General features: G+C 36.4%; 2 protein-coding genes and 1 pseudogene across 6 annotated transcripts; all 3 read right to left on the bottom strand.

Annotated features, from left to right (window-relative positions):
- Positions 1-9,479: 9,479 nt before the first annotated feature.
- Positions 9,480-11,774, bottom strand: LOC105046977 (pentatricopeptide repeat-containing protein At5g43790). The gene has a single exon (XM_010925729.4). The coding sequence runs from the start codon at positions 11,707-11,709 to the stop codon at positions 9,913-9,915; it is 1,797 nt and encodes a 598-aa protein (XP_010924031.2). The 5' UTR covers positions 11,710-11,774; the 3' UTR covers positions 9,480-9,912.
- Positions 11,775-32,212: 20,438 nt separating this feature from the next.
- LOC105046978 (equilibrative nucleotide transporter 3) lies at positions 32,213-38,626 on the bottom strand. Of its 5 annotated transcripts, none has more exons than XM_010925730.4 (10): positions 38,446-38,626; positions 36,485-36,548; positions 36,236-36,340; positions 34,780-34,935; positions 34,522-34,665; positions 34,295-34,400; positions 33,526-33,719; positions 33,274-33,434; positions 32,610-32,868; positions 32,213-32,469 (listed from the first exon to the last, which is right to left on the bottom strand). In XM_010925730.4, the coding sequence occupies exons 2-10, from the start codon at positions 36,524-36,526 to the stop codon at positions 32,362-32,364; spliced, it is 1,275 nt and encodes a 424-aa protein (XP_010924032.1). In that variant the 5' UTR covers positions 36,527-36,548; positions 38,446-38,626; the 3' UTR covers positions 32,213-32,361. The 5 variants fall into 5 exon arrangements, with proteins under 5 accessions (XP_010924032.1, XP_010924033.1, XP_010924036.1 ...); XM_010925731.4 differs by lacking the exon at positions 38,446-38,626 and adding an exon at positions 38,306-38,402; XM_010925734.4 differs by lacking the exon at positions 38,446-38,626 and adding an exon at positions 38,362-38,381.
- A 9,027-nt stretch (positions 38,627-47,653) lies between these two features.
- Positions 47,654-49,425, bottom strand: LOC105046992 (equilibrative nucleotide transporter 3-like; annotated as a pseudogene).
- Positions 49,426-72,089: the final 22,664 nt, after the last annotated feature.

Raw genomic sequence — 72,089 nt, 5'->3', positions numbered from 1 at the left:
CAAAACTGAAAGTTACTTCTTCCGATATGTGAAAGTTCACTCTCTTTCCATGACAGTCTACAGAGGCATGATAACTAGCCAGCCAATCCATTCCTAGAATAACATCGAAATCATGCATATCCAGGACCACCAAATCTATCGGTAATTCTCTATCTCCTATTCTGATACTACATGACTTGCACACACTTTCGGTACTCAGAATACCACCTACAGGTGTCTCAACATATAATTTGGTTTTCATAGGTTCACATACTATATCATGTTGTCTAATAAAAGTAGTGGATATAAAGGAGTGTGTAGCACCAGAATCAAACAAAACTGAAGCAAGAATACCAGATACAGGAATGGTACCTATCACCACAGCATTGGAGGCCTGAGCATCCTATTGTGTGAGTGCATAGATCCTTCCTTGAGTTTTCGGCCTTTGACCTCCGTCCTTTGCTTGTGTGGGTCTATTTTCATCCATCTGGGGGCAATCTGCTATCTTGTGTCCTTTCCGTCCACATCTAAAACAAGAACCAGTATTCCATGAGCAATTAGTAGACTCATGCTCTCTTCGACCGCATCTCGAACATCTAGCTGCCTCATTCTCACGATTCTTATCAATTGCTGGCTTCTTTGCTGGACCTTTATTGTTCTGATTTCGCCCTTGAGTTCCACTAAACCTATTTCTCTTCTTCTGATTCCGTTCTCGCTCCGCATGAGCTTCATTAATTTCTCTCTCAATTATTAGAGCTTTATTCACAACTGAAGCATAGGTAGTTAGCTCATAGGGTACAACTTGTTTTCTGATTTCTATCTTCAGTCCCATTTCAAATTTGTGTACTCTGTCTTGCTCAATCTTAACTAATCTTGGAACAAACTTGGCTAACTCCGTAAATTTAGCTTCATATTCTGCAACGGATCTGTTCTCCTATTTCAGATGAATGAACTCCTGCTCTTTCTGTATTCTGATACTTCGGGGGAAGTACTTGTCAAAGAATTCACCTCGAAAACTCTCCCTAGTGAGTGGTATCCTATCGTGCTCATATTTTTGTTCCAATATACGCCACCAGTTGTATGCCTCGTCTTGTAACAGATATGCTGTATAGCGGATCTTCTCTTCATCGTGGCATTCTTGCACGGCGAAAGCCTTCTCCATTTCCATAATCCAGTTATCTGCTTCCAGTGGCTCGATGGTCCCTTTGAAGGCTGGAGGGGCTAGCTTCTTAAATTCGACGATATTGTTTCTCTGCATCGGATGTTCTCCATGTCCAGGTGTTGGTGGAAATTGCTGACGGGACTGTGCATGTTGTTGTTGAAGTAACTGTTGCTGTGTTTGAACTACTCCGATCAGAGTTTGCATTAGTTGAGTCATGTTCGGCTCCTCCTGTACTGTTAGAGTATTATCGGTAGGATCAAGGATTCCCTCCTGCTGAGTTGTGCCGCTATTTAATTGAGGAGTGTTATCGCCAAGTGGATTTGATGTCCCTCCTACCGCTCCTTGAGTATTCTTCGCTCGTCATGGAGGCATATTGACCTATGATAGATTTGAGATAATAATTTATCCTTAATAAGGTTATAACTTACTTGTGACAGGTCAAATCATAATCATCATAACTAATCTATCAATTTCCTAATATCTACCCATCACTCACTCACTCTATTCTACATGTCTCTATCTATCTACTTATGCTCTGATACCATATTAATTGTCACGCCCCCGACCCGATATTTGAATCGAGGGTCATGGCAACCGCCGCATACTCATAGAATACTTTTTCCATAAGCATGCAAGGCATCTCATCATGATATCTTCACACTAAGTTAAATAAATTTTTTAATATTTAATAATCAAACCTTAGTTCAAATAACAAATCAAAACTCAGTGTTCAAAAGAAAATAACTGTTTGACAAAGTCAACACTAAAAAAACACTGAAAGTCTTGAATCAATTCTGAGAAAATCCTAAATCAAAGAGCTAACTCCATCTCTAATCGCTCTTCCAACCGAAATCCCGCATCACGCTAATTTTCTGGATCTGTAAGAAAAACATAAAACTCATCATGAGCTAAACAGCCCAGTAAGCAGTATATACCTTTAACTGAATAAATCAGGCAAATAATACAATACATATCGATTTACTGATATAATAAAATCAATATGTAATTTCATAAAATCATAATCATACTATCAATCATATACAAAATTCAATTCATCATAATTTCAAATTATGCTTTTCATCTTAAATTCATGAATTTCTTAAGTTCTTCTTACCAACCATGACTATGACCACATTATCCCTGTGGCAGGGTCATAATACCGCATATCTACTTGCGGTGGACTGCGAATTATCTGGCAGCCAAGTCCTTTGGAACCGCTGGTCTCGCTGGCGGTTTATCGCTGGTCTCTCTGGCGACATGTCGCTGGTCTCGCTGGCGACATAAACCCTCAGGACAGTCAATTGCCAACGTATATGCCCCCATTGGCGGGGTCCTCAACACAGTCAGGTTGTCAATTTAATATTGTCTTCCAATTCATATATTATTTTCAAAAATAATATAAATAAATGATATTCGAATCAAATCAATCATATCATTCTTTGAGATCATATATCATCATAATAATTGTTCAACAATAACTTCAATCATAAATAATTTTCTACAATTAACTTTAATCATAAATAATTTCAACAGTTATTTCAATAAATAATTCCAATCACAAGCATGCATAAATTTATTTAATTCAAAATTTTATCAGATAAATTCAGTAAAAGTAAACACTACTTACCTCAAAAGAAAATCCAAACTAGAAATTCTAGGAATCTCGAAAATCCTTCTCTGAACCTGATACGTCAAATATCATATTTTTAATCAAAATTTCATCAAATTAAAAATAATTAAAATTGTTAAAATCTAATGTCCCCACGAGGATCAACTTTACAACAGCATCCAGGATTTTCGGACTAACCCATGGATACCCTAATTATATTTTTTTTATTATTATTATTATTATTATTATTGTTATTATTTAATTAATTTCATAAATCTTAAAAATCTAAGAGAGAGAAAGTTTCTCTCTCTTCTTTTTTTTTCTTTTTCTTTTCTTTTTCTTCTTTTTCCTCGTTTTCTTCTTTTTCTTTTCTTCTCGGCTCCTTCCACGCCGGAACAGAGGACCGGCGTGGCCCTTCCTTGGTCGGGCCGTTCAGGCCGTGGCCGCCGCGGCGGAGGCCGGCGGCAGAGGGAGGCTGTTCCCCCGGTTACGGGGGAGCATGGCCGGCGGTCGATTACGATCGCCGGTGCCGAAAAATCAAGGAAAAAGAGGCCCAAAACAAGGGTTTCTTTTCCGACCGAAAATCGACGACACTCGTCGCCGGCCGTCACGCGCAAGGGCATGGGAGGAAAGGAAGAGAGGAAGGGAAGGAGGACTTACCTCGACCTTCGATGACCCCACCGACGAGCAATCACGACGAGAAATCGAACGATGTTCGCGGCTCCGATCAAGAAGAACAGAAAGAAAGAGGGAGGGAGGAGGCCGATGTTCGATTTTCAGAAAAAGAAGAGATCTTCTTATAGAGGGTAAGAAGGCTTCAAGTCATGAGCTTGGCTTGGGCTATAACAAACTAAAATAATAATTATAGCCCATTTAAATTATTTTATACTCTCCTAATTTTTCTATCCCACCGATGTGGGACTATCACAGAGCTTCAGGCATTTTGGAACTACATTAGTTTCAGGCTGGGCAAAGGTGATATGGTGAATTCTGGGAGGATCGCTGGATCAGCTCTTCCCTCTTGGCTATTTTTGTTTGAAGACTTGTATAGTAGGACTGTCAAGAAAAATCTACTGAGTAACGAAGCTCTAGAATAATCGAAGATATTGTTGGAATCTTAAGTTCTTTGGCCCCCTCTCCTTTCAGGACTCTACTCGGTGCCAGTCTCTCATTCAACTGCTCCAGTCGGTCAGACCTTCAAACATGGAAGATTCCCCTTCTTGGAGATTAACGAACAATGGTTGCTTCTTTGTTTCCTCGTCTTACTAATTTCTCAACCAAGGAGGAGTTTTGTGGCTTTTCTCCAAAGTTACTTGGAAAGCCACGATCCTTGCTAAAATTAACTAAAGTATTCATATGGCTGGCCCTAAGAAACAAGCTAAAAGCCTGCTGTACTCTATTGAGCATCACAGGCAGACACAAAGACTTCATCTACTTTTGGTTAACCTAGAGAAGTAAGAAGATTGAGAGGGGTCTCAGGAAGGGTTGGGATTAGTTAGTCATGGCTATAACTTGGCAAATTTGGTTAGAGAGGAATAGGAGGATTTTTCTCCACAAAGCATTCTCAATTAACGGGGTGCTGCACAAAGCCATTGATTTTGTCATTCTCTTGGGACACCTCTCTCCATGGGCGATGAAAAAGCTAGCCATCAAGCGGTTCTTCTTCGCCTACGGCCTCTGCTTGGATATCACTCCCATTGGTTCAACACAGCCACTCCATGAAACTAGCGTGTATTATCCATAAGTTTGTTGTTATTCTATTATCCTATAACCTATTCCTGTAATCATTCCCTTCTTCCCCGGAGCATCTTCTTTGCTCTATTTTTTATAACTTTTTTCATTCAGCAATGAATGCTGGGGATAGCTTTGTCTACCTCCGTTCCCCCTCCAAAAAAAGGAAAAATTCATCAAAAAGAATGGTTAAGGGCCCAACTACAAGCACATAATCTTGAGGGAATTAAGGAAGGAGGATAACCTACGTGTCCACCAGAAAGCGCCTCAAGAAATTAATATTGTTGAGGAAGGCGATCATCGGGAAATTTTCAAGTTTTCCTGCTGTGCTCCCAAATTAATCATCATCATTGTCTAAGTTCACTCAAAGATATCGCTGAGTTCTTGATTCATTTTTCCTGAACTCATAATTTTATTTCATATGACTACTGCCTATGGTTGTTCGATTTATTGAGGTCCTTGTTTGTGTCATATATGTCACATTGATATGGATGGATTGGTTTGCTTATATGCGTGCCATGTTATATGTGTTGAGCCTTCTCAACAGTGGTATATATGTTGAGGGATTGTTGAAGAGTTAGACTAGAGAAGACTGTGTTGGATGCTTCAATTTCTTCAGCTAATTGAAAAAAAATGATGCCTGGATGAGATCAAGTTGATCTTAAGAAAGTTGTTCCTAAACTTGGAATATATAGAATGATATATCTCTAGGTCATTATGCTCTATTGATTAAAACACTAGATCAGCTCATCACAAATACCAACAACATTATTACTGGCAAGGAGGTGATGAAACAAGGAGTCAGCATGGTATGGGACCTGCAATTCAAAGCCAATTACAAAATGACAAAGGGCAAACAATAATCAAGTTCTCATGTTCAAATCACACCAATTCTTCAGATCACACTAATTTTTCCTCTATTTTTTCCATCCTCAGAAGTCACAATCAGGTGGGAGGCTTGGAGTGGCCAAATAGGAATGGAGGCCGGAGGGAAAGGGGCATCGCCGCATCATGTGGAAGGCTTGGAGCGGGCTAAAAGAAACGGAGAGATGGCTAGATAGGGGCATCACTACATGGGATAGATAGGAGATGGGGAGGAATTGAGGACCGCATTTAGGATAAAGAGAAGAGGAGGTGTTGGGATAGGGTGGGGGCTTTATTTTGTATATCGGATCGGGTTCTGGACGAAACATATTATTATCTACATTTGAATCCAACCCACTTCGGATTTTTATTTAAAATTGATATCGGCCCCTAAATTTAATTTGGTTAGATAAAATTCATCCCATTTGAATCAGGTCGGGTTAGCTAAAATCGCCACCTCTAATTTAGATTAATCTATCTTCGTGACGTCAACCATTAGATCAAATGTACAATCCAATAGTTGATATCGCAAAAGATACAAACCAAACCCATTCCGAATAGAGAAGGTTTATTCTATATAAGTCCAGTGATCCAACGATTGACGTTGTGAAAAAAACCACCCAAACCCATTTCGAATCAGAGGAGGTCATTCAATTTCTCAAAGAACTTGACATGTACTCTCCTCATATATAGAGGTCAATTTGAGAGAAAAAATTATCACACAATTAGATTAAAGGAAATACCATGGAGGAGAGTAATGATTTTGGAGGAGTTGAAAAATGTAGCCAGAAGAGAAAGCACTTGGATTTTTCCTCTCAAATTTCACTTTTTCTCAAAAGACCATGAGTTGGTGCGCCATTATCTTTGACCTAAGTTGCAAGGTGCAGCTCTTCCTCCCAACTCTGTGAAACATATTGACTTTTATCACTACTACCTAAAAGATCTCTTTGGTATATAACCTTATCTTGTCTCTTTTAATTCTAGTTATTTGTTCTTGATTTTTTTTTATTTCTTTTCTTTATTGATATGATAAACTTATATGTTTGATGCATTACTAGTTAATTAAGATGTAAAGGTTTCAAGTGATTCTCTCAACTATATCTGAGATATCTATTTAGTTCATTTATTATTTATGCGAACCAAATTTATCTAAATAAATTTTGTATAAGAAATTCACTTCATTATTTATTTTGTAGGACAAGATTTTTTTAAAGAACCTTGATCATCAGAGATCACTCTACAATTTTGCCTGTAAACCTAAGTATGAAATAGTGGCAATTTAAAGTTAAAATATATTTATGAACATTTGCTAAAATATGTATCTAGCATTTTAAATTGGTGCACCCTCCACCTTATACTTATATCTAGAAGCAAAGTCATCTAAATATCTCAAAATGTACATCATTCTCTTTAAAAATCTTTCTTTCTATAAAATTAAAAATTAAATAATTTTTATGTAAAATTTATTTCATTTAATTTTTTTTGATAGATATTGATGAGCCAAAAGATGAGGCAAAGTTCTTTTTTACTATGAGGAGTCACAAATATCCCAAAGGGGAAAGGCCAAGTGGGCAGATAGGTTGTGGATTTTGGAGACTTTTGGTACAAGCTAAATCTATCTATGATCTAAAGGAGTTGTTGTTAGCCAGAAAACTATGCTCGTCTACCGTGAAGGGACACCAAAAAATAATAAGAAGACTAATTGGATCATGCATAAGTTCTTTATTAAAGAAATGCATAATGATGCACAGATAAAGCTACCATATCCTAGGTTCCAGTATTCCTTTTTTTATTTTTTTGTAACTAAGACTATCTTTTCTTATGATCATATTTTAAAACTAAATCAAAAGATAAAATATGAGGTGGACATACTGCATTGAAAATTTGATACCTAATTCTTATCTTGGGATTATGAGTGCTTTGAAGTGTAGCTGCTTCCTCTCCATGAGTTGCAGCAAGTTGTTCTTATGTTGGCTTTCTAGTACAAAAGTCATGAGATTGTTGATAACTATACAGTATTTAATTCAGAATTATTTCAACAAATTTGAGTTCTGACTTTGCCTAAGATCATCCATTTTCTCACAGTCTTTAATGCACAGTAATGTACCTTCTCTAGTTTTACGTACTTTACCAAAATTTTCTGAAAGATCTTATTTCGCACCTCAAATGGGCAAGATGTTTATCAAAACACATAAGAATTAGTAAATTATGATGGATAAAAGTAAAAGGACAATGGAAAGTATGTCCACACAAAATTTTGAAGAAAAAATAACTAGAAACTATCTATTTAATATCAATCTTCTCTTTCTTTTTTATGAGGAAACAAAATTACTGTCCGGTAGCAGTTGTGTGCATTTGATGTTAGCTGTTAGGTGTTGTTTGTCGTGCCAAAGCTAAGGTATCCAGGAAGTATGCATTCTTCCTTTTAAAGAGATATAATTCTGGAATGGCTATATAATCTTTTACGACATGGAAACTTAATCTAGAGTTTTATAATTTCCTTACCTTAGCTTTTTTCCTTCTCTTGGTCACAGCTGGATAACTAGGTTCTATGCAAAATTTATCATAGAGAAGAGTCAAAAATAACATAATACCACCACCTCCAGTTACTAATACAAGTCAGCAACTTCAAACGTTGGCCAGTCCCTCTCAGCACAACTTGAAGCGGACTACTACTGAAGTCGATCCCTTGAACTACCACTTGAAATGAGTTGCTACTGAAGCCGGCTCTGACAACAACAAACTTCTTTCTATAATGGAGAACATGCCACTCTCTACAGAAGTCATGAACACAATGGTGCACCATATTCCCTCACTCTTCAATCATGAACTGCTCATTGAATCATCAACCATTTACAAGCCACATGTGGTGTTACCAATGTACATTTTGCAGCCCGACCACATGATTAAATCACCAGGGCCAATGCTTGGGTTGTAGTCTGATCTCTTTGGTGATTTCTTAATGATGCCAATCTTTAACACTAATCAAATGATGCCACTAATGCAGCCACCACAGCTCGACCTCTCCGTTATCTCAACTAATATTGATGCAGCTGGTGGTTCCTTGGTGATACCAATCTTTAATACTAATCTAATGATGCCACCAATGCAGCCACATCATCGGTGCTCCTATTGGCCCCAAGGCTCCCAGTCAGCTATCTTCCATGCGTATATCAGAGACCGCCATCCAACCACGGATCAAAGATTGTGGCATCCGTAGATCTGATGATCTTCACTGATGAGGACATCACAATCTTCCTCAGATGCCAATATTGTTTGGCCCATAATTAGCAATATGTTAAAAATTCCATGTCCTTGCTGGAGGTCCAACATGTTTTAGGTCCAATTTACTTTTGTATTTAATTATTTGAAAGGTTAACTTTTTAATAGTTTAGACATCTACTAATGAAGGCTTCAAAAGAATATAATTGTTGCTTGAAAGGCAAGAATGTTTTTGATTTGACAATAATTAAAAAAAGTAGGAAGTGTTTGAAGTTCATTGTTTGTCATGTTTGTACTATAATTCTATTCCTAGTTTATCATTTTGTCTCATTCCAGTTCTAATCGGAACACTTTGTCTTTTAATGCTGGTCTGTATTAAGTTAGGCTAAGCATTAGGCTCAATATATTAGAGTCTATTATTTTATTTATTCTTTGAAAAGGTATCTCGATAAGTCCATGGTCCTTGTGAGGAGAGTTTCTTTAGCATTAAAGTTTTGAGTCCCATTTAGAATATCAGAGGGCTCGAATTTATAGAAGGTGAGCTTCCTTAAGTTTTCGCATGCAGTCTTGAGTTGTGTGAGAGAAGGGTTTGGCTTTTGTGACGTGGGAGAGAGAGCCCGGTGGAAGTGTGGCAGCATGTGCCTGTGTGGGGCTTTTTTGTGTGCGAGAGAGACGAGTTTTATTCTCGGCTCACAATTTTTCTAATAAAAAACCTCCTCCTCTCAGTATAATTGTTGTTCCACCATCTTTTTCTTGCTATTTATTTTTTTGTCATATTTGTTCTGAAAATTGAGTAGCATACCATTCTACAGGAAGAACAGGGCATGTGCAATACAAGAAGCATGAAAATTAATAAGAAAACATGGTAGCTCGTCCTCCCAAACCTACATCCAAGAGCTTTACAAGCAATCCTTGTAGCTCAAATTAGTTTCCATTTTACCTTGCACTACAAGGAGCATGAAAGTTGCCGAAAATACATTACAAGACCACATAGTCTGAACAATGTTTCTTTCCAAAAGAACATTTAGCTTCCATTCTACCTTGCACTACAAGGAGCATGAAAGTTGAAGAAAATCCATTACAAGATCATATACTCTGAACAATGTTTTCTTCCAAGAGAACATTGATCACCCACAGTTTTAAAATTCCTCACTCAATGTTTGAGATTACCACCAAGTATGGAACAACCAAATTGATCTGAGCTACACAACAGGTGAGAAGAAAAAAAAGGTGAATCATCTAGGTCAAATCTGAACTGTAAAGCTACCCGTTCTTAATTCTGCAGAGTTGCTTTATTGCTTAATTATTTTTGTTGTTGATCTAATTACACTCCTTTTTGAAATCTCTACCAGTAGTCCAAACAAGAACATTTACCATCACTAAAATGATGAAACCGATTTCGATCTCTCACAATTATTTCTCTTCTATAGATCCAAGAAATGAGCTTTGTAGCAGAGTGGCAGTCACCACACACTCTAAGATTCTTTATAACTCTGATGGGTGCACTTGAAGCAGAAGCAAGAAGAGCAAAGGCAATTGCCAATCTCTCGCTGTGGTATGAGAGCACATCTTCCTTGTCCTCCTCTTCAACATCAAACAACACTTCCTTGGTGCTTGGCCTGTGCCCACATTCGTGTAGTTTCTTATCCATCTCATCCAACATGGAATAGATCTGCTTTGAATATGGATGTGTTTTGTCTCCCATCAGAAACTCATGTATTGCTCCATCTATCTCAACCAAGCTAGAACCAGGGGTTTTATCTATTCCCTTATCCTTCATCACCTTCCTCACTCTCCTAACATCATCCCACCGATTAGTATCTGCATACATATTTGACAACAAGACGTAGTTGCCTCCATGCTCCGGTTGCAACTGTATCAAATTTTCAATCATCCGCTCTCTCACCTCTGATTTATTATGAATTCTACATGCCCCTAGCAATGTCCTGTACATCACTGCATTAGGCTTCACCGGCATTTGCCGTATCACTTCCTCAGCCTCCTCAAAACGCCCAGCTCGGCCCAAAAGGTCCAAGAAGCATCCATAATGCTCAATTTTGGGTACAATCCCAAAATCAACCTGCATTCTACCAAAGTATTGCTGACCCTTATCGACCAATCCAGCATGAGCACATGCAGAAATCACAACCACCAATGTCACATCATCGACCACCACCCCCTCACTTCTCATCCTATCAAACAAACCAAACACACGCCGCCCGTGCCCATGAATTGCAAGTCCATGAATCATCACATTATAGCAGTGCGTATCTTTCTTAGGTAAACCAGCAAACACTTGCTCAGCAAGATCCAATCGCCCACATTTTGAATACATATCAATCAAAGCTGTGCCCACAAAGCAATTCACAACTAAATCGTTCCTCTCCACATAGGCATGTGCCCACATGCCTTGACTCAGAGCCCCCAAATCACCACAAGCGCTGATTAAAACCACCAGAGTGATCTCATTGGGCCGAGTCGAAGAAAGCTGCAATCTTTGAAAGAGAAACAGGGTCTCCATGCCAGAACCGTTGCTCTCAGCATTATTACAACAGCGAGCATAGGCTGCTAGAATGCAGTTCCAAGTGGGCAAGTCTGGTTGAGAAATTTGATCGAATAGGTGGCGGCAGATGGCCAATTTGCCGCACTTTGAATAGAAGCTGAGAAGGGCTGCTCGGACGAAGGGATCGAGCGCGCCGCCGTCGAGGCATTTGATCAAATGCGCGTGGAGTGCGAGGCCGTGGGGGAGCCACGGTGGCTGAGAGCAGGCCTTGAGGAGAGAGGGATAGGTGTGGTTGTTGGGCTTGGGGGAGTCGAAACGGCGGAGAAGGAGCTCGGAGTAGAGGGAGAGGGCCAGTTGGGTGTGGCCGTGGGCGGCGAGGGAGGAGAGGAGGGTGTTGGCGAGGAAGGCGGAAGGGCGGAAGGCGCGGCGGACGATGGAGGCGGCGTGGGAGAGGCCGAGGGCGGAGGAGAGCGGGGGGAGGGAGGCGGCAAGAAGGAGGCGGCTGAGGGGGTACGTGTGGAGAGCGAGGCCGCTGGTGATGAATTGGGCGTGGATTTGTTTGAAGGTTGCCGGGGTTTGGGTTTTGGCCTCGAGGACGAGGAGGATGGGGTGGTCGCATATTGGGTGGGAGCGTTTCATGAGTCGTCACATTCCTAGTTGGGCAAAATGGTTAAAATGGGATGACCCAAGCCTATCCATTGCATGCATCTTCTCTTGTGAAGCCAACCGTTACATTTTGCACAACTTTCAAAATATGAAATTAATTTCATGACCTATACTGTAGATATAGTGTGGATAGAAGGGTTTATCATGCTTTGAAAGCTGAGCAAAATATGATCTAATGATTAGTGTCGTGAAAGAAGATTAATCATTCTTTTGCGTGAAACATACAACCCTAACCCTAGGTTGCATGCCATCTTGATATTAGATATTGTTATCTTTTGCTAGTGGCATACATTGTATGATATTGTCTTGACTTCCTCTCTTTTTAGGTGCAGTGGTTTATACCTATTGTTAAAATTTAGAATAGTAATTAATGGTAATTCTATGATTTAGGGGATGTGTCTATTAATTAATCCTAGTTTGAAACAAGTGCAATACATGAAGGTAGTAATATGAGGTTGATATTTTGGTACCATCCAGATATTAGCTGAGTTTAGCTCCATTGCCTAAGAGAAATTTACTTCCACTTCAAATAGATGAAAAGCGTATGGGTCTTTAAGATTCATGTATGATACACGATGTGGACCAAGCATGCAGTAATGCAACGGTTTAGTCCACTAGAAATTGATAGGAAGTCCCTTATGAATCTCAACATTTGGTACATACTGTGAGTAGGTTTTAGCGGGAATAGAGTTTCCATGATGTAGTAGATTAAAACCACATCAATAATGCTTAGGTAAGATGAGGATCATTTGTTGGCATATGCACTTGGATATGAATAAGTAGTCTTTGATGGCCACCTAAATTTTAGATTACCAACAGTAGATCTATTCTGTAAACTTTTAGAGGAGTGGCGATATTGAGAACTAGTTTAGTAATTAGTGTACATAAATGAATCACTTCCTTCTTGATTAATGACGGAATGTAGAACAGCATTTGATGTTACTAATGGCATTCACAATATAACTTTCAAACCAAGTCAATGGAAGATCATAAGTTACATAACAACCAAATAGAATGTATAAGTAGCTGGTAGAGGTGGCCATATTATAAGACAATAAGCTGAAGACGAACATTTAATCATACAAGCAACTACATTTAGTCCCAGCGTCTCATCCCCAGTGTGCAAATATTCTGCATGACCTAGAAACATCCGACCATTATGTTGACAATTGACGGTGCTTATGATTGAAGGAGTTCCAACAAGTTCAAGCTGGCACACAACTCTCTTCAACATCTTCTTCTTCTTCTTTCGAGCAAAATGTTGGAAACCACCATCGTTAGATTGCCAAAAGAATCTGACTAGAGAAGTGGTATCTCCTAAGAACAAAACAAAGAGGATCTACATAACACAACCAATAAGTCTGAACTGCAATCAAGAGAATCATCACCGAAAACAAAACTCAACTGAAAAACACTGAAGATCGCAACTCTTTTTGCCTTATACATCAAATTCATCACTTGTACACCAAACAGTTAACAAGGATCAAGAACTTAGATGATAATTAGCTAGGGGAAAAGGGAATTGAGCTGATAAGTTAATAAGACAAAAATAAAAGTATGTCCACTTTGCTTCCCTAATCACTCCACTAAGTGAAAGAAGAGAAAATAAAATACAAGATTATATCAATGGATACAGATCCAATATATTAAGGGGTAATTTAGAACTGAAGTTCTTCCTTCCTGGATATTCTGACTTAAACGGTGAATTTGGATGTTCTTATAACACTTCACAATGAATGCTTCGGACATCTCGTAAGAAAATGTGTACTTCATCATATTCCTTTATTTCTTTCTGCATTGCACACTTCAATTCAGAGTCAGCTGATAGCTTTTGTATGGTGCCGCTTGCATGCCGAGCTCCTCCAATGCCTTGTTTGCACCCTCAAAAGTCCCGTAGACCAAGAACATCATTCCCAACAAGTTGGCATCCTCCCTGTAGATTCCCTAGCAATTTTGTCGAGTCCTCTTGTCCATCTTGTTCTTGTGCACTCTTCCACATTTCTACATGTAATTATTTCACTTTAATAAAATTTCGGTGACTAATGGCTTCCATTAGTCTCCACTTCCCTCAAAAAAAAAAACGAGTTGGCATCCTCATCAACGGTGAAATGCACATGATTGACCTCCCTTTAAGTTGCCGAAGTTCTGTCTCAGGCTCATGGTATCATCCTCTGGCCCAGTCCCGCCAATGACGATCTCTCGCTCAGCGACCTCAGGCAATGGCATCGGGTCCTTAGGCGTGCAGAAGGCCGTTGTGGAACTAACCTTGAGCTGCGTGCTTATGGTGTCTTTCCAAGTCCTGGGTTGCATGAAGACCATTCTTGTCTTAGTCCTGGGATTTATCTTCTTTGGAAAGGAGAGTCTCAATCTTCATCTTCATCTAATTCTTGGCATGATCTGGTATGGAAATGCATCATCAAATCCAAGTGGGAAGGAGCGGCGAATTTAGTTGATGCCGACCGACAAGTCAAGGCATGGAATGCTGTCAGAATCAAGATAGCATGAGAGAGTACCCATACTCTAGTGCATACTTTTCTAGGGCTCCATAAAGGAAGCATAGCTAGGGCAATTGCCAGCGAATAAACATTTAACAAAGTTAGGGTTTTTTTCCCCCTTTATTTCCTTCATATTATTTTTCCTTGATTTCTGATGGGAAGGCAACTTGATCCAGCGATGATTCCCACATGGCAGTTCATTTAATTTCATTTACACCTTTTATTTTAGAAAAAATACATCTATAGTAATGTACTTCATTTTTTCCAATATCATTAAGAACTCTAGGCTGCGACAATTGTTTGTCACAAGCCCTATCCAAACAAAATACTGTTTTCCATTCTTCCCCTGGTGTATCGGTACTCTTATATCGAAATAATACACGATTAGCTGCATTCGCCATCGGAGTTATTTGTGATAAGCCAAAATCATATAGAATGATCATGAACCATTGTCCAATCATTTTTTGTTCACCTGATGGTGAGAATTTTATTCAGAGTTGTAATTCAAGAGTACTCGCTGTCTGCAAAGTATGGAACAAAATTCTTAGAGTTTATTAAACTGCTGATGGTCATCTGTACAGCATTTTTTTTTTTTTTCAGAGCTAGAAGATTGTTATAAGATCAAAACAGTAATTGCTCTCCAGCCTCGCAAAGTCCCTCTTGTATCAGAAGGTGGCACAGTACTGCTGGAACTTACGTCATTATCTTCTCCTGAAGATTACTATCAGATCATTAAAGCAATCGCTATCTAGCCTCTACTCAGTACCTCCTGGATCAGAAGGTGGCACACCGTTGGAAGTTGGAACCAACGTCATTATCATTCTCTTATTTGACCCAATCATATCTTCTCTCCATACTTGGAAAACAGAACCCAATTATTATCATAAAGAAAATCAAAATCACATATTATGTTAATTAAAAGGAATTTGCTCACTTGATGGCTAATAAAACCCTTAAAAACATGAGATAAAGTTATTTGCTAAGTTTTTGAAGGAGATTCTTGTGGCTTTCGGATTTCATAGATGATGGATTAGATAGATCATGGCATGCATCCGCGGCCTGATGGATTAACTGGATCATGACATGCATCCGCGGTCCAACCTTTGCCATTTAGGTCATCTGAACCTCTTCAGACTTCTTTCCAGTCGATGGTGGAGCTTCACTAAGGTTGTCCTGTTTCATCCTGTCTCTTTATCAATTGTGCCAATGTTCTTTCTTGAGCTCTACAAGTTGCTTCCTAAGGACTAGGCTTCGATCCCTATGTGTCAACCCCAGGGATCTCACATATTTATTATTTGTAAATGACCGCTTGCTAATAGATCGGACAACCATCTAAAATATTGTCAATTTCATAAGAATCCTAGAGGTTTACCACTTTGCCTTAGGACAGAAGATGAATCTCCTCAAATCAGTTGTTTATTTTAGTCTGAGGACAAAGGCCCAATTGAGATCGTCGGTGCCCATCATGGACCTAGCGCTACTTGGGGGTTTCTCAGGGCACCAGCTAAGGAGGGCAAAGTGCTTAGGAGTGGAGCAAACAATCTAGGAGTGCCTAGAGGGTTTGAAGGCCAGAACACTATCCATGATAGATAGGGTGACTCTAGTCAAGTCCGACCTCAAGTTGATGCTTGTCTACCTACTATTGAACATTATCTTGCCAAAGACTTTCTTAATAAAACTTGAGTAGCATTTCAGGAGATTCATTTAGGACTCTCATGGCATACGGATGGTGTGCATTTGATGGCCTAGGATGTGGTATGTTAGTTGACTAGGAATGATGGACTCAGTACTCAGTCACTGGTGGTGAAATACGAGGCTAGGCATGCGGCCAGATTTCTCCTTCAATCAGATAGTCTGTGGAGTATTATGATGAGGGCCAAATATGACCCTTGGACTTCGGGCATGGACACTCGAATGAGTTGGAGCTATTCATTCATGTGAAGAGAGATTTATGCTCGTACCATACTGAGGTGATGGCTCAGGTGAGATGGCTGGTGGGAGATGGATAGACTGCGAACTATAAGGCCCATCCCAATAGTTAGCCTAACTCTAAAGAAATGGCCCAAATACAAAAAAAGAAAAAAATGAGAACAGAGTTCCCCTATTTGAGTTAGAGAAGGAGTCTAACTCCAGCTCCTTCTCAACTTCATCAGAGGCTAGGAAACCCTAGCCTCTATCATCTATAAATTTCGATCTTCCACCCTTTTAAGCCGTGAGTTGATTGCCATCATCAGAAAAAGAAAAAAAAAAGGGAAAAAAAAAGATCATGCCTTGCTTAGCCATCACCTTTCCTTGGCATGTTACCCTAGTCATGGCTTTGCTGGAGTTGTGCTACCAAGCCCCTACTCTCCTCTAGCCTCATTGTTCATCAAACCATCATTGCTAGCAGGGATCTCAATAGGAGATCACCGGATTTCAAAATGGCAAAAGAGTCCCTTGATTTTGAGATCTGCCCAATCCTTCCTTTGATTCTCTTTGATGGTTAGTTGGACCTCCATCCAAACTTTCTTGGTGCTCTCCTAGACCCATGTGAAGGAGCCTCGGTCATTGGCAAGTGATCCGAGTTCTGAATAAAGTCCAACCTCTTATTTTTCTTGATTTTCTTCTGATTTTGTTTCTATTCAACTGGTCACTATCACCGCCACCGTCATTGGCTATAGCTCGTTGTGGGGGTCATTGTGTTGCCACCACCAGATGACATGTGGGTCAGCAGCCATTGGCTTTGCTGCTGCCATTTTTGAGATGGAGAGAAAAATAGGACGATTTCCCTATTTTGAAGAAAAAGAAGAAGAGAGAGAGAGACTTATCTCTCTTCGCTCACTTCTCTTTCTTATCTATTCTCTCCCATCTTCTCTTTCTATTCTCTCTACATTCTCTTTTCTCACTCTTCTTTCTTTCTCTCTACTCTCTCTCCACATGGTTTATTCGACCTAGTCAAGGGTCCAAGAGTCTTAATTATGGATCCAGTTTGAACCCAATGAGATGTTCCAGATTAGTATTATGGGCAATCACTCACCTTATCGACCTTCACCCTAGTCTTCATTGGCTATCCATGGACCATCATTGACAATCTCTAACCTATTACACAAACCTTGATTGGACATCCATTTATTAATCTAAAAAATTTGGTTATTTTGTTCTAATTGATTAGGGCTCCTAGATTCCAATACCCAGTTTGCCTCATCCTTATTATGTCTATCTCTTTCATGATCTGTATTGATTTTATGTGGAGGTGTGATTGATTAGATAAGAAATACTGAGCAAGAAATTTTATGCTCTAGTTCGTTAGTTAAGATAAAACTCAAATTTTTATTTAATTTTGAATTAGAAAGGATCAAAAATTAGATTTAAGTATAATTCGAATATTAGAGCTTTAAAATTAAGATACTAGCAATAATTTATTTATTTATTTATTATGCTGATGGTTGATTAAGGATGAGCTAGAATTATATTAATTGGTTGGATATGCTAGATATAGACTAGTAAATAGTTATGATCAAGTTTGTCGCTAATAGATGTAAGTATCCATATATAGGATCATCATATTATTTGAACCTTTGATTTTATACCATTGGATTGGTATCGATGAATTTGGCTTTGCATGAGACTATCATTTTCATATGATTTTTGGGTATGAGTATATTATGTCTTGATTATATACGTATATTAGTGATTGATAATATATTTATATGGCTATGATATACTTATCTTTAATATAATGATAGATTAGAATTGATTTGATGAAATCAATATGTAATAATTGAATGGATAAGAAATGGTTTGGACTAACATTGTCATGTGAATAACTTCCACAAGCTTATACATGAGATAACTTCTAAGAGCTTATACCTGAGATAGTCTCTATGAGCTTATGTATAAGATAGCCTCTACAGACTTATACGTGCAATAGCCTCCAAGAGCTTATGTCTATGATAGTCTTTAGAATCTTATGCATGAGATAATCTTCAAGTGCTTATGCTTGGAAAAGTTTATATAGGCTTACACGTGGGATAACCTCCATAAACTTAATTCTGGGATAGCCACCATGGGCTTACACATGACAATTTGATCAGATATAGATTGGGGCATGATCTTAGTTAGTCTAAAGTCAGAAAGTAAAAGATTATGAAATCTAAAATTATGATAAAAGAAATAGATAATAAGACACATGAAACTAATACCGAATAAAAGGTTTTACTTGTTAGCTTATTATGATACATCTCTTTTGATGAGACAGACATTTGATATATATTTATATGGATGTCTAGATATTTGATATGAGATTTTATGCTTTATATTTTTATTCTGATTTTATTTATTATTATTTTTAAATTATATTATTATATTAGTATGGATACATAGAGATTCTTATTGGACTGTAAAGCTCACAATCATCCTTTTTTTTTCAAAATTGTAGGATGCTTGTACTTGGCTAAGATTGGGATCACAATTTGAAAGGATTGATTAGATAGAGCATCATTAATATTAACTGGATGACTGAATTTTATAAATTATATAAAATTTGATATTTGTTAATATGAAATATTTGTTATGAATTAGGATCAATAGTATTCATGAGATTTTGAGATTGTATCGAATTTTGATGCTTTACATATTCTGTAGAGCCTCATCTGAGGGAGTATACTCTTGTCGCATGATCAATCCGAGTATTAGGTTTGAGGCATGATAGAGCAGACTTTGTGTGAGATCTTTGGCTTGTTGACCTCCCTTTGAGTGGGTAGCCAATATTTGTTAGTATGGAGCTAGGAAGTCCATGAGGATTTCTTGTTTGCTCAACTCGGATGGGTTGGAGCATTGCAGAAGTGTCCCGATACTTTAGCGACCACCTAGATGAGAGAGTGCTATCCCTGGTGATTTCCATCTATGGCAGCCACAACAAGAGGGTGTGGAGGTCATCTTGTAGTCCGAGGAGGGTGGCCACAGACCTTTACAACATATATCGGGCCGGGAGCCAACTAGTGATAGATCCATTTGAGAAAATATGGGGTCAATTGACCCCACAAAAAAAAGTTGACCCCATATGTATATACTTGTAGGAAAGCCATATTAACCCATAAAAAAACTCAAAATTACCCCACGACATTAGGCATATATTTATATTAGTAGGAAAAGTCAAAATTGATCCCACTAATTTTATAAATTGACTCTATATCTTATGTAAAATTTTGAAAAAGTAAAAGATAAAAAAGATCACATCAAAAGAATAATTATGACCTATATTCTCTCTCTTTAATAACTCACATATCCTATCTCTCTTCCTCTCTCCTTTTCTTACACCATTTTGACCTCTCTCACTTCTTTTTTTTTCTTTATTAATTACTTCTTTATTTATCTTTTAATATTCCATCCAATCCCATTCGTCCATCTCTTATATTTAAATTTCATATCAATTTATTTTTTATATCCTAAAAAGATCACATCAAAAGATAAAAAGAGTAATTATGACCTATATTCTTTCTCTCTTTAATGACTCATATACCCCACCCCTCTCTCCTTCTCTCACACCATTTTTGATATAATTTCTTTTAAAAATTATTTTATTTTATTTATCTATTATATTCTATTTATTTTATATATATTTTAAAGATAATTAAAATAATAAAAAAAGTTATTTTTTGTGTATAGCGTGGATTATAAGTTATTAAATAAATTTTGTAAAGATCAATTATCCTGATTCCACAAAACCCCTTCATAAATCTATCATTTCTTACTATTTTATCTTTAATAACTTTTAAGTCTTTCCATCTCTCCTTTTCTTTCTCCTTCAATCCTCTCCTTGCACACCTCTAACTCTTCTAATAGCAGAGCCGACAATATTATCTATCTGCCACTACTACCACCAATGACAGTAGCTTCTTCAAGCTCGAAGATGGTGGCCTCATGAGATATCGATCAGAAATTAGTTAGTAAGCATACCTCTAACTGATAGCTCATGAGAGATTTAAACTTTAAAAATTAAGAAAAAATCTTTTATTTTTTCAATATTGAAATTTTGGAGATCTAACTTTAAAAATCTTTTGTTTAAAAAAAAATTAGAAATCTAAACTTTCAAAATCTTTTTTTATTCATCTATTCTTTTACTTCTTTGATCTTCCCCTTGAGATTGGTGTCTCTAATATGCAAAGTGTCAGATAATTGGTGTCAATTCTTTGAATATGAGAGGCAATTGAATGTTTGCAATTAATTAATACTACCTAATAAAAAATAGTTTGTAATTAATCCTATCATATATTAGCAGGGTCTTCAAGCTCGAAGCAAAATGAAAATATACCAATGTAGTGATGAGCAGTGACCTTATGAGATATCGATCAGAAATCAGTTGATGAGCATGCCTCCAATTAATATGTCATAAGAGATTTAAACTTTAAAAATCAAAAAAATATCTTTCTTTTTTTTTAGGTATTAAAATTTTGAAGATCTAAATTAAAAAAAAAAATAAAGAAAAGGTCTAAAAATTTAAGCTTTAAAAACAACATTTCCATCTCTTCTTTTATTTCTTCTTTGATCCTCCCTTAAGATTGGTATCTCTAATCCATAGAGTGTTAGATAATTGGTATCAATTTCTTGAATATGAGAGATAATTGAAAGTTTATAATTAATTAATGCTATCCAAAAAAAAAAAGATTTGTACTTAATCTTATCATATACTGTTACCATGTAGGATAATTATGTTTCATTTTTCAGCTAGTAAATCTCAATCATTGCTCTTGGGTTCCTTATTTAACTATCAAGTCTCAATGAGTCATCAAAAGAAAAAAAATTAATGGATCCTAAAAATAAAAGATAGATACATGAAATCTAAAAAGAATTAGTATAATGGCAAAAATGTAGGTATCATTCACATAATCGATTCTTCAAGTCTCAGAAAAGAAAATCACATTCTAGGGGCAAAACTTGGATCCAATAAAATAAATAAGTGTACAAAGAGTCCACTCACTGCCCAAAAAGAAAGAAAAAGGAAAACAAATCGTCTTTGGCAAGAAGGGCAAAAAGAATGTCTCAAACCATATTGGACGATCAAGATGGCATCAGTTCCAAACTAATCCTCAATACTCCATAGCTCACCTTGTATAGGGACTACCAGAGAGGCGAAGTCATCTAGGATGTGGATGATGGTGTCCATGGAGGCGAAGATGATGGCAGTGGGGGCACCCATGGAGGTGGGGATAATGGTGGTGGAGACATCAACGGAGGTGGAAGCATCAATGGAGGAATCGAGGACATGATGCATTGGGAGAAGGTAGCGAATAGGTGTAGAAGCAGGGATAATAGCAGCGGAGGCATCAGCGGAGTCGAAAATGACAACAGTGAAGGAATCGAGGATGCAGTGCACTAGGAGCAGGTAGCGAACAGGTCAGCGATAGTGAGGGCATTGATGGAGATGCGCTCCTTCCACTGTATTTTGACGTTGATGGAGACGCGCTCCTTCCACCATTTTTCACAGGTGGACACAGGGATAATGATGGTGGAGGCATCTACGGAGGCAGGGATAATGGCAGTGGAGGCGTCAATGGAGGCGGAGATGATGGTGGCAAAGGAATTGAGGACATGGTGTGCTAGGAGGAGGTAACGAACAGGCATGGAGGTGGGGACAGTGGTGGTGGAGGCATCGACAAAGGCAGAGATGACAACGGCAAAAGAATCGAGGATGCAGTGCACTAGGAAGATGTAGCAAATAGGTCAGTGATGGTGAGGGCGTTGATGGAGATGCACTCCTTCCACTATATTTTGGTGGTGAGGGCATTGAGGAGAAGGCTCAAACCAAAAAAAAAAATAAAAGCACCATCTTGGGACACATGTCAGATGGTGCCTTGGGAGAAAATAAACAAGTGTCAAACGAAGGCTTCTCTACTAAGAAGCCTCCATGTTATTATATATATATATATATATATATATATATATATATATATATATATATATATATATATATATATATATATATATATAATGTGTATATATATATATATATATAATATGTGTATATATATATTAGATTATAAAAGATATTTAAGATATTACACATTATCTTTTTTATATATTTTATTATTTTTTAAAAAATAATATTAAATTATTTTTTTCTTTCTGTCCTACAACTCTTACACTTTTTTATTATATTAATCCCACAAAGTAAAATTTTTGGATCCGCCACTCGAGCCAGCTAAACAACTAGATAGCACATGAATCTAAAAGCTAGGGTGCATTCGATGGTGAGCTTGTTTATGTGGAAGATGGCTTGCGGTTGTCTGCCTACCAGATCTGTACTAAGGGATAGAGGTATAAATCTGTCAATTACCTATCCATGGTACAAGTTGGAAGAGAAGACTGTGAGACATGCCTTGCTCTTGTGCCCAAGACCTGCACAGATCTGGCGGATGTCCAGTCTTCTCCAATGGATGCCTAGTCTGAGACATCGATTCTAGCCTTCCTAGACCTCCTAAGGTGGAGCACATAGTTCAAGACTACTAGGTTGGCAATTGTACATACTATTTATATTGCCTATCATATCTGATTGTTGAGGAACAATCTTGTGTTCCACTCTAAGAGATGCCCTACAAGATTTGTGTTGGAGAGAGCTATGAGTTAAGCAACTGAGATTATCCACCTGACATCACCAGAATTGACCTTGTGGGCTCCGAATACTTGGGACTCCCACTCCACTCAGGTAGCGATCTGAAGGGTTTTCATCACCTAGGAGCCCTGATCCCTATCTTATCTTCATGAGGTCAACCTAGATGGTAGCATAGTTGGTAGCAAAGAAGGTGCCAAATTTGTTATCTGTGGACTAGACTCCAGACTAGTGGTGGCTGGCCAGGGTCATCTCTTCAAGACCACCATTCTAGAAGCCAAGTTGCAGGTGGCCTGGACTACTATCACCTACACAATGTTGACATTAGGAGCCGACTATGATGTCATTGAGGGGGACTTGGCCATGATGGTGGATAGATTCAAGGACTCCCAAGGGTGAGTACCACACATCCACTTCTGACTGATATTTTGAGGCTACCGAGGGGATCACATCTTTGGACATCAGGCACACCTATAGGAAGGCAAACACTACATTGATTGGGTTTTGTCCTTCATAGTGGAGCATTCAGACAAGGTTGTGGATTGATCAGGGGACTGCTACTAGGTCGGTCCATGATATTTTGCTCTCTAATCTTTTTTAGTTGTATTCAAACTAGACTTATATAAATACTCCATCTTATCAAAAAATAATTAAAAAAAAGAAAAAAAGATCATACAATCAGCTCAGCCAATAGTCCAAACCTGTCTTCTAAGCCAATGCAAGCACTATCAGGTTTCTTGGCAAGATGCTTTGTTTCAGGTTGAACATTATTGAGTTCAATTGGATCTCCTAACTAGCTGTAACTGAGCTTGAGATTATTATTAGGGGTGGATGGTGAAGATGCTCAAATGTAGACTTTTTAAGCAAGGGCTCCATCTATAACATGTTGAATAAAGCTCACTTAAGAGATCCGAGTTTGAGTCTAGATAACAAAAATTTTAAAAAAAAAAACAAAACAAAACTACTTATTTTTGTTATAATCATTTAAGTTGGTGACTTTTTATTGCCATAGTCTAGCAATTAAGGATTTTCAATTCAACTTCATAATGATGAGGAGAATCTACAAACTCATGACTATTTAGAGATTGATGAATTATAGCAAAAAAAGGGCACAGAACAAAATAAAACATTAAATGTGACCAAGGTTATTGCAGTTTTGTATCTGATAAGCAAAATCAAATATTTATGCTACTATTAGAATCAAGAACTATCCAATTTATTTTTATAATACTCTTTGTTATTTGCTAATTACCTTAAAAACTATATTACTTATTTTATTATTTATATTAAAATATAAAAATAATTTATGAATTAATAATACTTCATACATAATTAATAATATAATATAATAATGTTATATTGTATTATTATCATTCTTATTAAATTATAATATTTATAATAGAAAGATATAATATTACTATATTAAATATTTTAAGTCTCAGTGGGAGGGGCATCCTAGTCATTCTATCCTATTCTTATGAGAAAATTGCATTGATGGGGGGGGTGAGAATTCGAAACACATCCATGTGAAAAATAGATAAAAGAAAAGAAAGAAAAGAAGAAAAAAATAAAAGAAAAGAAAAGTAAATGAAAGGAATGGAGAAGGAAAGAAAGAAAGGAAAGAAAGAAAAATGAAGATAGAAATCAAAAAGAAAGGAAGGAGCAAAAGAAGGCAGAAAGAAAGATAAAGAAAAAAAAAAGATGGAACAAAAGAAAGATAAAAATAAGGAAAAATGAAAGGAAGGAAGAAAGGAATAAGAGAATGAAAAAAGAGAAAGGAAGGAGGAAAAAAAGAGAGAAAAAAAAAGGAAAGAGAAAAGAAAATGAAGAAAAAAAAGAAGGAAAAATAAAGAAAGGAAAGAAGAAGTGAATGAAAAGAAAGCAAAGAAAGAAAGTAAAAAGAAGTAAAAAGTATGAAAAAGAAAAAAAGAAAAAAGACATAAAGAAAGAAAGATAGAAGAAGGTGAATAAGATGGAGGGTATTTACTAAGACGACTTCAAAAATAAGAATTGCGTGGCATTCTATTCCAAAAAGAAATTGACATATCTCCATCTTATGGGTTTTAAAACTATGACTATATTATAATAATAACAGATACATTATTCTAATATTATGTTAAAATAATAATATTATTATATTATATTATATTATTATAATATAATAATATTATCCAAAAATATTATTATACTCTATAATGAATACAAAATATATCATTTATTATATTATTAAAATTAAAATATCAAAATAAATAATTTACAAACTAACCTAAAAGTTCATGATTAGAAGTACTGTATTATGCTTCCTAATCCTAAACTACTTTTTTAATTTAGTTAGTAAATAGATAATAATTCCACAATACTTGAGAAAAGTAGTCATCAAATAATAAATAGATTTATATTTAAAAAATCCATAGTGAAGCTCACTTCCTGTAGATGCTACAAACTAAATAATGCATTTCTAGGATATTATCTTTTTATGATATAGCATGCTGCCCCTAGAAGTCCCCTACATGTTCGCTTCTTCCCAACTCCTAAGCATGTCATTCTTTCTGAGTTTATCTCGAGCACCCCTTCTTTCTTAAGGCTATCTTGAGCTCCCTTCTATCCTTTCTGAATTGTAGATACTCTTGTTTAAAAGTTCACTCCACATATCTCTAATTCAATGCTACTATAGATTTCTCAATAGTAGTGCACTTGTTTGTGCTTGTTATAAAATCATCGAGAAAGTAGCAGTATAAGAAAAGGTCTAAGTATTTCTTTGACTTACTTTGAAGAATAAATTTCATACAGATGATGTGTCTTTTTGTAGCTGTAATATAGAATCTATCTCTCACTTTTCATTAGATGCCCATTCACTAAGGGTATCCGGACTAATTCGAAATCTTGTCTAAATGTTAAAGGATATGATCACCTAATCTTCACCTTTTATAGATGTTTTGGTGGAAATGAAAGATTTAACCAACCTTAAGAAGAGCATGAGATCAATTGCTGATGTCTATATTTTGATAGATTTAGCTCGAGGGGTACAAAAGAATCTTCCTTCATCAGCAAGCATCTAATTTTTCAATTCTACAAAGGACCCTCAATTTTTTTGATCTGTTGGAACACCTGGAGAAAATGATTCAAGGATATCATCAAATTTGGACTTTTGTATCCACTTTAGCTTTATCTTAATTTCTTTTTCTCTTTTTCTCTTCCCTCGTACCTCTTTAGATGTTCTTTCCTTTTGTGCATATACTTATCTCAATTTAAATTAATTAAACTGAGTGAGGGAAATACCTTACTTCCTTCACATTCCATCAAAAAAAAAAAGAACATCCCATTATTAGTGACGGTGGAGATGATCATAACTTTGAAGATGCACTACCTTTTAAGAAAAGTCGACTTAGTTCAAGGACCAAAAGCATAATTTACCCTTTTTTGACAAATAAAGAGAGTAATGGGAAATGTTCCATATCACTCACTAGTTATTCATTGAAAGTTAGGAAATATATAAGGTTACAACTTACATCAACTAGCTGAAATGAGAGAATATACAATAGGTATTTGGAAAATAAAATAAAATGAGCAAAGCTCCAAGCTACCCCAGCAACAATTAGACCAAGAGAAAAATCAAAAAATAATGGAGGTGGGAGACTCAAAGATAGCATTTGTTCAAGTAGTATCAAATCAAAGAAGTAAGAAATTAGATCATACAGATCACCAACAAACCATCCTCCATTATAGTCTCCCAAGAAATTGCCTTCCACTCAGGGTAAGACATCCAAAAAATCAAATACCTCTCAAGGAAGAGCTTTGATCGTAATCAGCTTAACTTTATTTCATACAACACAGAAGCCAGCAAGATCCCTTTGCTTACAAAACAATGACCATTCATTGAGAGTTTGAGAATCTTAAAACAAACAGAATGAGGAATAAAAGATTGTTGAAGAAAGATTTTATTATTTCTCTCCAGCAACAACACCATACTATTGCAGCAATTAACATGAATACCAAGGGTTGCAAATTTTTAGCAAAGAGTTCACACCTCTATTTGGTGCAAAGGTCCCAAAGATCACATTCAGATGGTGGAACTTAAAGGAGACAACATAATGTTCTCCATATAGAAGCGACAAAGAAGCACATAGTGAATAGATGATTAGTGGATTCAGCATGATGATCATATAAGAAGCATCCATCTAAATCAATGCTAGTTTTGTGGAGGAGATTGTTCATTGTATTTTTAACTTATTAAGGAGGCATAGCTAGAGACAGCATTTTATCTTAGAGGGAGCATAGATTGTCCAAAGAGTTGTAGCAATTTCAAATTTGACCCCCCTGGTGATAAGGAACTGGTAAAGCGAGCTGAAGTAAAACTATCAAAGGGAGTTAGATTCCACATAATTAGATCTGTACTTCTAAATAGCTGAAATCATTGAAAAGATGAAGGAATAATAACATTTCAGATTGAGCAACCTGAGAATTAGAGAGGGTTCACTCTTAAATTCCAACTATTGGTTCTTCTGGAAAAAAACTTTACAACAACACCTAATATAAATTTGAAAGCTCTAAAGTTGCTAGGAAAAATATCTAAGAGAGGCACCTCAAGTAGCCAAGCATCCTTTCAGAAAAGAACCTCTATCCCATTACCAACTAGAAACATAATGCAATTTCAAAATGGAGGCAGACTACAAAGTATCTCTCTAGATTTTAGAGCAGCACCTACCTAGTTTCTTGACAATCGATAATTTGATCCTTTTAAAGTAAAAACCTTTGAGAATGATCTTCCAAGGGCTCAAGTTATGGTTGAGAAGTCTCCAACCCTATTTGAACAAGAGAGCCTGGTTGAAGAGGGGCAGATCCTTAACACCCAAACCTCCCTCTTGTTTGCTAAGGCAAACCTTAGTCTAATTCACTTAACAAGAGAGTCCACTAGCCATATTAGTACCTTTCCAAAGAAATGAATGCTAGATACGGTCAAATTTTTTGATGAGCCAAAGGGATAACTTAAACAAAGACATATAGTCTAACAAGATAGAGAAGAGAACAAAATTTACCAATACTAGCCTTCCACCAAAAAATAAAAATTTTTCGAGCCGAGCAGCAAGCTTACCCTCAACTTTAAGGAGTAAAGGCATCCAGTCTCATTTTGTAAGCCTTTAGGTTTTTAGGGGAAGTCCAAGGTAGGTAATGGACAAAGATGAAGAATTACAATTCAACCAAGCAACACATTACAAAGTGCGATCATCACTTCTACCAATGGGAGCGATAACACTTTTATAAAAATTGATAAAAAGTCCATATATGAGTTCAAAGTAGTAGAGAATGAATTTGAGAGCTACAAGGGAGCTTTTTTCAATGGTAAAAAGATTAAAATATCATCAGCAAATTGAAGAATGTTCATACCTCTAGGTATCCCAAATGCCCAAGACCCTCAAAGAGATTGGCTGATGCAGCTCTGTCTAGGATCTTGGCAAGAGGGTCAACAACTAGAATAAAGAGAAAAGGGGAAGTGGATCTCTTTGCCAGATATCCTTGTTACAATTAATCCAAGAACCAATTTCACCATTGATACACACAGCAACTTTAGAGGATAGGAGAATATTCTCCAGCCAATTGAGCCATTTCAATGGAAACCCTCGGTGCTTAAGTAGATTAAGTAAACAAATAGGATTAAGCTTATCAAAAGCTTTGCAAAAATCAAGCTTGCAAAGAATACCCCTTTGAGAATTGTGCCTTGCCTAGTACCTTATAAGCACAAAAGATATTATCAAGAATGGATCTTCCCTTAATATAAGCCGATTATGCCAGATCAATCAAAGACTCCATAAGGGGGTTGGATTCTATTAATAAGTACAATAGAGATAATTTTGATACAAGAATGAATAAAGCTGATGGGTCTAAATTCCGAGGGGCAACAAGCAGCCTCATTTGGGATAGAGCAATCAAAGTATAATTAAGTCTTGATAGATCAATGTTCCGATCATATAACTAATTAAAAAGAGTAAGAATATCGTGCTGATCAAGTCCCAAAATGATTGGAAAAAATACATTGTGAATGCATCTTGGCCGGGGCTTTTATCTCCTTTGAAAGTGAATACAACATTTTTTTATTTCCTCAAGAGTGAAGGAGCCATCCATAGATGTAAGCTCAAGAATATTAGATGGATAGATCTGGTCCCAATTGAGATCGATGGGAGCTTCCTCGGAGCTAGAAAAAATTTCTTTGAAATAGGAAGTGAAGGCTTTAGATATACCTTCAAGATTAGACTAGGTGCTATTGTTATAATTGATGGTAGTAATGAGATTATACTTCTTTCTCATGGAAGCAATTTTATGAAAGTAAGCCAAGTTGTTTACCCCTTCTTTTAGCCATCGCACTTTAAAATATTTTTTGAAAGAAGAATAACGGTAGCTTTTTTATTGTGCATAAGGCTTTATATACATTTTCTTATTGGGGCAATCTGTGCTTTACAAATTCTTTAGATCGCCACAAAGCTAATTTAAGCAAGTTGTCCCCCTTGCTATAACTGTCTCCTCTCCCTCATATCATCTCCTCTTTGTCCCATTTGTAAATTTCTTCTGCTAATAAAGCATAGGGTAAGTTTCTCAGTTCCTTCACTTTTCCCACAAAAGGAAAAAAAAAGAAAATCTACTTATAAGTTTTTGATAGAAAAAATCTACTTATAATTGGAATCAATATTTTCTAGCTGAACCAATTGATCAAGTTTATCATGAGGTCCAAGAAATTTAAGAAGCACAAGGTCCGGATGTGTTCTGAATTTTGATAGATCATCTTTATTTATGTAGAAATAAGATCTAGTAATTTAAACTGAAAGAGAGTTTACAGGTAGAACGATCGGGAAACTCTTTGTTGAGGGTCAAGAAATATTTCAAAAGATGGAGAGGTAGAGCAAGCGAACCTTTAAGGGGGAAAAAAAATGGAGTGCATTTTTTCTAACACATTTTCAAACACATGGCCCAGGTGGTGTATCCCAAGAATTTTCTATTTATAATTCACGAAAAGAGAAATTTGACGTTTATATGCATCAACTTGCAGTTAATTTAGTACTTTAAAAAAATTAAAAAAATTAAAAAAAAAAAGGAAGAGTGAGTGTGTGTGTGTGTGTGAGAGAGAGAGAGGAGAGGGGTTTATCCAGATGAATAAAGAAAAGAATTAGTTTGATTGCGTGCAATTTGAGACCTAAAAATCAAAAGAACTTTTTATTCGCCATTCATGAGTCTGCACACTTAGCATATTGCAAACTAATCTTTGTTTTAGTAGTAGATAAAAAATTTAACGAAGCTAACTTGGAAAATCTACGTTAAAGAGCTACAGCGACTTGGAGAGGGCTAGGAGATGGAGAAGAAGAGAATTGCAGGTTCAAAATAAAATCAGTCTCTCAGAAAAAAAAAAAGGATCTGCACAAGAGAACAACCGTTTTTCCATATTTTAGCTAGAGTTTTATATATGACCAATTGCAAAAGACTTGCAACTTAAATGAGACAAAATGCTAAATACTAGAATATATCTAACCTTAACACTCAATGCCTCATCCTTACAGTACAAGACATTACTTTTTTCATTTTTGAGGAAAAAGGCGTTACTTCAGGAGCTCTTTTTCAGAATAATACAAAAAAAAAATTAATTATCAAAATAATTCAAAACTTAACTTTTTTATCAAACTAATGCAAAAGGAGAAAACGCCATTTTGAATGGCGTTTTTTCCCCCTTCCACGTCACCCTTTTTTCCACGATGACATCGTCCCAAAAAAAAAAAAAAAAAAAAAAAAACACCGTGAAAAATGGCATTTTTAAAAACGCCATTTTGAATGACGTTTTCAATTTTTCCCACCAAAAAAAAAGAAAAAAATCGGGAAAGAATGGAATTTTTTTTTTAAAATTTTAAATTAATAAATAAATTAAAATTTTAATTTTGATTGAAATTTAAAATATAAAGATTTGAATTTGTAATTCAAATAAAAAAAATAATTTTAGATTTTTTTTCAAATTTTTTTTAAAAAATGTCTAAAAAAATCTTAAGAAATTTAAAAATAAAAAATATCATAGAAAATGAAAAAAAAGAGAAAGAAATATGAAAGAAATAAAAATTTTAAATTTAATTGAAAAACATCATTTCAAATGCTTGTCAAAAAATATAAAAAATAAATTTAAAAAATAAAATGTACCATTAAAAAATAAAAATTTTAAAAAAATCAAAAAATAAGAATTATAATTTAAATTTTTAAAAAAAATAAAATTTTAAAGATTAATTGAAATAAAAAAATTTGTAAATTCAACTTTAAAAAAAATAATTTTTTTTTAATTATTGTAAAAAAATTATCTGAAGAAAAAAAATTGTAAAAAAATAAAAAATACCCTAAAAAAGAAAGAAAAGAAAAAAAATTAAAATTTAAAATTTAAAATATTATAAAAATTTCAATTCTATTTTTTTCCTTTCTTTCTTTTTTAGGGTATTTTTTATTTTTTTACAATATTTTTTTCTTTTCTTGAGATAATTTTTTTACAATAATTTAAAAAAAAATTATTTTTTTTAAAGTTCAATTTACAAATTTTTTATTTCAATTAATCTTTAAATTTTAATTTTTTTTATAAAATTTAAATTATAATTCTTATTTTTTTGATTTTTTAAAAATTTTTATTTTTTAATGGTACATTTTATTTTTTAAATTTATTTTTTATATTTTTTGACAAGCATTTGAAATGATGTTTTTCAATTAAATTTAAAATTTTTATTTCTTTCATATTTCTTTCTCTTTTTTTCATTTTCTATGATATTTTTTATTTTTAAATTTCTTAAGATTTTTTTTAGATATTTTTTAAAAAAAATTGAAAAAAAAATCTAAAATTATTTTTTTATTTGAATTACAAATTCAAATCTTTATATTTTAAATTTCAATCAAAATTAAAATTTTAATTTATTTATTAATTTAAAATTTAAAAAAAAATTCCATTCTTTTTTCGAGTTTTTTTTTTTTTTTTGATGGAAAAAATTGAAAACGCCATTTTGAATGGCGTTTTTAAAAACGCCATTCAAAATGGCATTTTTAAGGCGTTTCCTTTTTTTTTGGGACGATGCCATCGTGGAAAAAAGGGTGACGTGGAAGGGGAAAAAATGTCTTTCAAAATAGCGTTTTCCCCTTTTGCATTAGTTTGGTAAAAAAATTAGATTTTAAATTATTTTGATAATTAATTTTTTTTTTATATTATTCTGAAAAAGAGCTCGTTACTTCAGTCTTACTCCTGTGCATGACACATTCTGCATGATATCCAGTCAGGTGTATGCCTCTCATTAGTTGTCCTGCAATCTTGTCATAAAACTAGAAACAAATTTGTATTGATCTTTTATCTGATGAAACAATCTTTTTCCATATAAATTTTGTTAGGCAGAAATAAAAATCATGCTCTTGTCACTTATGAAATATAACTGTAGAACAATTTAGTTCTCATAAAATCAGAAAAAAGGAAACTGTAGGACAATTTTTTTAATCTATACAAACAAGCTGTTCTTGGTAGACTTCATGCGTGTTAGTGCTGCAGCATCACCAGCCTTTGCCTATGAGCCACAACCAATCAAGTGTAACCCCTGAGAATATACCTCCTAGAAGAAAAACGACAAGCAAGTTCCCCAATGCATTTTGTTCAGGTCCCTGCACAACCAAAATTATTCAGTCCTCAGTCCAAAATAAGTGCATGCTATAATATTTAACTACTACTCATAACACATGTTATCATCATCTTTAGTAACATTTCTCCATTTTTTAAAAGAAGAAAGAAAAATTTCACTAACCTTGTATCCTTTTGGTGCTGCAGTAAGCACACACACAGTAAGATAACCATTGCTTAGTCCTAAAAATGATGTCAACATAATCATCCATCCTTGATCTCCGTATTTTGCTGTGAAGTAGAATGCTGGAATAAGCAAGAAACGTGAAATAATTGCAACCATGAGGACCTTCCGTGGCGTCAACTTGAGTTGTTTTACAAGAGGTACATATCTCCCTATGAGGTCCCACACGTTATACATCGCAATCAAGACGAGTGCATACCTAAATGACAAACAAGATAAACAATGATCAACATCAGTTAGTAATATATTTCAGAAACTATATGGAACATCCTAAGATCCTCAAATTTTTCCTTTATGCTGACCTCCAAGTTTCAAAAAGATAGCAAAATGGAACATCATTAACTCAATTTCTTTCCAAAGAAAAAGATATTTCACAGGCAAATGAATATCTCTTAATTTGTTGTAGAAGCAATATCCTGAAATACATGAAAAAATTGGAAAATATTGCAATTCCTGCTATCTGCTCAGAGTTACCAGCTTATATGTTTGGCGCTTTGCATGTAAATTATAACAAAATATACAAGCATGAATTCACTGCATTTATAACCAAATATAAAATTGAAACTATTGACAAGAGCATGAAAGCTCTGACATGAAAACTTACCATGAACCCAAGCTGTGGGACCCAGTATCCTCAGACAAGAATCCAGGGAAAATTGACAATGTCAAAACATATATCAGAAATATGTCAATTGCATAATCAGAGTTTTGCGATAACAACTGTTTGTTCGACAACCGGTCCAAAAGTTTTGGGTCCTCTTCAGCCTGCAAGGAATATTTACTTTAATGAGGAAACAATTTTTTTGTTTCCAAAAAAAACAGTTCATAATTTAAAGGCTTTGAATAGCTGCGGAACTTTCAAAAAGATACAGACTCCTTGATCATGTTGCTTTTGGACGCCAGCAGCAGCAAGGTCAGCAGCAACTGTCATAGATCCTTCTGAAGCTGCTTTTGAACGGTAGTACTTCACAATGGACAGTTTGGGAAAGATGAATGCATACAAAAGCACACAGAGTAGCTCGAAAAATGCTGAGATTGCGAAGAACATCACTGCAAAGGGAAGTTAGAAATGACAATCATTTAGAAACTTCCTGAAGATTCATATTAACATTTTACCATGAAACATAAGATTTGAGGATTGGAATTGATATGAGAATTAGCCAATATAATCAAAGGCCAATTCATGATACAGGTATAGGAGATCTCATAGATTAATTGTACATTTGAGGGTTCAGTACCTGAAGGATGTCGTGAATCATTTGGTGTTCTACTTATGAAGCTTAAGAGACTAGTTTTGGTATTATGTGCATTGCAATTAATCTGAGGTTTTCTAAAATGATTAAATAATTACAATTGTTACTCCAGTAGAAGGTCGGAATTTATTTTAAAATAGTTTGTTAAGACATTATAGTCCTGGAATTGATTGAGATTTCCAAACTTGTGGGTCAGACACTATAGATTATTTTACCAGACGTATGTGCTGGAAAAAATCACTTCTGAGTTCTGACACAATGCTAGTTTCAGGATGCACAACAAAAGATATAAATATCAAAGTCTCAATGAAATGTATGGTATATTCTCTACTTATCAGATTACATATTTGCTGAACTAAAATCTGTACGCACTGGCTCCTTTGCGAAGACCATCTTGGGTATTCTCGAAAGCTGCCTTTGTTATTAATCTCAAAGCAGATGTTAAAACCCCAGATGCAGCCAAGCCAGCCAAGAAGGACTGTAATTTCACAAGAAAAAAAAGAAGAAGAAAAAGCTCATGAATATGATAATACTGTTTCTAATGAAAATTAAAATAATTTTTTTTTAAAAAAAGTAGAAGTAATCCACCATCACCTTACCTGTGTGAATTCTGGGCACATCAAGAACAGATCACCAACCATCCCCCCCTGAACATGAGCATCAGCAACTCCAAATGCTCCACTGATGGCACATATACCAATAAAGACTCCAATCCCGCCTCTTCCAGATGTTGCCACATCCAACTATAATGGAAACATGCTATGTTATGAAAAATTGAGGAACCCTTGGGAGTAACCACAATTAAAATTTTAGGAAAGACCATATTTACATGATGTAAAAATAATGGAGATACTTGCCACAATCAGTAGCAGAGAACTTAAGAAGAACAAAGTATATCCAGCTAGGTTGCGCTTTCTGGTGTTGATTTTTGACTCATTGTATGCTAGTATTGCAAGTGTTCCAAGGGCAAAAGGTTGATAAACAAGTGTAAGAACTCTTGTGGGGTGATACCTCTGCAATAGGAGAAATCTTCAGGCAGTTTATTCAAAAATTCATCTAATATTCATTGATCAGGAACTTCACATCAGTATTTCTTACAGTACATTCCCCTGTAGTGCTAGAAAATATGTATGATAACATGACAATGAAATCGTAATAAGATACATATAGATTTCATTTCTGAATAAGATAATTTCAGTCTCATAACACAGATTAGTTGATGGCTTGACTAACATTTTCACTTTGGTTAGCTTTCCTAGTCACCAAGGTGGATAAAACCAGGTTTAATGGGACAAATTGTTCAAGGTCGAAATCAGTTTAGCAACAAATTATATAACTAACCTTTTCTATACTGATTCCCCAGAGCTGACCCACCTTGAGGGGATCAAGGCTTATTTGCCTGCATTCATTATCGAAAATGTACAGTAGCAAGGCGCTAGAAGCAGAGTTTCCTTCAAGAGATGAGTACAGATGGATGGGTTAAGCACAAAGCATGGCTCTTTAAATATCATCACAATAGCCTAACTCATAGATTACTGCAAGAGTGATACAATCAAGAAAGAATGGTGCCACATCAACGAACACCTTTGCATGCTAGAATAAACTTTCAAGAAATACACCTCTGGTGTATTGCTAGCTATAAAAGCAACAGTATTTAATTTACCATTAAGTGACACCTTTCCTGTCCCTGAACTAAATAAAGCTCATAGTTTATATGTCATCCTCAAAAATATATGTCAAAACCACTATTTTTCTGTTTCCAAAATGCTAACCTGAAAGTGAAGCTGGAAAGAGTATATACATATTTCATACAATTTAATTTTATTAACATTTCATAGCTTAAATCATAAGAATTAGTTCTGAGCATCAGTGTGTTAGTTTCCTGACTTCTTATTATTTCTTCTGACAACTTGTCATGGAGTTACCACATCCAATTTTTTATGAGCACTACACATACATACATTTGCATACATTATACAAAAATATATAATATACTACAACATTGTACTGCATTATATCTTAAACAATAGATGACATTCTATGCAGACTGTGAGGGGGAGGATTCCTAATCATAACTGATTCAGAAGAACATAAAATCAATGTCTGATTAAATTCATCAAAACAACAAATATCAGCAAAGAGGCAGGCCTCTCCCAGTGCGGCAGTTTTCAGGAATATAGTATAGCAGAAACAGGAAAGAAAATAGAATATAGTTCATACAAGTGAGATGTATCATGGAGCCAGAATGAGACAAAATAATGCTAGTTACTGAACGCAACAGGATGATGGTGAATAAGGGAAATAGGGGCATACTGGAAAAAGGTAAACATAGTAATCTTCAATTGTTAGCATGCTATTCCATGAGAAAAGGCATCCATTTCCTAGAAGCCAGCAGATGATCATTGCAAAGAACTTTCCCTGTTCATTTATGGAAGGGTAATTAGTGGTTTCCTCAGAACAATCAGTGAATAGTGCATAGTTTCTGGTAACTTGCTTTTTTGAGTAGAAGTTGCCAGAGTTCCAGTAACAATTTAGCAGAAACTGGAGGGTTAGGTAAAGAACCTCATTTCTAGTGGCTTCACTGGTTTCAGTCTGGTAACTCATGATTGATCTCCTTCAAACACTCCTACAAATTCATCCAAAAGAAAAAAAGAAGATGAATAACAACATGGTGAATGTTGTCTGATAGCATGATTAGCAGATTGAGAAGAAACAAGGGCTAGATAACTGTCTCTGGTTCAAGGAGGTTCCAGCAATCACTGATATCAGAACCACATACTTCTGGAGATAAAATGATGCAAATTTCATCCACAGAGAACATGACTTTTTCTAATGAGCATTCTCACAAATTTGAGAAATTAAATTCTAAAATAATCGACAAAACCGTAAAAAATACAAATACAAACACCACTGCACTCTAGCAGCACTGAGCATGTAGCAACAAAAAAGATCAGAAAAAGATGCCAAAATATCAGACATCGATACGCTCACAGAACCTTCTACAGAGTTGAAAGCTTCCAATTTTATGCTTTGCAAGTATATTTTACACAAACCTTGGCGTCAATTTACTTTCTTCTATCCTTTCGTTCTCTTTCAACACTATTAACCTGTCACTTATATCAGTGATCACTAAATCAACAGGCAGATCAGCATTTGAAATTACACCGTGCAGCCCATAGTATTATATTAAATAAATCAGAAGTACTGATTACGGTAACCTCATAAAAAGGATGCATTTAGGATCCACATCAAAATAAAGAATTTGTGACCAGATCATCATTAATGTCCAAAAGAAAAATATCATCAGAAATGTCTCCGAACTAAAAAGAAGAATAATTATGTAATTATTCGTCACATATGTCCAACTTCAGAGCTTCTCCATATTTAAGCTCCTTGTGCACTTGAATCATTATAACATCCACATGAATCAAATTTTCATGTCTAGTATATAGGCCAAAGTTTTGTCCAAGAAAGATACTCATGCAGAGAAATGAAAAAAAAAACAAAAAACAAAGGAATTAGACATTCGTAGATAAAAATCTATGTTGATTTTTCAATGAAAGCCTCCTCATAGCAAAGAGATACTTACTGGGAAACCTAAAGAGAAGTCAAAGGCTTAAAATGCCTCACTGATAAGAGAAATCATAAACTATACATAAGATAGATGTTTTACAAATTAAATAAGAAAGATAATGGACAACATTGCCAAAAGATACTAATAAATTGTTTTCCTCACAGTAATATGTATAATCATTTATGAAGGTTTGAACCCACTCAACAACCCAGGTCACATCTGATTCCTTCTTGCACTATATCAGGAGACATTTGCCAAGAAAACTAAAACTAAATTTTAAAACCAAACATATGGAAATAATAAAATGATTTCTACATTAAAGAAAACCACAGCATCGCCAGAAGGGACCCATGACATAAAAGAAATAAAGCGCAAATTTCTTATATTAATCTTTTAACAGAATCAAATAAAGATTGAATCTTGAAGTCCTCAAGTTGACTCCAATAGATACCCATATCACATTTAATCTCCTTCTTCACTTTGACCATTGAAACCAAAGGAAAATCACAGCCAACTAAATAAGGAATCAAGATCTTGTCATAGCATGGGATTCTTGAGAAAGAGACGGTCTACTCATCCAACAAGAACTTTATTAACAGAAAGATCAAAACACCTAAATGAAGAGATGAGAGGATGAACAATGGAGGGCAAAAACCTCATCCATTCTCCAACATCAAAGGAATAAAGACTATCTTTGTGAAGGAAAAAAAAAAACACCATGGAAACCCAAGAACCCACTTTTAAAACAAAAAATACTACAATCGTTGCGAGAAAAAAAAAAAGGTTTCTTAGGACACACAGATACTTACAGAGGAAACGCAAGGAGACCAAGAAAAACCAAACCAAAGAAGACAAAAGGAAATACCAACGATTCGCGTAGTTTATACAGGACAAAGCCAAGGCAGCAAACAGAGTCAAGTGGGAAAAAGGATGGGACAAGGAAGCATACTTTGTAGGAGAGGGCAGAAGATTCCGTTGGAGATCTGAAACGCTGGGAGGGAGAGATAGAGGAATCTCTCTTTCTAAAAGGAAAAGTCTTTGATCCAGCCAAAGAGGGAAGAACAGCTGGAGGGCTGGAAATTTGAAAGCGAACAGCTAGCAAGTCGGAGGCGTCTGACAAGATATCCATATGTGGTCGCGACGGCCAATCTTGTTCCCATGGGCGCTTCCAAAGTTTCCAATTAGCCGCTGCCGATCCCAGGAGTCCAACGCGATGGAATCTCACGTGCCCTTTTCTTTTTTTTTTTTTTATAACTTATAAACATCCCCCTGAAGTGTATTTATTACACTTACATCCAATAATTGCTAAACTCTATACTTACACCCTTGAGAACCATTTTAAAAATATTAAATAATTTTTTTTCACCAAATGGCAATCAAATGACCACCTCATCATCACCCATATTGAAGGCGGACGTGGCGGTGGCGGCTGAGAGATTGTCGGTGATGGGGGTTTTGAGGTGGGGGAGATCGAAGTCGGCGATCTTAGTGGAGAGGCGGGCATCAAAAAGGATATTGCTGAATCGCACATGGCCTGAAGGAACTGAAGGCCATAGACGATGTCGAGCTCCACCTAAAACTGGTGGCCCTAGTCGATGAGCTACGGACACTGCTAGTCGAGCAATGCATCCTCTTCTTCGATCGATTGTGGTGCTGCTATCGCTCTCTTCCACTACTTCGCCTTATACTCCTTCCTCACTCCCATCCCCTTCCCCGACTCCAACCTTCTCCTCCTCTCACCTCCCACCCCTCCACCCAACCCCAAACTCTTCTCCTGAACCACCCCCTCCACCATCTCCCACTTTTCCGTCCAACAAAACCAATCACCCTCCATCTCCACCACCCAAAACCAAACCTCCTCCTACGACAATGACTACCCAGTAATTATCTCCTCCAAACCCCAAACCACTTCTCTCTGCCCTGTCCCCATGCTAGCGATTGAGGCCTCGCCACCACCTCCTCCTCTTCCACCTCCAGCCATTGCCAATGGCACTTCTCATCGGAGCTATAGTAGCTGAGGGAAGCCACCACCCATCCACGGTCTAAGGAGGACCCCATGGCGAGCATCTTGCCATGAGGGCAAGCTCATTTCAAAACTTGCGCTCGCCTAAAGGGAGCCGAAGTCCATAAACTTGCTAGTGAACTCGTGGCCAAGGGAAGGACACTGTGGAATATGGGGCTGAACCCGCACTAGCCGAGCTTGTGGGAGGGGGTCAAGGAGGTGGTGGCATGGCAGAGTTGAGAGTAGGCGAACCAATGGAGGGGGCTCCAGATCAATGGGGGTGGTGGGGGTGGCGCTACCACGGCCAAGTGGTAGTAGAGAAGCATGGCCAACATGGTGGCAGTGATGTCGAGGGCATGCTCGTGGATCATTTCATATAAATTTCTCTTTCATTCTGAATAATACCACATAAATTTTTGTTAAAGGCTATTTCGGCCATTTTATAAAAACTTATTATGTGGCACTGTGGTCCTATTTAGGATTAATGGACGATCTAACGATATGAGTTATACTATAGGCTTAAAATAAATATGAAATGGCTAGGTGTAGATTTTTCTTTTCATAGGTTTGGCCATTCAATTTGGGGCATGATGGGATGCGCTTGGCCATCCCAACTGCAAAAGTCTAACCTTGTAGCTTTGAATTAGAATTTATATTTATTATATTTACACCAAATAATTTACAAAACTTATATGTACATCCAATTAAATGAACAATGGTAGTAAAATTATTTATCTCATATGAAAAGTCAAAATTATCTTTAGATAGAACAATGATGCCCATATTTTCTTATGTGATGGACGTTATATTATTTAAAATTATTTTGTTCATTTTTTAAATTTTTTTGATTAATATTTGGATCTCTTTTTTGGTATAAATATTTATATTGCATTTAAGGTTAACAATTTTACTAATATTTTATTAAATTATGGATTAAAGTATTAAATAAAAATTAAAAAAAATATAGGAACACTTCCTCAACTTTAGCTCAATTCACTTATATTCCATGTACTTTAAAAAGTGTCAAACTGACCCTTTTAGTTATCAATATATTTTAATATGATCTAACAATCTATCTTCATTAATATAATTTTATAAAGTGATGAAAATACCATTATCTCTATCTCCTCCCTCCTCTTCAAATGATCCCCTCCTCCTTCATCGGTGGCATCTCTCTTTCTCCCTACTTCTCTTCTTCCTCCTCACCCACTTCTCCTCCTTCATGGCTACTCTCTCCATCTCCACCTATTTCTTCATCTCCTTTCGTTCTTTCTATCTACTTTTCTTCCTCATACTCCTCTAAGCCACCTATAAACCATCTCTTTTGACGGCGGCTCCCTCCGCCTCCGGCCCTTCTTGCCTTCCTCCTTTTCTTCCTCCCCATCCTATTTTTCTCTTTGTTCTCCTCCAACTCATTCCTTGCTGGTAGCCCCTCTCCTCCCTCCACTTCTCCTCATTCCTTTCTCTTCCTCATCCTCTTCCTCTTCTAAACCCATCCATCCTTCACCTCCTTCCTTTCCTCCTCATCCATTTTTCTTCCTTATTATCTTCTCCGTCAAAGCCACTTATAAGTCATCTCCTTCCATGGTAGCCCTTTCCACCTCTACCTCTTCTCGTTAGTAATCCATCCTTCCCCCTCTCCTTCCTTCCCATCCTCTTCTCTTTCTTATCCTCCTCTTCTTCCAACCCATTCATTGCGGTGGCCCTCCTCTCCTTCCTCCTAATCAAATTCGCTTTTTCACCCTCTTCCTCCTCCCAGCTCATCCAAGAGCGAAAGGTATTTTTGTCTATTGAGAGAAAAAGCTAACACCATCTGTTGGTAAAATGAATGGTTGAACTATATTGAAATATATCGATAATTAGAAGAGTTAGTTTAATATTTTTTAAAGTACATGAATGTTAATGAATTTGGATTAAAGTTGAAGGTATATTCCTATAATTTTTTTAAAAATAAATCTTAAAGTAAAGCTTTCCAACTATTAGATATAAATGTAATTTATTTCTAATGTTAAAGAGATTTTTATAATTTATTTAAAAAAAATTAAATGAAATATTTTTTGAAAAAAATTATAGGAACACTTCTCATTATAGCCTAATTTCACTTACACTCCTCGACTTTAAAATATATCAAACTAATCTTTAAAATTTTTTAGATATTTCAATATAGTCTTAACATCTATTTCTATTTATGAAATGATTATTATTTTATAAAATAATCAAACTATCTTATTTTTATCTCATTTCTCCTTCTTTTTCTCTGATTGCTCCCCTTCTCCATCTCTGACATCAACATCTCTCCTCCTTCCTTCTCTTCCTCCTCATCTCCTTCTTCTCCCCATTGTCCTCCTTCTCCAAACCCTTCTCCATCCTCCTCTTTCTCCTCTCCCACTTCTCCTCCTCCAAAACTATCTATGTTCCTCTTCATGGTGGCTCCCACTACCTCCACCCATTCCTCACCAGCGATCTCTCCTTCCCTACTTCTCTTTCTCCTCATCCACTTTTTTTTCATTCTCCTCCTCCAAGCTTACCCATGACTCCTCCTTCCTCCTCTTTCTCCTCATCTACTTCTCCTCCACCTTCTCCTCCTCCTCCAAGCTCGCTTGTGAGCCCTCTCCCTCCATGATGACTTCCTTCTCCGCCCATCTTACCGGTGAACCCTTCTTTCTCCTCTTCTTCCTCCCCTTCCTCCTCTCCCAATTCTCCTTCTTCAAGTTTGCCCATCTCTCCTTCCCTATCTCCTCCTACTACACCTCTACCCTTCTTTACCGATAACCCCTCTTTCTCCTTCTTTTCTTTTCTCCACACCTACTTCTCCTCATCATCTTCCTCTTCTAAATCCACCCACGAGTGCTCTTCCTTCTTCCCCATCCTATTTCTCCTAACCCTTTCTTCTTTTCCTCCTCTAATCCCGATGATGCCATCCTCCCCTCCACGCCGACCTCCACGATCCCATCCTCTCCCTTTATGGCAACTCCCTCCTCCTCCATCTCTTTCTTTTCGATGATCCATCCTATATGAATAAAGAGAATTTTCATCAGTTGAAATAAAAAACTAACATCATTAGTTGGTAAGTAAATGATAGAACCATATTAGAATATTTTGAAAACTTAAAAGACTAGTTTGACATGTTTTAAAGTCGAGGGGATATGTATGAAATTATACTAAAATTGAGGAGATGTTCCTGTAACCTATCCTGTTCTTTTTTGACAAAAATAGAGTGATTTCAAGCCTCACAAAACTACAAATTGTTGGTGTGATTTATGAGTGGTTGGTAAGATTTATGAGTGTCTGTAAACCCACCATTAGCATGATGTATTTTATGGTGACCGGCACCTTTGCATATCTCTTCTTTTTCTTGCATATCATGGCATGTTACATATGCCCCAAGTAGACCCTTGTTTTACCTTTAAATGACCTTCCCTTCAATGTAAATACTTCTTTGTTTGATAGGTGCATATTGATTGTTTTCTTTATAAAAAAAATTAAAATATATATATTTTCTTCTAATTAATTAATAGAACACTACAGCTACACTCTTCCCCTTGGTTTCTTCTTTCTTTATTTTTATTTAAAAAGATCAAAAATTAAATGAAGAGAGGTGCATTTAGTTTTATATGGGAGTATCTGCAAATGATCAAGCATCATATTTAAATGACTATATTCGATAAGACTTACCTAGAGAAGTAGAAGTTCAGCAAACCTTGTTTATTCTTGAGACCAATGCTAAGAGAGTAAAAAATAATTTATTTGACTGATCAAATAGGATTAGTAAGACTGCATAAATATTTTTCAAGAATAATAGAAGTCTTGCTAGAGCACTTAGCATTTTTCATTCAAATACCACTACTAGTTTTTACGGTAGTGGATACAAAACTAAAGGGAATAAAGTGTAGAAACTCTATATCAGAGGAAAAAGCTACACTTAATTAGGGAGGTGGTGAGGGCCCAAGTAGAAAAGTTTTGCTACTTATAAGTATAATCTACCCCTTGGGAAGAAAAGGAAGACTAAACTAGACATAGAAAATCCATCTCTTCCATATTTTGATGTGAATTTTGCTATATGTGTGTGTGTGATCAGTTTGGAAGAACTTTAATGAGACAAAAGACTGTAGAATGGCATACTACACAAAGTAATCCGACCATACCAATCTAAGATTCAAAACAAATATCAAACCTAAAAAATATTTGCAGAGAACCACGAGAAAAAATAATTATACAAGAAAAATTTGGGAGAAAAAATAAATTTATTCAAAAAAAATAAAACCAAAATCTTACAAAGATGACTTATGAAATAGTCTCCATACATACAAATAATATCTCATCTCTCTTTATTTCCACAATCTTCCACATACCAAAGGAGATGTACGCCAACGGTCCCTTTAAATAGAGATCATATGGGTGAGAGTTTGACTCCTACTTAAACTCAAATAAAATAAAATCTACTAAAATACAAACTCTAAACTAAATAAAGTAATTCTAGAAATAGAGTCCTATTTTAGATAGAACACAAAAGAAATAATAAATAGAGTCTTATTTAAAATTGGACATGCAATTATTCTCAACAAACACCCCTCATTGCGAAGTCCATAATGACAACGCCAAGCTTGCTGCGTAAGTTTTTAAACCGCTCAACCACTAATCTTTTAGTGAAGATATCCACTAGCTAGTCTTTTATAGAAACTAGAAGCAATTAACATCTTCATCTATAATTTTCTCTCTAATAAAATGATGATGAACCTTAGTATGTTTTGTCCTTGTATGAAATATCAAATTTCTTGCGAATCAAATTATACTATTATCATCATAATAAAAAGGAACAATATAGTCAGTATCCTGACCTAAACCATCAAGTAACCTTATAAGCCACATCGACTCCTAAACTGCTATCGCAGTCACATTATACTTTGTCTCTATGGAAGACAATGCAATAGTAGGTTGTCTCTTGTTGTACTAAGAAATAATACCAAATCCCAAGCTAAACGAATAATTAATAGTAAACCTACGATTTTGTCTACATCACCAGCATAGCCTACATCTATAAAACTTGCTAACCTAAATGAAGAATTATTAGTATATAATATACCATAATCAATAGTCTTAGCAATATATCTTAGGATCCATAAAATTGCATCAAGATGTGGTCGTTAAGGATGCTATATATATCTATTGACAACACCAATTGTATAAAAAATATCGGATCTTGTGATAGTCAAATATATAGATCAAATTGCCCACAACCTCTATATATATGGTAGGTTCATTAAGAAGTTTGCTCTGCTCTCACTCAACTTTAAATTTGATTCAATTAGTGTTGGCATATGCTTGCAATGAGCCAATCCATACTTATTTAATAAATCAAGGACATATTTTCTTTGACAAGTAAAATAGCAAGCTTTAAATCTAGCTACTTCAATACCAAAAAAATATCTCAACTTGCTGAGTTCTTTCATCTTAAATCGTATAGATAGCTACCCACCAATACTATGGACCTCATCAATATCATCATGCATAACAATTATATCACCAATATAGAGGCAAACAATTACTACATCTTTGCTAGTATGCTTTACAAATAAACTAGAATTCATAGAAGATAGAGAATAACCATAAAATAATAAATATTCTGCAAGTTTTTCATACAATGCTCTAGGCATTTGCTTAAAACTATATAGAGCTTTTTTTAAGTTTGCAAACAAACTTATGATGAGCAAGGTTAACAAAATCAAGAGGTTGCAATATATAAATATCCTCATCAAGATCTATATAAATAAGCATTCTTGACATCCATCAAACATAGACCATCTCTTGCTAGTTGTTAAAGAAATAAGCACTCTGACAATAGTTAATTTTGTAACCGGACTGAGATCTCATCAAAATCAACTTTATATCTTTGTGAGAATCATCTTGCTATAAGTGTAGTTTTGTAGCATTCAATAGAACCATCATTCTTCCTTTTCACCTTATAACTCACTTTTAAGAAATAAGAGAAATACAACTAGGTAAAGGAATCAAATCTCAAGTTTCATTCTTTTAAGAGTTGAAATCTCTTCTTTTATGGCATTCTTCCAAACACCATTGTTTATAGCCTCATCATATGAAGTGGGTTCTAACTGATCAACAATAGTAGGAGCATAACAATAAATATAATAGAAGAAGAATCCTAATCTCCATACTTGTCAATTGGTTTCTTCTTTCTCTTGCTTCTCTATAATGATGATGGATCTTCGAAATCTTTAGGTTCATTTTTAAGTAACTTTATATCTGCTTCTTCTCTAATAATATGTCCCTTTTTGAGATTTTTTAGGAAAGCTTAGAACTTAAATTCACTCTTCAAATAATTTTTACTTGAGATGTCTCACATTATATGAATTTGAGTAGATAGCAGCAAGAATATCCCATACTTTTTTTAGCTCCTTTATATTCTGAATATAGAGAAAAAAAATTTTATCAACTAAAATATGAAGAATGCATGTTACTTTTTGAGATTTCAAATTTCACTTTCTTCTCACAATCTCATTAATTTGTTGGCATCATCTCTGACTCATCCAAAATATCCCATAAATTCTATCCTTTCCAATAAGACTGGACAAGAGACTTCCAATATAGATAACATATGTTGTTCAACTTATAAAGAAAAGTAATAGTAGTCAAAGCAGCCTTACTTGTATTGGTAAGGTCAAACATCTCATGCAAGAACCTATTGATAAAGAAGGTAAAGAAGGTAATAGCATTAACCGTGATGATTTATCTCTTGAATCATCAAACAAAAGTCAACACGCTTGCATCACTGCACAACGAATTATTAAAAGCTCTTCAACTACACTAAGCTATAAATGCACAAATCACCAACAATCAAGTCATCACTCAAAAAATCATATTTTGAATAAATATGATCGAACCCACAAACCGCTCAACCACTCTCCAAGCCTATGATTCTGATATCATGTAGACCCACAAACACATACCAATATCAAAACCTAGAGCTCTGCTATCATATAGAGCCACTAATCTCAAGATCTTAGCTTTGATACCATATAGAACAACATACTGTGTAAAGTACATCGATCGAGTTGGCCCAATACCCAAAACAAATACTAAATAAAAGATATTTATAGAAAATCACAAGAAAACATAATTGTGGTAGAAAAATTTGAAAGAAAAAAATAAATTTATTCAAAAAAAATAAAGATCAAAATCTCACAAAAATATCTCACAAAAAAGTCTCCACACATGCAAATAATCCCTTAGCCCTCTTTATTCCCATACTCTTCCACACATCAAAGGAGACACTAACGTTCCTTTTGAATAGAGATCATGTGGATGGAAGTTTAACTCATATTTGAACTAAAAAAAAATCTACTAAAGCACAAACTTTAAACTAAATAGAATAATTCTAAAAATAAAGTCATATTCAAATAGGATACAAAAAGAATAATAAATAGAGTCCTATTTAAAATTGGGCATGCAAAGATTCTCAACGAAAGACTAAATATGTTACAAATACCTAACTTAAAAGCTAGCACTTTCTAAATGTAAAAATGAAACTCTCATAACAAAGAGTACTAAGTATCCCATCTTTATAGGAGACATGCGCTGCTTCATTTGCACTTCTATGCCTGACACGTGATCCATGAAATCAAGTCTTGTGTCCATATGTAATCTTGCCATGAAGGTAGGCACAAGAAACTCTCATTGAAGTTTTATCTCATGAACACATTTTTTGATGCTGAATACATTGAAGGAAAAATCAAGTTTCTTTAGGCATTTCAGCTAGCTGCTTTATTCTACTAAAAAATAAGGAAGTCGAAGACCGAGAACACTTTCAATTCCATTCCATGATCTAAAATAGATTATATAAAACATGCAGAATAAAACTAAAGGAATATTATTCTCTGTACAGGTAAATAGGCTGTTTTGCATAGACTTAACTAGTCACTGCTGCTGCATCACCAGTCCTTCCCCAGAAGCCACAACCAGTCAAGAGTAACTCCTGAGAATACACCTGCTAGGAGACAGTCGCGCGAGGAAGTTCCCTGATGAATTTTGTTCAGGTCCCTACAGAACCAAAATCACTCATTATCAAAGTATAAAAAGATTGCCTACAATATTATTTGATTAACGCTGATGGTAATAGTGTCGAGGTCAAGTTCACTCTTTATCCTTTGGGTGCTGCAGTAAGAACATAGACAGTGACTTAACCATTACTCAGTCCTGGATACATGGCCATCCATCCTTGATCCCCACGCTTCAATGCGACATAAAATGCTGGAATGAGTCAGAATGAAAGAATTGCAACCACCATCCCTTTCAATTTGTCAACTTGATCCATGTCAAAAGGGTTACATTTCTTGCTATGAAGTCCAATCGTGCACCGCTATCAAGACAAATGCATAGCTGAATTAAAAACAAAATTAATAACGCACATTGTCAGTTAGTCACAATGAACAGAATGTTTGATTTCTTTCTCATGCTTTGACTTACAATTTGAAAAATATTGAGGAACATCATTAACTCAGGGTTCTACATTTTATAAAGCTAACACTAGATTACAAGCATGAGTCACACAAAAAAAATATTGTTGGCATGTATGAGCAAAATATAAAGAATCTGACCATGACCCCAAGCTGTGGATTCAGATATGTTCAGACAAGAATCTAGGAAAAAAATACAAGGTCAAAACATATATCATATGAGTATCAATTGCATAGTTGATATTATCTAATGACAACTGCTCGTTTCAAACACTCTGAAAGTTTCTTGTCTTCTTTATCCTGCAACAAAAATATACATAAATTAGAATTCCTATCTTTGCTTTAAAAAAGAAGCAGCCTATATGTTTACGAACTTTGATTATTGCAAAAACATCAGCAATATATGGACTAGATCACACTGGTTTGGAATGCCAGCAGCAGCAAGGTCAGCAGCAACTGTCATATATCCTTGTGAACCTGCTTTTGAGCAATAATACTTCACAGTCTGCAGTTTGGGGAAGATAAATGCGTATAAACAAATGTAGGTTTTTGAAAAATACTGAAATCGGAAAGAACATCACTGCAAGGAGATATTATAAGTGACATTAAAGATTCATATTTACTGTGCAAAATACTGGAGAAAAATAAGAAATGATATGAGAATTAGCAGCATCATTAATTCATGATACAGGTTTACAAGGTCCTAAAAAGAGATTAGTAGAATATAGCTGGCCCCATTTTCTGAATGGCGTCATGAGCAGTCATTTGATACTGCTTGTGAAGTCTAGGTAACATGCATGGTAGCATGCACCTTTTGAAACCAGAGGAATTTTCCTTTATGCTTAAACAATTATAAATTGTTACTTCAATATATAATGGGAAGCTGCAAGCTTCAGCAATCAAAACTCGCAAAAGGTAACTTCGAGCAAGTGCTGCTGTAGAATGCATCAAAAGGCCATCCAATCTTAACACATACACACAAACATTTTGTTTGTTAATCTGTATACCAATTCTAGGACATGCTGGGTACACGTGAGATCAGGGTTCAAATAAAGGAGAATGGCACAATACAACCAGGTGGTTCATTAGCTCTCAGTTGACCTAGGTTTACAAATCATTTCCCTGGAAGTCTCAGATGCAACCTAAAGTAAATGTTCTACTTCACTGCTGGTGTGACCCCTCATGCTGGTAAAGTGACATCTTTAGACACTAGCTCCCTTGCGAGGACCATCTTGGGCGTTCTCAAAAGCTGGCTTTGTAATTAACCTCAAAGCCGAGGTTAATGCCCCTGCTGCAGCCAATCCAGCCAAGGACTGCAATTCCACATTAGAAAAGGTAAGAGGGGGAAAAAAGCTCATGAACGTCACTCTACTCAATTAAATAAGTAGGATGTGATTTGCCAGCATCTGACCTGAATGAACTCTGGGCATATCAAGAACAAACCACCAATCAGCATCCTAATGCTCCAACGATGGTGCATACACCAATAAAAGCTCCAATCCCACCTTTTTGAGAAGGGGTCGTAGTTGTATTTTCACATGAAAAAATGATTGATCTTTTTTCATGACCTCAACCATTGGATCGTGCTTTAAACACCTTTCAAAACATGATGAACCTCCCGTCCATCCGCGGCACGGATCACGAAGCTCACATCTACTTTGAAAGGTGTGCCTGCAAAGTGAAATCCAATAGTTGATGTGCAAAGAAATAGCAGAAGAGGTTGGGGGAGAGGCCTACTTTTCAAAACCTATGCTACTAGCTTACACTCCAGAATAATATGTGAATCAGATTCCTTAATACTAGGATAGAGATAACAATGAAGTGGTGTATTAGTCCATGTTAATGCAATATGGTATGACATAAGTGTTGTGAATTTATTTTAACATTTCAAGAGCCCATAATATATTGCGTGTGGCATCGTAGCCTAGAACCATAAGGTGGCTTGCTTGTTTTATATCAATCATGATTTTCTTTTAGTAGTGCAAAATCTTTCAAGATTTATGGTTGTCAAGACCAAAGAATAGAGATTCCATTCTTGTTTGAACCTTTTTGAACATAATATCCTATTATCTATTATGCTATGATAGTTTTGAAAAATCAATGATTATCATGATAGTCTACTGCCTATTATGCAATGATAATTTTGAAAAATCAATAATTGTCATGATAGTCTACTGCCATTATGCTATGACTTTTTTAGAAAACCAATGAGTGCGTTGATATTCTATTTCCTATTATGCTATGATCATAATAGTTTTCAAAATTAATGATTGCAAGAATTCTAGTTTTAATTCACAATCCCTCAAATCTAATTTTGAATAAATTTTCCAATCATAGTTCTTATTCCTTTCTTGCATGGTAGTTCGTGCCTTTAAATAGGTCCATGGTCTTGCATCAGAAAAATAACTTTCTTATCTTCCTCTAATAGCCCTCATAGCTGATTTTGCTTTTCTAGAAAATTTCTTTCATATAATTCTCTATCAAAATTTTTTAGGTCAAAAAAAGTTGCATGTTCTTGAGACCTCATATTGTAAGTGCACACGATTGAGATGCGTCTGTTGTACCCTAGAAGGTGGTCGCCTAGAAGTCTGTGCACCAACATTTATTCTCCAAAGGGTGAAATTTATCCTTGAAGGTAGTGACATCACGCCTCAGATGACAAATATTTTTATCTAGTAGTTTTATTCTAATCCATTTTCTAGTATATTTTTATAATATTCTTAAGGGTAGATTTTGAAAATGGATGCTACTCTTATTACTACTAAAGCTTTCCCGATGCTTCAAAAATCAAAACCTTAGTGAAAGTCATTTTAGAAGATGGCAAGAAAGGGTTTTCTCTACTCTAGATGTGATTGGTTTAGCTTTTGCTTTAACTGAATTAAAGCCTAAGGAGGGAACTAAAAATAATGAAAACTTATTGAGTTCTTGGGAACATGCTAATAAGGTATGTAGGCATACCATTCTTAGTACCTTAGCCAATGAGCTTTTTGATACCTATTGTCCTTATAAAGAGGCTAAAGAGATTTGGGAATCTATGACTAAGAAGTATGTGGTACAAGATGTTGGGACCCAAAAATTTGCTATAGAAAATTTTTTGCAGTTTCAAATGATGATGAGAAAGTTATTAGCTCACAAATCAATAAGTATCATAAGCTGTTGGAAGATCTTAAAAATGAGAAAGTCATACTGCAAGAAGAATTCATAATAGGATGCTTGATCGAGAAATTACCGAAGTCATGGAGCAACTACAAGCAACAACTAAAACACAAAAGCAAAAGACATTGGAGTATGTGATCGTGCATATCACCATTGAGGAAAGGAATCAGAACCACATCAAGAAGAAAAAGCCACACAAGTGACTTCAAAGCTCGACCTTGCTGCTCACCAAGTCAAAGACGACACTAACAATAGGAACACCAACAAGAGGTATGTCAATAAGTCTGTAGATTTGTCAATAAGCCCAAACATAATAATGCAACATTTAAGAAAAAAGAGCATGCTTCATGTGTGGAAAATCGAGGCACCATGCACCTCAATGTAGACACAGAAAGAGAAACGATAATTTTGCTAAACCAAATGCAAACTTGGTAGAGACAGATGTCCTTGCTAAGGGCATTTCTGAGGTAAACATGGTAGCAAATATGAAAGATTGGATAGTTGATTTTGGTGCTATCATGCACATATGTGAAAATTGGAATGATTTTATCTCCTACACACTAGGGGAAGGAGAAGAAACTGTATATATGGGTGATTCCAGATCTACACCAGTTCTTGAAAAAGACAAGATTCTTGTCAAACTTCTAGAAAAATACTATCCTTAGTCGATGTGCTTCATGTTCCTGATATCTGTGTGAACCTTAATTATTTTTGTGTCTCTTTTGAGAAAGGTTGAAGTGAAAGTCTCTTTTGAGTCAGATAAAATCATAATGACTAAAAATAATATATTTGTGAGAAAGGGCTATGGCAATTAGGGACTGTTCACTCTAAATATACTTGATATTATTAATAATAAGAATGGCTTTAGTTCTTCTGCTTGCTTAATTCTATTCATCTATGGTGTGGTAGATTAGGTTATGTTATCACGTCTTATATCAAGAAAATGAAAGAACTTGGCTTAATCTCTGGTTTGACTAATGAAAATATGGATAAATGTGAAGTTTGTGCTGAGTCTAAGATTATTAAAAAATTTTGTAAGTCGATAGAAAGAGAAGTGAGATATTGGGTTTAACTCATATAGATCTAGGCAATTTAAAGCAAACAATGACTAGAGGAGGAAAAAGGTACTATAGGACATTTATAGATGACCATTCTAAATATACTATGGTTTACTTGCTAAGATATAAAGATAAGGCTAGCGATATGTTTGTAAAGTATAAGGATGAAATAGAAAGCTAGTTAAATAAGAAAATTAAAAGGCTTAGATCTAATGGAGGTAGAGAATATGATTCAACTTCACTTAATGAATTATTGAAAAGGAAGGATTCATGAAATAACACCACTTATTTATCTGAGTCTAATAGTATAGCTGAAAGAAAAAATAGAATCTTAAAAGAAATGATGAACTCCTTGCTAATTAGTTCAGGTGCTCCTAATAACTTGTGGGGGGGAAGCAATTCTATTAACTTGTCGTATATAAAATAGACTTCCTTATAAGAAAATTGGAAAAACCCATTATGAATTATGGAAAGGATATGCACCCAACATAAAATATTTAAAAGTGTGGGGATGTTTTGCTAAGGAGATGTTGTCTAATCCAAAGAAAAAAAATAGGTTCTAAAACTGTTGATTGTATATTTATTAGTTATGCTTTTCATAGTGCTGCATATAGATTTCTTGTGCTCAGAAGTGATGTGGTTAAACCTAACACAATAGTTGAGACTAAAAATGCAAAGTATTTTGAGCATATTTTTTCTCTTAGAGTTAGTGTAGAAAGAACATGTTGCCCAGAGGTAGTAACCCAAGAGCAGGGGGGTATGAATTGGGTTCTTATAAAATTTTAATCAAATCTGATCTAAACAAGTATGTGCTTCAAATTAACTCAATTAAAGTGATTGTGAAGTGTATGATTCAAATAGCTGTAGATTCAAGATATAAATATAAAGAAATGCAAGAATTAAAGTTAATCTAAACAAGCAGTAAAAATAAGTAAGAAGTAAAGCCACAATACAAATACATAAAATTTATAGTGGTTCGGTGCAACCCACACCTACGTCCACTTTTCAACTTTTCTTAAAAATTTTACTATAATCTCCCTGATTATAGTGTGCTTATTTTCTGAGACTCATAAACAAATTCAATTGATTTTTGAGATCATCAATCAAAATTTTACGTCAATATTTTTCGGACTCACTATCAATCCAGTTAATTTTTTGAGCTCATCAATCAAAATCTATAATGTCCAATTTTAGACTTGGATGGACCTTATCCCCAAGTTTCTTTCTCCAAAGAAACTTGTAAAGAAAATAAAAATATAAGATAAGATTTAGCACAAAATAAAAATTGAAATAGAACTCTTTTGAAACATGGAGAAGGAGCTGAATGATTAATCTTTTGAAGCTTTATCTTTTTTCTTTGAAGCTTGAGAGGATGTAAAAATGATGAAAATGAATGCTTTTGAAAATTCACTGAAATCTGTACTCAAATTTCTCTCTTTTCTCTTTCTTTTTGGATATTCAATGTTGCTCACAAAAGTAAAAGATTCTCTCTTTAAATCCACTTAATCAGCCACATCCCACTCTTAAGCTGAGCAAGGTATAGCAGTTGAGCAGAGTTTTACTAGCATCTTATACTGCGGTTCATAAGCCACTAGTAAACCATGTTCATCTACCATATCCTGCCACAGTTCAATTCAAACATAATTCACAAGTCAACTTAACATAATTCAAAAATAACTTTAAGCTTTTATTCCTCATTTTATAACTTTGTATAGATAGCTTGAAAGTATAATACATCAATATTTTTTTACTTTAAATAAATCCAAAATATACAATATATACCAAAGTGCTCTTCTCACTAGCTAACATGGCCAAAATGCTCCTCCCTAGCTAACTTGACCAAAAGTATGCTCCTCCTACTAGCAAACATGATCAACATCCTCTAGTATGAATGCTGATGAAGATGCTGATGCTTTACTTTATATCTGACTAAAATACTTCAAGTTTGCAATATAAGAAGTGAGAGAGAATGAGACCTAAGTCTCAGTGAATGGATAATCCATTTAACAATGGGGAAACAAGAAAGTTTAGCTTAAATACTTATCATAACATATAGCTTGCACTGCTGATATACTTTCAAAATGTTTATATGCTAAATTATGTAGGAAATCATTTTGCTGAAAAAAAACTATTGAGCTATTGCCAACTACACCACGGGACACCACTCCCATGGACAGCCTATACATAGCAACTGATACTGCTGAGCCCCACTGACATGCTGAATTTATATTATTTTTCTACTATTTATTGTACTGCTATTTTTTTGTTGTGTGAATTTGCTGATACTATGGCACATTCTATAAATTGATCACTTCTATATGTAGCCCTTTCAAAGAAAAACTCAATAGATTTTCAAATACTAATAAGCTGATCCAAAATTTTTTCCAACTAAAAGTACTATGCTGTCCAAACGGTTATACATACAAATACACATTCTTGAATAACATTCAATAAAACATCATTTCTTGTTTCCATACTTGCATATATATAGGTAAGCTATAAAATAATAGAAGTCTAACTTTCTTTATCAAAATTAATCTCTTTTGTAGCAAAATACTGTGAGAAAAATACCAAAGTTAAATAGGAAACCCCACTCACCTCTAGAGAGCTATTACACTACCTTGATGCTTGACTTAACCAAAGCACCCCTTGGATCTCTTTCTCTCCTATAAAATTGGCACACATACTTATTAATGCGATACTTACATGATACATGAATATAAGAATGCATACTTTGCTTTTTATGCATATTCTTTAGCCCTTTTAACTCTTACTTTTATTCTCTTCTGTTTTGCCCTATTTAGAGTTAGCTAAACCTCAATATAAATTCAAAAATTTTAGTAATTTAACTATATTTTATTTTCATAATTTATTCTAAGTTCAACCAACATAAATTCTAACTCATTTGTTGAAATATTTTAGATTGGTTTTAATCAAATTGACAGTAGAAATTCATCCTCTAATTTAAGTTTATATCCATAATTCGATTCACCAAAACATCAAATCTGATAGTAATTATTAAGGTTCAATTTAGATTTAGTTTAGGAATTAAAATTCTTACCTCAAGTGGGTAAGATCCTGCTGAAACCAATACAAGTTTTTTTCTTTTTTCAAAATCAGTAATTTCAGCAACCTTTCTTCTTTCAAACCAAAATCACTTCTTCTAGCTAAATTCTCCTTGATTTCTAATTGAGAACATAACCTTTTTCAGCTCCTCTCCCTCTCTATTCTGTTGAAAAATGTATTCCAAAGTCAATCATCTGTCTGTTAATGGTTGAGCTTATTTTTATAAATTATATATGAATTATTAATTATTAATAAATTATTATTTGACTTTCTTCATTATCTTGTGTACATCTTCTATGAACTTCAATATTGTAATGAAGTCCGTAGGACTAATTAAATCGATATAGGAGATATATCGTTTAGTCCTTAAAATTAGCTCATGACCAAACGATATACTATAATTAGGATGATAGCTATATCAAGTGTAGGTCATTGTATGCCATGTACGTTGGTTGTCCTCTTAACCAAAGAGTGTAGAGACACTAGCATGATATGCAAGTGAGATATAGGAGTACATCTCACTGAACGCGACTAACTCTGAAGCACTCTGTTGTCAAGAGTTACTCCGAAAGGATATGGGTATAAGTGTCCCTTCGATCTGAGATCACCATGGTGACTTGCAAGTAACTCACTAAACTTTGATATCGAACTATCTGAATTTTTAATTTAAGATCGAAAAATTTTTAGACACAATCAAGTACTTATGAAATTGGTGTATGAGTCAAGATGGGATTGACCACTCCAAGTCATTAGAGAGTATGCTTAAATGTATTTTTAATTTACTAAAATTTGGTCAGGATAATCCTTGAAGGAGTCATAGGATTAATTAGGTTGAGACACAATTAGGATGTATTGATGAAGAGTTGATAGTTCACTCTGATGTCATCCTGAGCATCAAGGGTCAAAGGGATGAATTATACGGTAACCATAGTCCATTAGGTTGTTAGATATTGCCTCACTTACATTCGGTCTATCCGAATGTTGGATACCATTGCTAGATAATCATTTCGATTGGTATAAAAATTTATTTCTGTGCTACCAACTTAGGTTCGAATCTATGAGTCACATACAAAAAAGTAACTCTCTAATTATATGACTGATCGACGACTGAGAATCCTTTGAGGGTAAGATCGTCAACGCGATTGATGATTAACTCTGAGCAACAGTTGCAGTAAATTTATTTACTGAGAGTCAGTAATGTTTAGAAGGATTAGTTAGCAATTAAATTTTTGATTAACTCAATTTAATTGAGTATTGAAGTATGGATTAAATATAATTGAATTAGATTCAATTGTTTCAAACATGATTAGGTTATAGGATGATCTAATCGCTAAAGGAGATTAAGCCCTAATTTGATCAGGACTTGAACCCAATTAATTTTAATTGAGTTAGAATCAAATTAGATTAGATTTAATCACTTCTAATTAGATAGAATTTGATTGGATCAAATTTATTTTGAATTTGAAATCAACTTGAATTTTGAATTCAAGATTGAAATCAAAATTCAAACTTTTGAGCTCCCATGCACCACCTACCTTCTCTATGCCATAACTCATCGCACAAAACTTGTTTGTGTATGAAATTTCTCCAACAAACACTCCTCTTCATTATCCATTTGGATTAGGTTTGGTTGGTTTTTCATTTGAATTTAAAAGGAGTTTTAAAATTGATTGAAAATTTATCCTAATCCCCTTCCCCCATTGGCCACCTTGAGAAGCTCTTTTTGTGTGACAAAAAGGAGAAGCTCCTGATGGTTTTCCATACCCATTTCCTTATGTTTAGCACCTCTTTGATCAAAGATTGGATGAGAATAAGGTCAGTTTGGTTTGAGTTCAAATGATATTCAACTTCAAACTTTGAAAAGGCACTTATCTTTTCCTAACACCTTTGATCATCAACCATAAAAGGAGTCATTTTTTTTGCATTGCATCTTAGATTTCTTTCACCAAAAATCAGAGCAAGAAGAGAGGGGCCGAACCAGGGGTCTTGGGTGAGAGGATTTGGGGTGGGCGATTTTCTTTTTGGCATGTGATTAGAAGAGAACAATCTCTTCTTTGGTGAGAGTTCAGCCTTGGTGCTGAATAATTTTGGAGAAGAAGTTTCATATCAGATCTAGGAGATTCTCTACCTTTCCTCCATACTCTAGCGATCTTCAGGATCCACCTTCAACCTCAAAAGAGTTTGAGGTGATTAGAGAAAAAGATCCAATCAGATCAACTATCGGAAGTATTTTTCGCGAGCTAGCACTCTCGGAGACATCATATCGGAATCAGGGCTTCGTGTGGATGTTTCATAGAGGTCGGACATGTTGTGCAGCTGCGAACAACCGGTGAAGACCTCCAGATCCATGTTCACAATCACAACATTCGACTATCCGTACTTAGGTATTGGGTTCGGATCCCTAGTTATTGTAGATTAGATCTACTATTTTACTTGTTTTCATGCACATCATATAGATTTTGTTGTTCAGATTTTTTACATGCACATATATATGTCATAGATCCTTATGTAGGGTGTTTTATGATCGAATCATATGCTTGCATTGTAGATTAAAAAGTTTAATTTAAAATTATTCTACTACAAAATTTAAAAATGCATGCATGAAACTCCTACGGTTTTCCTTCAGTGGTTTCAGAACCATGGTTCATATGACATGTATATTCTGTATGTATCTTTATAAAATTTGAATTTTAATTATTTAGATTAGATCTAAATAATTAGTTTTAATTTTGAATAATATAGTAGTCAGATTAAAAGATCCCCATAGTCATCCAATTATAGAAGAAAGTAAGATTTTATGGCCCTCTCCTCTCATTCGATGGGGTTCTCCTATGGCGTGTAGAGGTGCTGCGCGATCTTTTCATAAAAATAAATAATGAAAAGAGATTAACAAAAATTTATTTTAGATCTGATATATTGTATGTTAGATCTTATATTAATTTACTGATGTTGCATGAAAATTTATGAAATATTTTACAAAATTTGGAAATCATTTTCAAATACCGAACCCCAACCCATGTTAGTCCTAAACTTAATTAAGAACTAAGTGATCAAGATTTGAGAATCAAAGATCTGTGGTCACTTTCATAAATTATGGATTATGGGTTAGCTCAAGTCGAGTCTGTTTAACTGGGTTAGACCTAGGGTTAGAAATCACATAAATAATGGATTATGCTATGTAATTGATCAAATCTAATTAACTATTAATTTTGATTGGGTCAATTCTTCTCTTGATCAATTCTCAATAGTTGTAGTTGGTCAAAGTTTATGTCTTTCGTTAGACCAAAATGGACCTCAATTTGGCTCAGTGATCGAGTCCAAGTCCTTAGGCAAACTAAATTGAAATAGATAAACTGATTGGTGTCTAAAGTAAGTTTGGCAGTCTTGACTGGTGATCAATAATTGGGAGCTACTCATATAGATTGAGTCTATAATGAGTTAATGGTATATTCCTCTCACCGATCTCACTTATCTGACCAATGTGATTAATCTATGTTCAATTAGGCTGCTCATTGACTTGAGCTAATCTATGTCAATAGGTAAATCAGTATGACTGATTTAGGTGCTCCTGGATCGGCTTATATTTAGTCTTCCTTGATCTGACTTGATATAGTCAGTGAGAGGATTATAATTAATTGATCAGTCCTTTTAATTTATTAAAATAATTTAATCAAATTTTTTAAATTATTAGGTCCATAAAATAAAATAGTTATAAGGATGACTAAATCATAGCCTTCCATTAAGTTGGATGGTAATGGGTCCAACAGTCTGATGATCATAGGATGGTGCCACATGCCTGGTGCTCATCTAACTGTTGGAATTATCATTCACAATATGATAATTTAGCTGTATCCTTTTAATAGATGGTCAGATAAGTCGAGCCACACTCGGGCCTGATCAATCATTAGTTTGATGCATTGACTCTTATCATGTTAATGGTTTGACCTAAACAGTACTTTCAGTGAAGGTCAAAGCCTACTGAATATTGCTTAAGATAAAATAATATACTAAAAATTATTTAAAAAAATAATTGATTATGAACCTACCATGGATGCACAAGGATTGGACGAGCCACAATCGAGCCCGAATGTAGTTTATGTGAATTCTAATACTCGCTAAGGAATTAAAGTAATTCTTCGAATTGAAGGTAAAGGCTATCAATTCGTATAAAATAGTGAAAAAATCTTTAGACTAAAGTCTAGATCTTTAGGCTTAATGAATTCATATACTAATTAGATCTTATTTTTTTTTTCAGATATGGCTACTTTTTTATCGCTCCGATCGCTATTGGATAGCGATAAGCTAACAGGATCCAATTTTGATAGCTGGTATCAAAAATTAAATATTATTCTAGAACACAAGCAGATCTTGTACATTCTGATAGATCCGACACTTGAAGAGCCAGCTCCAAATACTCGTGGTACGGTCTAAGATACTTACTAAAAGTGGCTCAATAATCGATCTATTATGCACTGCATTATGCTGGCAATGTGAACAACGAGTTCAGTCGCAGGTTCGAGAATGCTCAACCAGGGGACATGCTTCAAATATTGAACGAGTCTTTTGGCACTCCCGACGATGTTGAAAAGCACAAGACTAGTTGTGCTATCTTCAATGCTCGAATGGAAAGGAGATCAGTTCTGATCATGTGCTATACATGATCGAATTAATTGAACACTTGAGCAAGCTCGATTTTTTCTTACATGAACAGCTTGGGAAAGACACGATCTTGAACTCTTTGCCTAAATCGTATCTCCCATTTCTTACTCATTTCAAAATGACAAAGCTTATAGTTAACTACCACGACTTGCTGCAGAACTTTGAGAAGGATCACCAGCTCCAAAAAAAGTCGGTGAACTTAGTAGAAGGACCTTTTTTAGATCATCGATCTCTTAAGAAAGGAAAGAAGAATAAGAAGAAGGTGCATTGTGCTGGGATGTCTCAGTCTAGTCAGACCAAGAAGCCCAAGGTCGATCAAAGTTAGACAGAGTGCTTCTATTGCAAGAAGAGGAGGCACTGGAAGAGAAACTGTCCTCAGTACATTGCCTCTCTAGATCCGAATAGGCTGAATAAGAACAAGAAGCAAGCAATTATTGGGCAAGGTATTTATATGATAGCTCCTTGTAACTTTTCTATTTGTGAGTCTACTACCTGGATATTAGATATTGAAAGTCCTATTAACATATGCAATTCATTGCTGGGTCTACAGGTTAGTAGAAGATTTGAAGAAGGCAAGAGATTCTTTAATGTTAGAGGTAGAAGACCAGTTTCAGTTCTAGCTATAGGGATTGTCAAACTTATATTCAAATCAAATATAGTTGTTCTTAGTGAATGTTCACTTCTATCCTAGTTTTTTATTGAATATTATTTCTGTAGACCTTTTGATCAAAAACAGTTATGAAATATCAATAAAAAGAAATTTTTGTAATATCATTTTGAATGGTATTACTATTATGAATAGACAATTGAACAATAGAATTTACATATTATCACAGCCTGTTAATGTACTGTATACATCCAAAAAATGCCCTAGAGTAGAAGATGTGTCTGATATCTATCTTTGGCACTATAGGCTAGGTCATATTAACAAGAACAGGATAAATATGCTAACACAAGAGAGAATCCTAAAAGTTAGTAATTGTGAATCACTGCCAACCTGTAAATATTGTCTTCTTGGGAAGATGACCAAATCACTTTTTATTGAAAAAGGTAAGCGAGCCAGTGAACTTCTAGTTTTAATATATACTGATGTATGTAGACCTATAAATACAAGTGCTAGAGATAGATATTATTACTTTATTATGTTCATAAATAACCTATCTAGATATGGGTACATCTACCTTATGAAGCAGCAATCTGAATTATTTGAAATATTCAAACGATTTCGTAATGAGGTAGAAAAATAAATCGATAAGAGTATTAAAACTTTTCGATCAGATCAAAGAAGAGAATATCTTATTGGTGAGTTTTTAACATATCTCAAGGAGAATGGAATTCTCTCTCAATGAATTTCTCCTGGGACACCATAATATAATAGGGAGTCTGAAAGAAGGAATCAAATCTTATTGGACATGATTCATTCCATGATGGATTTTGCAAATTTATCGATCTTCTTTTAGAGATATGCATTTGAATCGACTTGTTATTTACTTAATAAGGTTCTTAACAAATCTGTAAGTAAAACTCCACATGAGATGTGGACAGGGTGTAAGTCGATACTCTCACACCTTAGGGTTTGGAGATGTTCTGCTTATGTCAAACATTTGAAAACAGACAAGCTCGGACCCAGATCTGATAAATATTTATTTATAGGATATCCAAAAGAGACTAAGAGATATTTCTTCTACCAGACTAATGAACAAAAGGTATTCGTCAGCAATAAGATACACTTTTTGAAAAAGGAGTTTTTTAGTAAAAGAACCAGTGCCTCAAATATCGAGCTTGATAAAGTTCGACAGATAGAAGAACTAACATCAGTGACTAAATTTGAATCAGATTTGATTAGATCAAATTCAGAACCCAATATAGAACCAACCATAAAGCGATCTAGTAGAGTACCGTATCAGTCGGACAGATACTATGATTTTTTAATCCAGGATGGTGATCTTGTTGAACTTAATGAGAACGACAAAGATCTGATCATTTATATGGATGCGATGCAGAGGTTTGACTCTGAAAAATAACTTGAAGCCATGAAGTCCGAAATAGAGTCCATGAAGGTCAATAGTGTATGGATACTTATTGATTCACTTGAAGGGGTAAAATCCATTAGGTATAAGTGGGTCTTTAAAAGAAAAAGAGGCACAGATGGGAAGATGGAGACGTATAAAATCTATCTGATTACCAAAGGGTATCGTCAATATTATAGTATTGACTATGACGAGATATTTTTTTCTGTCGTAATGCTCAAATTCATTCAGATTATGCTTGCGATAACAGTATACCTAGACTATAAAATCTGACAAATGGATATGAAGATAGCTTTTCTAAATGGAGAGCTGGATGAAAAGGTGTGTATGATATAATCTGAAGGATTTATATCTACAGATGAGTCTAAGGTGTGCAAGCTTTAGAGATTTATTTATGGATTGAAGTAAGCATTTCGGAGTTGGAACATGCATTTTGATAATACAATCAAAATATATGGTTTCGTTAAGAATGGAGAGGAACCCTATATATATAAGTGGGCTAATGATTCTATTGTCGTATTTCTTATTTTGTATGTGAATGATATTTTCTTAATCGAGAATAATATCTTAGCATTACAGAGAATAAAAATGTGGCTATCATCATAGTTCTCTATGAAAGATCTGAGAGAAGCAGCCTACATCCTAAGGATGAAGATCTATAGAGATAGATCTAAGAGGCCGCTTGGACTCTTCTAGTCCACATACATAGATACCGTGCTGAAACGATTCAGCATAGAGAATTTTAAAAAAAGACTATCTTCCGATAGGCCATAAAATTTTTATTTTGAAGAAGAATTGTCTGACAATCCTTCAAGAGAGAGAGCGTATTAGTAGAATCTCATATGCTTCGATAGTAGGTTCTATAATATATGCCATGACATATACGAGGTCGAATGTGGCATACTCACTAGGGATAATGAGTAGATACCAATCTGATTTAGATGAGAACTATTGGAAGGTTGCAAAAATTATTTTTAAGTATTTAAGAAATACTAAGGATCAATAGCTCGTTTATAGAGAATCTGACTTGAAACTAGTGGGATATACTGATTTTAATTTTCAGTTAGATTATGATGATAGTAAAAATATGTTGGGATATATTTTCATCCTAAATAATGGTGCCATCTATTAGAAAAATTTCAAGTAGCACACTGTGATCGACTCAGTTTATGAGATGGAGTACATTGCAGCATCTGATACTACCAAGAAAGATGTGTGGCTGAGAAACTTCATCAGTGAGCTCAAAGTGGCACCCTTTATTAATGGTCCAGTTTTGCTCTACTGCGACATCATTGGAGCCATTGCTCAGACAAAGAAACCGAAGGTCCATCAGCATACGAAGTATATTTTGCATCACTACCACCTTGTCTGAGAAATTATGGATTGAGATGACATCGAGCTTCAGAAGATCGACGGAAAGGAGAATCTAACCGATCTATTTACTAAAGCCTTCGGTATAAAAGAGTTCGAAGATCATAAATCAAAGATGGGTATATGATACTGTATTGATTGACTTTAGTCCAAGTGGGAGTTGAAAAATATGTTTCAAAAACAATCGCCAGCCTGTTAACAATTGAGCTTATTTTTATAAATTATATATGAATTATTAATTATTAATAAATTATTATTTAGCTTTTTTCGTTACCTTGTGTACATGTTCTATGAACTCCAATATTGTAATAAAGTTCTTAGGACTAATTGAATCAATATAGGAGGATATATCGTTTAATCTTTAAAATTAGTTCACGACTAAACGATATACTATTATTAAGATGATAGCTATATCAAATGTAGGTCATTGTATGTCATGTACATTGATTGTCCTCTTAATCAAGGAGTGTGCAGACACTGATGTGACATGCAACTGAGATATAGGAGTACGTCTGATTGAACATGACTAACTTCAGAGCACTCTGCTGTCAAGAGTTACTCCAAAGGGATATAAGTATAAGTGTCTCTTCGATCTGAGGTCATCATGGTGACTTGTAAGCAACTCACTGAGCTTTAATGTCGGACTACCAAAATTTTTAATTCAGGATCAGAAGATTTTTGAGTACAGTCAAGTACTTGTGAAGTCGGTGTATGAGTCAAGATGGAATTGACCACTCTAAGTCATTGGAGAGTATGCTTAAATGTGTTTTTAATTTAACAAAATCTTGGTCAGGATAATCTTTGTGAGGAGTCATAAGATTAATTGGGTCAAAACATAATTAGAATATGCTGATCAAGAGTTGATAGTTAACTCTAATGTCATCCTAAGCATCAAAGGTCAAAGAGATGAATTATATGGTAACCATAGTCTATTAGGTTCTTGGATGTTGCTTCGCATACATTCGATCTATCCGGATGTTGGGTATCATTGCTAGATGGTCACTTTGATTGCTGTAAAAATTTATTTCTATGCTACCGACTTAGATTTGAACTTATGAGGTCACACACAAAGAAGTACCTCTCTAATCATATGGCTGATCGATGATTGAGAATCATCCGAGGGTAAGATCGTCAATGCGATTGATGATTAACCCTAAGCAACAGTTGCAGTAAATTTATTCATTGAGAGTTAGTAATATTTAGAAAGATTAGTCATCAATTAAATTGTTGATTAAGTCAATTTAATTGAGTATTAAAGTATGAATTAAATCTAATTGAATTGGATTCAATTGGGTCAAGCATGATTAGGTTATAAGATGACCTAATCGCTAAGGGAGATTAAGTCCTGATTTGATCAGGATTTGAACTCAATTAATTTTTAATTGAGTTAGGATCAAATTAGATTGGATTTAGTCACTTCTAATTAGATAGAGTTTGATTGGATCAAACTTGTTTTGAATTTGAAATTAACTTGAATTTCGAATTCAAGATTGAATTCAAAATTTAAACTTTTGAGCTCCCTTGTGTTACCTACATTCTTTATGCCATAACTCATCACACAAAACTTGTTTGTGTATGAAATTTCTCCAACAAATACTTTTCTTTGTCATCCATTTGGATTAGGATTGGTTGGTTTTTTGTTTGAATTTAAAAGAAATTTTAAAACTGATTGAAAACTTATCCTAATCCCTCCACCCATCGGCCACCTTGAGAAGCTCTCTTTTGTCGACAAAAAGGAGAAGCTCCTGATAGTTTTCCATGCCCATTTCTTTATGTTTGGCACCTCTTTGATCAAATATTGGATGAGGATAAGGTCGGCTTGGTTTGAGTTCAAATGAGATTCAAATTTGAACTTTGAATGGGCACTTATCCTATCCTAACACCTTTGATCAGCAACCATAAAAGGAGTCATTTTTGTGCGTTGCATCTTAGATTTCTTCCACCAAGAATCAGAGCAAGAAGAGAGGGACAAACCAGGGGTCTTGGGTGTGAGGATTTAGGGTAGATGATTTTCTTTTTGGCATGTGATTAGAAGAGAACAGTCTCTTCTTTGGTGAAAGTTCAGCCTTGGTGCTAAATAGTTTTGGAGAGGGAGTTCCAGATCAGATCTAAGAGATTCTCTATCTTTCTTCCATACTCTAGCGACCTCTATTGATCCATCTTCAAGCTTAAAAGAGTCCAAGATGATTGGAGAAAAAGATCCAACTAGATCAGCCATCGAAAGCGAATTTTGCGAGTTAGCACTCTCAAAGACAACAGATCGAAATCAGAGCTTCGTGTGGATGTTTCATAGAGGCCGGATATGCTGTGCAACTATGAGCAACCAGTGAGGATCTTCAGATCCATATTCACAATAGCGGCATTCGCTATCCACACTTAGGTATTGGGTTCGGATCCCTGATTATTGTAGATTAGATCTACTACTTTACTTATTTTCATGCACATCATGTAGATTTTATTGTTCAGATTTTTTATATGCATATATATATCATAGATTCTTATGTAGGATGTTTTATGATTAGATCATATGCTTGTATTGTAGATTAAAAAATTTAATCTAAAGTTATTTCGCTACAAAATTTAAAAATACATGCATGAAACCCCTGTGATTTTCCTTCATATTCTGTCTATTTTAAATAAGAGATTAAAATGGCAGCAAAGAGAGACATGTAGCTAAAGTTTGGAAATAAATAAAATAAGGAGTAGCTTGCTAGGTGTCAACCTCATGGAAAATCAGTAATTAATGCACATGCTGAGGTGGTGCTAAGAGGAATTTCAACCCTTTTTTTATGTAATAAAGTTGCTGAGTTATTCTCTTAAAACTCCTTTTTAAATCAAAACCTGAGACACTTGGGGTCCATCCTATTTTTGCTATTTCTCTGCAGTCGAGTCGACTCATTTGAATTTGTAGTCGGCTCGCCATAATACTGCCATCAATATATACTACTTAAAGAATCCTGAAAAATATCAACTCATTCTTTGCTCCATACCCATCAAAATTTAACCTCAATGTCACTATTATCAATTCAATCTCTTAAACAATTTCTTTCTCAAATATCAAACAAACTTATACTTCATTAATGCTAATCAATTGAAATTCAAATGTTCAAGTATATTATGAATGAAATACTATATCATATATATAAATAAATGCTAAATGCGAATGCAATTTCCTTAGATCACCACATTCTTGAGTCGAGGTGCCACATTTCTCCCCTCTTAAAAAGAATTCCATTCCAAAATTTTGTTACATTTAATCTAAAATATATGTGGATATTTGCATTTTATTTCATCTTCTCTTTTCTTTATAGCTTCTTCTGTACTGTGATTCTACCACAAATCTTTAATCAATGGTATAACTTAAGAATGCAGCTGTTTCTCTTCTCTACTCAAAATCTACACTGATTCTTCTGGATAGTTAAGTCTTCCTTTAATTCAACTATTCTAGACTACAAAATATGTGATGGATCTGAAATATATTTTTGCAGTATAGAGATGTGGAATACATTATGAATCTGAGAAAGTTTTGGTGGTAGTGCTAATCGATACGCTACTGACCCAATACACTCGACTATTTTATATGGCCCAATATATCTTGAACTCAACTTTTCTTATTTTTCAAACCATAATATACTTTTTCAATGAGAGACTTTAAGAAATACCTTATCACCCACACTAAAAATTATATCTCTGTGTTTTAGATCTGCATAGCTTTTCTGCCGATCTTGTGCTGCCTTTAATTTTTTCTTGATTAATCTGATCTGATCAATTGTAATATGCACTGTCTCAAGACCTAGAAGATTTTTTTTCCCTTCTTCATCCCAACACACTGGAGTTCTATATTTTCTATCATATAAAGTTTCATATGGTGCCATACCTATGCTGGAGTGATAGCTGTTGTTGTATGCAAACTCTATTAGTGGCAAATGTTCATCCCAACTACGTGAGAACTCTATAACACATTTCCATAGTATATCTTCTAAAGTTTGAATAGTTCTCTCTGATTGTCTATCAATCTACGGATGGAAAGTAGTACTGAAATTCAATTTGGTACCCAAAGCCTTTTGCAAACTCGACCAGATTCATAAAGTGAATCTAGGATCCCTGTTGGACATAATTAAAATAAGAACCCCATGCTTACTAATAACCTCATCCACATATAGCTTTGCCAGTCTGTCCAATGAAAGAGTCATCTTAATAGAGATAAAGTGAGCTGACTTGGTTCATCTGTCAACAATCACCCATACTGCATCATTACTCTTTTTTGTTTTTGGAAGACCCAAAACAAAGTCCATTGTGATGTGTTGGTGCAAAAATCTGCTTGCGCCGGAGAAGCTGGAGTCGGAAAAGCCGCGGTCGCCGCCGGGACCTGCAAGGGAAGTCTAAACCGGAGGTGGGGTTGCTCCGGCAAGACCCTCCGACGCTCAAGTCAGTTCTCTGCCTCAACAAGAATGGAGTGCTCGAACGGAGAATTTAGCAGAGTTTTGAGATAAGAAAATGAGCTTAGAGAATAACGTATCTGGGTCCCCCTTTTATAGGCGGAGGAGACAACAGATTGATGGCGACATTTGTAACCGTCTGGTAGTGGGCCGCCCATGGTCAGAGGAATTGATTGCGAAGGATAGTGGAGTAGACACGTGGCTATTGTTACGGCCTGCCACGTAGAGCCAGTTGCAGGTAGTGGAGCGGCGTCCGTGGCCGCTAGCTGTCAGAGAGTAGTGGAGTCGCGCGGCACCTGCCGCAGGGAGTGGAGCAGAATCGTAGCCGTTGACACAGCCTGTCATAGAGTAATGGGTCCGCCGTAGGGGGTGATGGAGCCGCGCGGAATCCGCTACAGGAAGTGGAACAGGATCATGGTTGTTATTGTGACCTGCAAGGGGGTGCGGATCTGTTGATTGAAGCTTGGCAGCGGTCGGAGTCCGACCTCTGTAGAAGTCCGGGAGGGGTCCTCCTATCGGTTGGGGTCGTGGGTGGAGTCCGACTTTTGTGGGAGTCCGGGCGGAACCCTCTCAGAGCTGAAGCTGCGGGCGGGGTCCGACTCCCGTAGGAGTCCGGGCGGAGTCCTCTACAAGTTAAAGGTGAAGTCTGGCTCCCGTAGGAGTCCGGACGGGGCTTACCAGCAGTTGATACCGAGGCGGAGCCCGGCTCCCGTAGGAGTCCGGGCGGAGCTGTTCTGCAGCTGATGTTGGAGGCGGAGCCCGGCTCCCATAGGAGTCCGGGCGGAGCCGTCTGCAATCAAAGCTAAAGGTGAAGTCTGGCTCCCGTAGGAGTCCGGACGGAGCTTATCAGCAATTGATACCGAGGCGGAGCCCGGCTCCCGTAGGAGTCCGGGCGGAGCTGTTCTGCAGCTGATGTTGGAGGCGGAGCCCGGCTCCCGTAGGAGTCCGGGCGGAGCCGTCTGCAATCAAAGTTAAAGGTGAAGTCCGGCTCCTGTAGGAGTCCGGACGGAGCTTACCAGCAATTGATACCGAGGCGGAGCCCGACTCCCGTAGGAGTCTGGGCGGAGCTGTTCTGCAGCTGATGTTGGAGGCGGAGCCCGGCTCCCGTAGGAGTCCGGGCAGAGCTGTTCTGCAATCAAAGTTAAAGGTGAAGTCCGGCTCCCGTAGGAGTCCGGACGGAGCTTACCAGCAATTGATACCGAGGCGGAGCCCGGCTCCCGTAGGAGTCCGGGCGGAGCTATTCTGCAGCTGATGTTGGAGGCGGAGCCCGACTCCCGTAGGAGTCCGGGCGGAGCCGTCTGCAATCAAAGTTAAAGGTGAAGTCCGGCTCCCGTAGGAGTCCGGACGGAGCTTACCAGCAATTGATACTGAGGCGGAGCCCGGCTCCCGTAGGAGTCCGGGCGGAGCTGTTCTGCAGCTGATGTTGGAGGTGGAGCCCGGCTCCCGTAGGAGTCCGGGCAGAGCCGTTCTGTTCCGTCGTCGATTCTGGTGGGGGTTTCGGCTGTGAGTATTTTATACCCAACACCAGTCCCCCTACTTCCGAGTTTGAATTTCAAATGAAGGAAGTACAGAGAGAGAGAGATGGGTACAGCCGGAACCGTCCCTTCGAATCCTGCGCACTGCCGCCTCCAGATATTTTGGCATTTAATGTGTGTACGTCAGAGCCTGCTTTTCAGTGAAGGTGACCTGAAGAGTCTTCTCGGAACCCCCGTCGAAATGCGATCCCCAAGCGTCGTGCACGGAAATCTGCGAACGGTTAACCCTCGATAGCGATGAAGGGGATAAGCGCGACACGTGGCATGCACCAGTTGGCCCAGGAAGACTCGCCGCCATAACTGCGCTAGGATCCGTCGGCTATTTAAACCCCCTAGTCCTTTCACGGCTTCATCTTGGCGCCCTTCTTTCGCCTGAGAGCCTTGCTTCCCTCACACCAGTCCTTGTCTTCTTCAGCCCCCCAATCCTTCTCTGAGGGTTTCCACACCATGTCCTCTACCCTGGAGGCTGTTCTTGAGGGGATTTTTAGGGCTTGGAGGAAGGTGAGGAGGAGAATGGCGTCCGGTGAGAATCTCCGTCGTTTTAAAGGGGGCTCGGAGAAGAATTTCTTCAACAACAGAGGTTTAGTAACGGGGGCTGTCGGTGAAGTTATTCTGCCTGCGAATTTTGGAGTAGTAAGGCGGGGTGATACCGGTCAAGAGGGCAGAGCTGCCGTCATAAGCCATGACGGGATCCTTGACGCCGTCGGGGCCGAGGGACCGGAGGCGGTCAGCGTCGACGGTGGGGCAGTGGAACTTGTTGCGGAGACGGTGGAAGTAGCGCATGCCGACCTTGCCGGAGCATTTTGGGTGGCGGCTGTCGTGGGGCATTCGGAGATGAGGCACATCTCTGGTGTCGCTACCGCTTCCGAGGTGACTCCGGTTCTTCTTGAAACAGGTCTTCGCTACTGCCGCCGTTGCCCTTAACGCCTCCGGAGATCTATCCTACCCTTTTCCCGCTAGGGTTGGGACTTCGAAGACAGAATGAGGTGAGATGGGGCGAGAGCTGTTACACGCACTGGAGAACGCGATCGAGAAGGACAGAGACGGGAAGAGGAGTTCGCAGCTCGGAGCGGCCTCCGGTTCATCCTGCCCGAACCGTGCTTGCGAGGCTTGCGATGACGTGTATCTTCTTTTTCTTTTTTCCTGACCCACCAGGTCCTGTAACGTATACTCCTGTTAAATGAAAAAGAGATTTTGTTACCTCGTCTGTATCTCGCATTAAATAGTTGTCTGTCGAACTTCTTCATTTTTCTTTCCTCTTTCTTCCTTCTCTTCTTCTTTTCTTTTTCACGTCGTCCCAAGGTCATTGACGAACTCTTCTGTTCATGTGGGTTGTCATTTGTCGAGCTCTTTTTTGGCTTTTATGCCATTCGAAAATACCCAATTGTCATTCCGTTGATGGTTGCAGGTTTGCTTGGGGCCCTTCGGGCCCGAGATTCCTCCTAGGGCTTGAATTCGGGGATTCGAGCTTCCGTTGCCTTCGGGCACTATTTGCTTTCCTTTTTTGCTTGGATTTTTCTCCGCTGAAGTCGGGGCTAAGTTCGGCTTCCATAGAAGTCCGGGCGGGGTTGTCCTGTAGCTGATGTCGGCGATGGAGCCCGGCTCCCGTAGGAGTCCGGGTGAAGTCTTCCTTGGCATCGCGGACGGAACCCGGCCCCCGGAGGAGTCCGGGTGAAATCTTTTTTGACGTAGGAACCCGGCTCCCGTAGGAGTCCGGGTGAAGTCTTCCTTGGCGGCGGAACCCGGCTCCCGTAGGAGTCCGGGCGAAACCCGGCTCCCGTAGGAGTCCGGACGAAGTCTTCCTTGGCGTAGGAACCCAGCTCCCGTAGGAGTCCGGGTGAAGTCTTCCTTGGCGGCGGAATCCGGCTCCCGTAGGAGTCCGGACCTTCCATTTTGCTCGAGCCGGTGCGAGGTTCTCCTCTCATTACCAGCCTGGCTTGTGGGGGCACGTTAGGGCGCTGTAAGGCCTCTCCCCCCCCGGTCTAAAAGAATCGGACCTTCGATTTTGCTCGTGTCAAGGCGAGGTTCTCCTCCTGTCCCTGACATGGCTGTGGGGGCACATTAGGGCGTTGTAAAGCCTCTCCCCCCATCCGGTCTAAAGGAACCGGGCCTTTGACTTTGCTCAAGTTAGGGCGAGGTTCTCCTCCTATCCCTAACAGGGCTGTGGGGGCACATATGGGCGTTGTAAGGCCTCTCCCCCCATCCGGTCTAAAAGAATCGGGCCTTTGACTTTGCTCAAGTTAGGACGAGGTTCTCCTTCTGTCCCTAACAGGGCTGTGGGGGCACATATGGGCGTTGTAAGGCCTCTCCCCCCATCCGGTCTAAAAGAACCGGGCCTTCGACTTTGCTCAAGTTAGGGCGAGGTTCTCCTCCTGTCCCTAACAGGGCTGTGGGGGCACATATGGGCGTTGTAAGGCCTCTCCCCCCATCCGGTCTAAAAGAACCGGGCCTTCGACTTTGCTCAAGTTAGGGCGAGGTTCTCCTTCTGTCCCTAACAGGGCTGTGGGGGCACATATAGGCGTTGTAAGGCCTCTCCCCCCATCCGGTCTAAAAGAACCGGGCCTTCGACTTTGCTCAAATTAGGGCGAGGTTCTCCTCCTGTCCCTAACAGGGCTGTGGGGGCACATATGGGCGTTGTAAGGCCTCTCCCCCCATCCAGCCTAAAAGAACCGGGCCTTCGACTTTATAAGGTTGCCCTCTTATTTTTGATACAGTTTGCTTGAATTGTCCCAAGACATATGGGCACGCATTTTTTGATTAAGACAAAATTACTGGTAGTACATCCGTAAGTTTTCTGAGCTCCACG

This window comes from Elaeis guineensis, chromosome 6 (genome assembly GCF_000442705.2).
Source record: "Elaeis guineensis isolate ETL-2024a chromosome 6, EG11, whole genome shotgun sequence".
NCBI lineage: Eukaryota > Viridiplantae > Streptophyta > Magnoliopsida > Arecales > Arecaceae > Elaeis > Elaeis guineensis.
The sequence above is the reverse complement of the archived record's forward strand: the minus strand, read 5'-3'. Positions and strand labels throughout refer to the sequence as shown.

Bases quoted from the DNA above. Each gene is read 5' to 3' on its own strand.
- LOC105046977 (XM_010925729.4), bottom strand. From the start codon at position 11,709: ATGAAACGCTCCCACCCAATATGCGACCACCCCATCCTCCTCGTCCTC.
- LOC105046978 (XM_010925730.4), bottom strand. From the start codon at position 36,526: ATGAGTTACCAGACTGAAACCAGTGAAGCCACTAGAAATGAG. The intron at 34,936-36,235 runs GTATGCCCCTAT...CTCCTATTGCAG, and splicing joins ACTATGTTTACCTTTTTCCA to AGGTATCACCCCACAAGAGT. The intron at 33,435-33,525 runs GTTCCGCAGCTA...TATTCCTTGCAG, and splicing joins GAGTCTGTATCTTTTTGAAA to GCTGAAGAGGACCCAAAACT.